The sequence below is a fragment of the Callorhinus ursinus genome, unplaced genomic scaffold (genome assembly GCF_003265705.2).
Source record: "Callorhinus ursinus isolate GAN/ISIS: 27379988/994484 unplaced genomic scaffold, GSC_fseal_2.0 scaffold1, whole genome shotgun sequence".
In the NCBI taxonomy this organism is placed as follows: Eukaryota; Metazoa; Chordata; class Mammalia; order Carnivora; family Otariidae; genus Callorhinus; species Callorhinus ursinus.
The window spans coordinates 31,319,302-31,391,390 of record NW_027397063.1 but is presented as its reverse complement, the minus strand read 5'-3'; the positions used below and the strand labels follow the sequence as shown (position 1 = coordinate 31,391,390).

Below are 72,089 nucleotides of genomic sequence, written 5' to 3'. Positions count from 1 at the left end.
CAGAGAGCGGATCCAAGATCAGCTTCCTACAGTTTCTTTTCTCCCCTCAAACCTAGCAACATGCTGTTCTGTTCGGCCCCTTGGAAGTCCCTCAGTGAATGTGAGCAGGGTCCGCAGAGAACCCCACCTGAATCGGCCCCTCCAAGGGCCCAGGCATTGTTGAAGGAGGCATTAGCTGCTGCTTCCTGAAGATATGTGCTTGGTTACCTTTTTAAGTCAGATAAATAAAGCGGCACTAGATCAAGGTTAATTATTTATTGGTGCTTGTATGAAAGCAGTAATAACACATTCCTTAAGGAAGAGGAAAATCTGACCTAATCCATTCAGAACAAAACTTATGACTTAATTTTAGGGTATGGCCAGGAAAAAAAATTTTGATGATTTAATAAAAATACACAATTTTGTTCACATATTTTTTTAGCTATTCTTTGATCTTTTGTATTCATTACTATGGCAGGGAGAGAAACCTGATGGGTGACAATAAACTACTGGGGCTCTGTGTGAGAAAATAAGAGAGAGAGTATGTGTGTGAGAGAGAGAGAGAGAGAGGGAGATGCTTTAGATAAAGGAATAGTATCTTTTCTCACTGCTTTGTCTATTATCATTCATAGTAAGTGATAGAAAAAAAACATGGATTTATGACTATAAATTTGAAATAAAGTTGAACAAAAAATAGTTCATTGACAATTTCTACATATTTTTCAGTTTGACACTAAATAAAACACTAAAACTTTAAAATAAAATATTCCAGAACAAATTAGCTTCACTTACATCCTACCACACAGCATTTTGAATAAACTAGTATCCTCACCTTGATGGTAAAATGAAGGCTGATGTTCTTAATGATTACCTGTAAAACCTAGCATCTCTTATTTTAATAATTATGAAATAGGGACAACCATATTTTTCCCTTTTGAAAACTGATAATTTATGATTCATATATTTAATACTTAATTAGTATTTATGGTTAATGAGAACAGCCCTTGTGGATGATAAACTACTTTTATTATAAGAATAGTAAAATGTGCATGTAGCTGCTAGAGGTGCAGGCAGAATGCTTCGTGTGGCCCACACCACATTTTGATTATGAAGATAGGAAATGACAAGCACATGGCCATGTGCTGCTATCTCTTGGAGGGGAGTCCCTGCTATTCATTCACAGTGTTTCCCAGAAACCCAGGTCCAACTTTAGGTGTCTTCTAAACCCAGCGACAGGCAGCAATTGATTAAGGTTAGCACAAAGATAACATCAGCCACAGACCAAATACCTTTTTTTTTTTTTTTTTTTTTTTTTTTTTAAGAGAGGAAGGGAGAAAAAGAGAGAAGAGGGGGTGGTGGGAGAGGAGCAGAGAGAGAGGGAAAGAGAATCTTAAGCAGGCTCCATGCCCAGTGCAGAGCCTCACGTAGGGCTCTATCTCAATCCTGAGTCATGACCTGAGCCAAAATCAAGAGCTGGACACTTAACTGACTGAGCCACCCAGGCACCTCCTAAATACTTTAAGATGGTTTTCGCTACCACCTCCCTTCCCACCAGATCAAGGCCACTGGCTACTAGCCTAGTGAATTTGCAGCTGGCCTGAGAATTCTAACATGCTTCTAGTTTCTGGGCCCAGGTTCACAATGACAGTCCATAGGCTGCTTAGGCTATATTGACAAGTCCCCTCAGCAGGCACTCAGCAAACCCTCTTCCTCACCGCAGCTGAAAAGGAAAGGCTCCCAGAAGAGCCCTTTAAAAGGATCCAAAGCCTGGGTTAGTACCATGAAGAGCAAAAATGGTTATCCTAAGATTTGAATGTATCACCGTAGTCTTAAAAGTAAATATATGTTTTCACTGAAAGAAAAACTCACCATGGCAAGCATAGAGATTATATTTGAATATTTTTTGAGAGTGATATGCTTTATTATTTGTTAGAATGTCACTATTTTGATATATGCTTAGTATGAGTATTTGCATCTTAGCAGATTGAACCTCAGAGAATCTGCACTCTCCTGTCGTTATCCCCAGAGAAGCTACACAAATTGAGTTATAAAACACAGGAATTCAAATAAAATACACAAGAGAAACCTGGTTAATGTCATTAGAATTTTCTGAGAAGTCTCAAGGCATTCATCAAATCAGCCACTTCCACACAATTCACAGAAGCATCTTATCATCTACAACAAAGACAGGTTCATTGTCACACATGCCATATGAAAGAAAAGCTAGAGGAAGACCTATATTTCAAAACATATGAAATTGCTTTATTTTAATGTGGTTCTGTTATAACCCATACTGTGATGCTTACATTTAGCTTGAGCATTGCATTAAATGAACAACCCAGTGGAAGGGAAGAGCTATAGCTAATATTTTGTTAACGTTGATAGAGAAGACTTTGCAATTATCAGATGAATCCACTGTGCCTTATAGTCCAGGTGTGGGCACACCAAAAAGAATGACTAATTGGGAGCAATGAATTAGCCGTACCATGAACTGATTACAAACGTTGTTCAAGTCACTTAACTTCTCTTTCAGTCTCTCTCTCTCTCTCTCTCTCTCTCTCTTTTTTTTTTAAACATACACCCTGTGCTGCACTTTCTATTTATTTATTATTTATTTATTTATTACATTATTATTTTATTATTAACATATAATATATTATTTGTTTCAGAGGCACAGGTCTGTGATTCAACAGTCTTACACAATTCACAGTGCTCACCATAGCACATACCCTCCCCAATGTCCATCACCCAGCCACCCCATCCCTCCACCCCCCTCCCCTCCAGCAACCCTCAGTTTGTTTCCTGAGATTAAGAGTCTCTTATGGTTTGTCTCCCTCTCTGGTTTCGTTTTGTTTCATTTTCCCCTCCCTTCCCCTATGATCCTCTGTCTTGTTTCTCAAATTCCTCATATCAGTGAGATCATATGATAATTGTCTTTCTTATTTCGCTTAGCATAATACCTTCTAGTTCCATCCACGTTGTTGTAAATAGTTTCAGTCTCTTCATATCTGAGTTGTGGTGAGTGCCACCACTCTATTGCAGTTGAATTGCAGCAGATTTGTACCAACTCGATCTGGTTTTCCTATGATCTTCTCTTTAGATACACTTGCAACTAAATGCCTTCTGTGCCTTCACTCCTGAGAATTTAGATAATTCAATAGCCTACAGTGAATTAAAAATGCTCTTGAAAAGCTCTTCTAGATAAACACAACATAAAATAACAACAACAACAGAAACCCTCAAAACTCTAATTCTTGGGTATCTGAAATTGTGTCTGTTCTCGGGTTTCCGAAGCCGGGTGAAGCTAGAAAACATGCTCAGTGGGCTGCCCACCCCGCCCACCCTCCCGTGGAAACAGCACATCATCAGCCACACAGGGATGAGTGCTAAACCCAGCCAGGTCAGATTATATAATGGCCAAACCAGATGAGGTGTAAGAGTCCTTGTTTAAAAATGAATTTTAAGAGAAACGCAAAATCGCGGAGTTTGGGGAATTAACCACGAAGCTGAATGTCCATTTTGTGTTGTTGTTTTATTTTTCAATGGGAAGTGGATAATAAGAGAGAAGATAATTATGACTGAAAGTGCCCTCTCCACCAATCTTAGGCACAAAGCAACAGAAATCAGGGTGATGGTTGACATGGAGAAATAGTCAACTTTGGAGCCCATCCCTTATTCTTAAATTATTTCCTTTCTTCTTCTCCTCCTCCCCCTGCTCCTCCTCCATCTTTCTCCTTCCTCTTCATCCTTCTCCCACCTCCTCCTCCTCCTCATTCTCCTTCCTCCCGCCCGCTTCTTTTTTTCTCCTTTCTTCTTCTTTCTCCTTTTTTCTTCTCCCCCTCCTCCTGCTCCCCTTCCCCACCCCCCACCTCTCCTCCTCCTTCATTTTGTTTCTCCCTAACTAGTTCCGATTATGTTGACTCTCAGGGGAGAATGGACTCTGAAGATTTTTTACCTCTGAATCAGAAAAGGCTGTTCAGTAGCAGTAACATGAGGTATTTTCTCTAAGTTTTTTTAGTCTCTCAATGACTCAAATCAGTCACTACAGCGGGAAAGCAGCCGTAGGCGATGTATAAACAAATGTGCGTGGCTGTGTTCCAAATAAAGTACACCAGACAGAGGCTCCCTGTTGTATATGGATGGGATTTACCAATGCACAAAAGAGAAAAGATCACAATTCACATTTATGGTTTGCTTCGCATTGTCTTGTGTGATGAAAAAGAAATACATGGAAATATTCAAATACTCAAATATTCAAATTCCTTTGCCTATCTCCAGCAAGATGGTGTATTTTACTGTATGCCTCTGCTTTCCCTGTGTGTTCTTTTAAGGCTTCAGGCACATGACCTCAGATATGTTGGCAGTTAGCTTCGGGCAGGACCAGGTACTCCCGAAGAGCGATTTTCCCCCTGCCACGATGGGTTGAGCCAGCTACCTTTGCCTCCCCGTTGCCTGCTTTAGAAGATTTACCTCTTCTCCCACTTGCCACACGGAAATATAGACACGGAAATTTAGAAAGGTTTTGGTGGATTAATCTGCAACGTGAAAATACACTTTGGGCTGTATATAATGTGCAAACACTTCCCGGACCTCTAGCTGGGGGCTTCTCTAGGCTCACAGACAATTTTGCTTTATCAATGTTTTGGAAAAAGTTTGTGAGACCTTTGCTGCACAGGACTCCCCGCTTCTTTTATCTTCTTCCTATTTCTTTTTTTCTTTTTCGATAATCCATGCTTTAGAAAGATTTTAAAAATATCTTGCCATTGATACCATACCAGTCACTCTCTACTCTCCCCCAAATACAAGATCACATGATAGATACTGCAGTTTGTTTGGCTGTGCCTGGGACTGTCATTATGAATTTCTGTTTAAGGTTAGCTCCAGGTTAACTCCAGGAAAACCATGTCTGTGTGGATAACTGTGGATATATTCACTGAATGAAGAATACAAACATATCACACATCATGTTTTCCTCTTTGCTCTGGCTGTCAATCATCCGAACATGGTATCTCTCCTGTGCTCTTTTCATGGACTCGTGTTCAAATTTATTTTTTAAATGCTGATTTTTTTCCCCAGAGCATTTATAATGTATAAACTATCTTTATAATTTTCCAGAAATAGAGGTGACTATCTTCTAAGATTTTAATAATTATAATATTTTTGTCTGAAAGTATCTGTTTAATGTAGCCAAATGCGTTTAAACTGCAGATGTCTTTAAAGGAAAGTCATCTGGTTTACAGACTGCCGGAAAAATGAACGAGGTGTTTGTTTTGATGTGGTTTATTACAATGTTCACTGGACTTCAGTTCTGGTTTCAACTGTCTAGTTGATTCATTGTGGCACTCAAGGGAGGTTATTGCCTTTCTCTTAAATTTCCTAAATTTTAAATTGTGAATAAAAAAGTATTCTTTCTAACTTACTTACATAAAGCTAAGAAGATGACAAATGTGAAATGAACACAGGACAAAGTATCACCTGGAAGACTTGTTGTGGTGTGTGACTATGGTCAGAAAGAAAAATTGAAAATAATGACCAAGATTGCTAACAAATTCAGAACTTATGGCTTATCATATAAAAGATATGTAACAAATTACTTATGGACAATAAAAATAATTTGACATAGGTTAAATGAGTTATCTAAAGTGCCTTAAAGTACATTCAATGTGCAAAGTCAAACAACAGTCTGCACATATATATGCAGTGAGATATTACTCAGCCTTAAATAAAGAATGAGATGGGGGCAGCTAGGTGGCTCAGTCAGTTAAGCGTCCAACTCTTGATTTCAGCTCAATTCATGATCTCCGTGTTGTGAGTTGGAGCCCCATGTCGGGCTCCATGCTGGGCATGCAGCCTGCTTAAGATTCTCTCTCTCCCTCTTCCTCTGCCCCTCCTCCCTAAAATAAATAAATAAATAAATAAATAAATAGATAAATAAATAAATAAATAAAATGGCCATTTGTGACAACATGGATGGACCTAGAGTGTATTATGCTAAGTGAAATATGTCAGAGAAAGGCAAATACCATATGAGTTCATTTATATAGGGGTTCTAAAAGACAAAAAAAAAATGAACAAACAAAGTAGAAACAGACCCATAAACATAAAGAACAAACTGATGGTACCAGAAGAAAATGGGTAGAGAAATGGGCAAAATGAGTGAATGGGAGTCGGAGATACAAGCTTCTGGTTATGGAGTGAATAAGTCACAGGGATGAAAGGTACAGCCCAGGGGCCATAGTCCATGGTACTGTAATAACATCATCTGGTGATGGATGGTAGCCATACTTACAGCAGGCAGAGCATAACATATAGGGTTGTTCAGTCACTATGGTATACACGTGACACTAATGTAACATTGTGTGTCAACTATACTTCAATTAAAAAAACTAATATAGTAAGAAAGAGGAAAAACCCAGCAGCCTAATTTTTGCTCACTGCTTTTACTCTTTCCCAGAATATTTCATCAAGTGTCTTAAGTGACATGTGGTATTTTTTGAATGATGCAGGAAGTGAAGATTTTAATATATCTAACATCCAACTCTGAAAGCCTAACTGAAAACAAAGTCTTGAGATAAATATCAAGTAAATGCTAAATAAATGTCATCAGTGTTCTTTTAATGTAGGTTAGTCTTTTACTTCAACTAGCAGAAATCCAAAAGTAATAGAAAGCTAAAAATAACCCCCAAAATTAATAACCATTTTCAAAAATGGAACTATGTGATAAATTAAAAATGGATAAAACTGCATTTAAAAATGTTTTCTGGTCTGAGTAATATACTACCCACTAAAGCATAAAATGGACGATTAACTGACTTTAAAAAATAAAATGATAATTTTGGTTTGTAAAAGTAGCATGGATTTTTTTAGACAGGAATAGTTTCTTTCAAATATTTTTCACAGCAGCTAAATTTATTTTATGCTATTTTGTTTAACCCCTCACTTGTATATTTGCTTTGCCTCAAGGAAAAAAAAGTCTATTGGAGAGGAGTACACTTTATAATTACATATTGTCATATAAATAATACAAGCCAACAATTTGCTGACTCACACTATTCTTTGGTCATGACGTATTGATATATTAATGTAAGATTTATATATTCTGGAAAACTACATTATTACTCATGTCTTTGATTTGTGAATATATTTATAGAGAAATAATAGGTAGCATAAACTTGATATGTTTTTCCAGTGTTTTCAAGAATGATTATTGCATATATTCTGTAGCAATTTATTTTTAAATATTTATAATCATAAGAAAAATGACAAATTACAAAATATTTTATTTATATCAACATGTCTTGGTTATATGTGTCATTTAATATAAATCGAAGTGAAATCTCTTCCAATAAAAAAGTGATGTATTGATGAGGAAAACAAAGAAAATGTGTGGAAATTTGGCTTATGCTATCCTCTCACTCATGCTTCCCAATTGAGAAGCTCTTCTAGTGAAGAATGGAATCTGGAAGCAATTTTTAAAAAATTAGATCTTTTTTGGTAATTTATCATTTAACCCAATCAATTGATCTAATGCTTCATCATTTATGGGTGAATGCCCATCATATCTAGAATTGCACCTTTCCCGCCACTTATTTTTGCTTCTTAAATAATAATCAAGAAATTATTCCATTATATTGTATAGTTTTCAAGAAATTTTGATGCTTTTTAATAGAACTTTAAAAATTACCTTTTGTCTAGTCACTCCTTGAATCTATTTAAGCATATTAGTGTATTTTATGTTCTCATAATTTTTTTACCTGCCTTCGTTAAATTTTTAAAAAGACATGATTATTTCCCCTTGAAATTCAGCATTGGCTGATAAAACAGTGGAACTTCTTAATACTGCAAAATCAGTTTTTGAATCCTAAGAAAACTTCCCAGCATAACACTTAACCATATGCCTTGATGATAATAAACATCACAGATTATTTGTGTAATGAATTAAAACAGAGATCAAAATATACACCCGGTTTCAGTTGAACCTCAGATTCACAGGAACAGGTGTCTTTTTAAGAGAAAATGAAATAATGGAAAACACACTTTTCAGAGAATTGGCTTATTTCTATTCTAATTATTTGCAATTCCCTGCTTTTTTTCCTTTGGCATTATTTTTGTCTTCACTGCTCTGAGGAAGGTGGAAAAGAAAAAAATCACATTTATACTAAGCTATTCTGACTTCTGTTTGAGATGGCTGAACGTCAGTTAACCTTTTAGAATTGTGACGGCTTGCAGGGGGATAATGGGTTCTAAGGTGCAAAACTTTTGCTTGTATAGAAATGGGGGATAATTACAAGTGGCCCTTTTCTTTTCCTTCTGTGTTTATTCACAGGTAGCTTAACCCCTTGTCTTTATAAGTTTCCTGACCATACCTTGAGTCATGGCTTCCCTCCCCTGCCCCAGCCTCTTCTGGCAGAGGACCCCGCCGTCACTGATTTCAAGCAGGAACTCAGGCGGAAAAGTAAATTGGTTGAAGAGCCAATAGACATGGATTCTCCGGAAATCCGAGAACTTGAGAAGTTTGCCAATGAATTTAAAGTGAGAAGAATTAAGTTAGGTATGCACTTTTTAAGAGTAACGGGTATACAACTTGGTCTGCAAATCCTTACGATATTACTGTTCAGTCTGTTACACTCTGGTCAGAAGTCCAAGACACTTTTCATTCTACATCTGTGCTGTGGATTTAAGTTAATCCAATTATGAAAATCCTACCAAAAAAAAAAAAAACACAAAACCTTTTATTTCCTTGTTAATTCTTAATATCCTAAATACATAGGTTTTTAAATTGATGATATTTTTTCAACTTGCCTACCTCAAGATTAACTTTGAAGTACTTGTTTTTCTCCCTATTTTATCTGAACTTTTGAGTAGATGAGCCATTCATATGATTCAAAGGCATAAAATGTGTAAGTGAAATGTATGCTTTATGTTTGTCTTTCGTGTTTATCAGTGCTGTTGGTTTCTTTGCATTCTTCCAGAGATACCGTTTGCAAATACACATTTTCTCCCGACAGATTTTTTAACTATTTATTTAATAGAGCTTTCCTTATTAATTTTTACAGATGTTTTTAAAAATGGGCCTATCAAATTCCATTTCATGAATATATTATTTAACCAGTCCCTTACTGATGATAAATTTAGGTTGTCTCCAATCTTACATTGTTAAAAACAATCCCACCATGATTCACTCCATAAATGCCATTTTGTACCTATATATATGTAGGACAAATGTTAAAGGCATGATTTCTTAATTAAAGTGCATGTGTATTTGTAATTCTGATACATGTTGTCAAATTGGTCTATATAGAGGTTGTGCCAAATTTTACCACCGCCATGAGTGTCTCTTGGCAAACTCCTTAGAATATAATCTTTCTGAAAGCAGGAGTTTTTTCTTTATCTATTTTTATTTTTCCTTAAACGCATATCCCTCAGTACTTAGAACAGTGACTGGCAGCACAGAGAATAAATAAGTTATTGAAGGAAAACTATGATTTAATCTTTGGGATCTTTGCAAATCCCAGAAGTCAAAGTGGTCCCTATGGTAGTTTTTTTGTTTTGTTGTTGGTTTTTGTTTTGTTTTGTTTTTTGTTTTTCTTGAGAGGGGACGAGAGAGAGCACACATGAGAGAATGGTGGGAGAAAGGAAGACGGAGAATCTTAAGCAGGCTCCACGCCCAGGGCAGAGCCCCCCATGGAGCTTGATCTCATGATCTCATGACCCTGAGATCACGACCTGAGCTGAAATCAAGAGTCTGATGCTTACTTGACTGAGCCACCCAGGCGCTCTGGTGGTTTCATTTTAAATTTATGAGTGAAGATTGAAAAGCGTTATTTCATGTGTTTATAGTCATTTGTAATTCTTTCTCTGTGAACTGTCTGTTCATAGCCTTTGCACACTTTCTATTCAATTGTGTTTTTAACATAAGATAACTGTAATAATTAACCTTGATTTAAATTCACGAAGTAGTGCATCTTTTAAATGGATTGAAAAATGATAGTTCCACCCTCTGCACTTGTGGAATGAACCACAGGTAATTTTGTAATGATATTTATTGATGGGCATCATACGTAACCATTTTATGCATACAGATATATAGCTTTAGGCCCTGAATTAATATGCAGTTACTATATGGAATAAATACAGCGGTAGACATCTTTATAACAACCATTTTCAGTTTGCTATTTATATTGCTGTGAATATTTCAAATTCTATGTTGATGGTTGATAATCAACTTGTACCCTAAAAATGGGACAAATCTATGAGGATCTTTGGCCAGAAGATAGAAGCGTTACCAAGTGATATAATAAATGTGCTCAGAGATACATGTAAAATATTTTGGTGATCACAGTCTCATAATAAACATGTTTTCAGGGAAAGTCAGCATAATTCTTCGTTTTATTTGGTACCTTTTAACAATATAGTTGAATTTTGTACTCTTACAGTTGAGATAAAAATATATCATCATATAATTTATGCATTGTATTTAATATACTATATTGTTCAGCATATATCCCCAGATATTTAATAATAATAGAGAGCAAGAATTTATAAGTATCTTATAAAGTGTTTATGACACATCTATCCAATTTCACTAAATATTGTGAATGGCAGGGTTCCTGTCTGAATTCTTTTGACTTCTGGAAAAAATTAACTAGAAACATTTTTTAAAGTACCGGACAAGTCTACGCTGAACTTACCAAGCAATTCTAAATTGCCAATGAATATATGCTTAAAAGCAATATCTAATAGTTAACAAAGAAAGACACAACAATTTCTGTGATAACCGGCTAAAATGAATGCTTCTGGAAGGGCTGACTCTAACAGGTCTTGCCTGCCCTTTCACAGGATACACCCAAACCAACGTCGGGGAAGCCCTTGCTGCCGTGCACGGCTCTGAATTCAGTCAAACAACTATCTGCCGATTCGAAAACCTGCAGCTCAGCTTTAAAAACGCATGCAAGCTAAAAGCAATATTATCGAAATGGCTGGAGGAAGCTGAGCAAGTAGGAGGTACTGAAGTTACAGGCTCTGTGATGTTTTAACCTCAAAACGATGGCCTTCCATTGCTAGCTAGGGCTTACACTGAAGTAGAGAGGTTTGAGGTTTAGTTGGGTTTTTTCTCTTTCGTATGAAAAATAAATATGTTTCATATCCCGAAGAGAGGAAGGCTCATGCAAGTGCAGAAATATGTTTACTGAGAAGGTAAATATAGTAAGAAAAGAAGCTGCACAGGGACAGCTTTCTGGATAACGTGACAGAGGCGTGAAGTGGTGAAATGATTTTTTTCTAACACATCAAGATTTTCTGGCTCTGTGCATACTGTAGTAATTGCACATGAATTTTTATGACCCGATATTACTGTAACCAGAGCATTTGTGCACACCCGTCTTCCAAGTAAGTACATAAGCAATTGCTAATGTAATAAAATTATCTTCTCATACTAACGTCAAGGCTGGAGAAAGAGCAAGGTTTGAAAGCATTTAAAGCAAGTGTTCCAAGAAAAGTTTGGTCAGGATATCACTAATAGACAGTTGTCTTTGCAAAGTTAATATTTCTGCATTAACATTTGTATCTTGGTCTTGTACTATAAAATAACATAGAATGCAAAGATTTAAGACAAAAATGTATAGCAACTTTATTTTGCATTGTTTTACAAAGAAAATTTGAAACTCAAATCTGATAGTTTTTTTGGAACCTACTTTGTTTTGTAATTATTTCTCTTTTCCCCATTACAGCTTTATACAATGAAAAAGTGGGAGCAAATGAAAGAAAAAGAAAGCGAAGAACAACTATAAGGTATTCTTTTGAGATATGAAAACGCATAGAGGAGATGGAATATACAGAATATGTACATATGTAAATATAAACAGAGCGTTTGAGGATAATGTAGGTGCAACATAACATAAGTGTATGTGAATAGAGTCAACTGAAAAAACAAGATTGGTGAAAAAGCATAACTTAATAATTTAGCACTGAGAAATGGAGAGCTAGTAATTTTTAACATTTGATGGAAAAGTAGGTTATTTGATTCAAGAACACTTGCTCCACAAGTTTTGGATAAAACAGAAATTAAACAATCACTTCTACAAAGAGTGATCATTTCTGCTGTCCTTTTAGATATGTCTTGCTCTGGCAATTTGGTATCTATGTTATTAAAAATAGCAAAACTATTCATCAGTGTTTCAGTCCCTTAAAGTCCAGTGGGATTCCTTGCATTTCAAACCAGAAAGATTGTTGGTTGATCTTTTGGTAATTTGCATGAAAATTACAGAGGAAATACTAAAATACAGGTTTTGTTTTGGTTGATGAGTTCACTAAACCTTTCGTCTATTGTAAATAACTAATGGTTTCTGAGGGACATTTAGAAATGCCTGCACAAGTGCTCATTTCCTTTTCAGGAAGTCAGTGCCCTCTAGTGGCACAAAGTGGGATAAACATAGAAAGCCCAGAATACCTTACTTCTCAGGATACCCTGCATAAGACAAGCATCTAAATATTCTAGACTGCACATTTAGCTTTGTTGAAGCTTTGGAAGTGCTTTCAGAGTCTTTAAACAATGTTTTAATGTTGATATCTAGGATATTCAATACTACTTAATTTTGATCTGCCAACACATCATAAGAACACCATAATCTCACCCTTCTCTACGTCCCTCCCCTCAGTATTGCTGCTAAAGATGCTCTGGAGAGACATTTCGGAGAACAGAATAAGCCTTCCTCTCAAGAGATCATGCGAATGGCTGAAGAACTGAATCTTGAGAAAGAAGTAGTAAGAGTTTGGTTTTGCAATCGAAGGCAGAGAGAAAAACGGGTGAAAACAAGTCTGAATCAGAGTTTATTTACTATTTCTAAGGAGCATCTTGAATGCAGATAAAATTTATTATTGTGTGATAGCTGATTTTTCTCTAGTTTTCATTCCTTTCTCTTCTCCAACAAAAATAGAAATTAGTTATTTGGTTGTTTTCAAAAATCATTTTATATCAATAACTTTTGCAGAAGCTTTCCTACTTTTTTTAAAAAGAAGACAATTTAAATATTGATGAATTATTTTCTTTAAAAAAAATTATTCTCAGAAACCAAACTGTACATTTTTAAACCAAAGATACCAATAGGAATAAAACAGTGATTCTCTCTCAGTCTTTCTCTCTCTCTCCCTCCTGCTCTATCTACAGACACACACACACACACAGACACACACACGCATGCACAGTGTGCATGTGGGTCTTTTAGTTTAAGATTCCTTTTCCAAAGGCTGTTTATTAGCTTTTTAATATTTCAGTCATAATGCCAAATAAAGAATATCACACTAGAAGGAACAATTAGAAAACTGATTAACCAATGTCCTGCTTACTATCAGCTCTAATAGTTTGTTTGAACTTAATAGTTTTTGTTTGCACTTAAGAGCCAGAGGTACCTTTGAATTTCATTAGTGCATTAAGGAATAAATCTTAATCAGAAGCGACACTTTTTATCTTTTTATTCTTCTCAGAGATTTAGCTTTTTTGATGTTTATTTATAGAAAATATGCCTTATGGATTCTTGACCCCAAACTGCTATCCTATAAGCTGCAACAGTGCAGGAATGATGTCTGGCTTGTTTGCTTTTGTTCCTCCAGCACCTGGGAAAGTGTTTGCTCCTAGCGGGCCTTGCAATCTTTGTTAAATGAACAAAGGAGTGTGCTGTTAAAGACAGCTACAAACTTGAACGGTGCCTAACTTAATAACATAATTTAAGTCTCACAACCCAGAAAATTACCTGGGATCCTATCAAAAAAGACTATCACTTAAGTTTAATTGGTTAGAGTGTGGTTTATTATTGATGAAAAAGTTTGACATATTGAGTATTTAAATTTGGGGAATTATATCCAAGGAACATATTTAATTTATAAGACTGCACTTCTTTGAAACTAGCAAGTAGAAGCAAACAATAAGGTAATAATCTAAGTGACCTTTTTGCATTTAACATATAAATCTGCTGGCAATGTTTATCTAACTTATTTTATATAACAAAAATGGAAACAATTAGACCAAATTTTATTGCTGATTTAGAAGGCTTACTAAATAAATTATACTGTCCAGTCTCATGGTTTTTATGATATTAATAAAGACCAAGCACTATACAGGTCATAATCTCTATAGATCATATGTGTTTATGCACACATAATCACCATTAATTGGCTAGAAACTTTGGTTTTTTACAAAAAGACATATTTTTCAGTGACTTAATCATCTATGCTTAAGCACACATCTAGCACCCAGGAGATGTTGAACAAAATGTGCATACAAAGGCTTTTATTATTCAAGAATAAATTCCAAATTATTCAGCCATATAGATATGTAAATTCCTTCTCTGTATAATTCACCTGCTTACCACACACACTAATTTGGAAGGGATTCTTTAGTTTGCAAAAGGCAGGGATAGGATGTATTTATGTACTTATATGCATTCTATATCCATACACAAAAATGCATATATGCATGTCTGAAAGTTGCAAATAGAAACAAAATGTAATGCAAAATAAATCTAGAATAGTGACTTTTTTGCACTTTAAATATAAATCTGGGAACGTTTAATCTTTCTACAACAAAAATAAGCATGTATGAATGCTTCTATCATCATCACATTTATATGATCATAATCTTATCAGACATTCACCCAGAAGGTTATTCCAGTTTAGATACAACTAGCATTGGGAAGTAATTTTTCTCCCTAAAAGGAATTATTTTGAATCCATATTTAATATTGAAATAGCAAATTTTAGTTATTCACAAGTTAGTTGTAAATGCGCTGGTATTTACTATTCATCTATTTGTACTAATGAGTTTTTTGAGACTATTTATTCTAACTACATTGAAATATTTTAATAGCTATAGATTGATCTTTTTATAAAAAATAGAAAATAGCTATTTAGAATCCTAAACTACAATTAAACAAATAGCAAATGTAATTTCCTATGCAAATTTGGGAATATTATCTGAGAATAAATGGCAAAGCTGACTTTAGCCATAGTCTTTCCATCTTATGTTGTTGTGAACTTTTCGGTGGTAAATCTTCAGAAATTTAGTATAGTCCATTAAAACGAAAAGATCTATTTGTCAATTATACCAATTGGTACATTCAGTTCTATCTGGTAGAGGTGGTTGACACTCATTCATACATTTACCTTTCCATCTCTAATGGTGGAAAGATTGATCTAGTAAAAAAATATTTTCATTGTTCAGGGATGGGAGCAGTGTCTGTGTGCACCTGCACTCAAGGTCTGGGAGGATTTTGCGGCGGGGGGGGGGGGGGGGCAGAGTAAGGGGAGTATCCATTGTGTGGTGTTCCAACAATTAGTGCCTTAAATCAAACTTCACAATCCCCAGGCTTCCTCTAAGGTGAATTCAATCCAATTGAGTTTTAAAGGAACGGAGTGTAGAAGAATGGTCTTAAGTCCCTTGATGGGACTCAATTTCTATAGAGAGGAAATTGGAAAGTTGATCTGTTTTTCTGCTGCTCCAAAAACCTATTCTTGCAGAATAATGGCATCAAAGGAGACAGGTCATCATAGGTCTCTGGACATACACACCCTGTTTTAACAAGGGAGTATCTAAAATAGGAGCGCATATTTAAATTAGGCCCCCAGGGATCAGGCTGAAACTGTGGCTACTGAGCTAGTAAGGAATGTACTTGTGGCTAAGGGGAGAGTGCAGTTTTCTTCTAAAGGCACTCAAATGCCTAATAAAATATGTATCACTGTGCAGGTTGAATGAAATAAAGCCCAAGGCTGCCAGATTCCATCTGGTCTTACAGGGTCACAATCTTGAGCCCCCTTCCAGTGGGCCTGCCATAGCCAGGTAGGTACTCAGAGCACAGAATTTAGTCTATATAACACAATCATCTGACAGATGGTCATTTTATGTTTTCTAAGACTAGCTGTTATCATCAGTACTGATATTTTCATACCACATTCTACTTCCTGATACCCTGAAATCTCCTCCTCCCATGACTTTTACATCCAGTCATAGAAGGTGACATTGCGCTGCATCCTTCTTGGTAACAGAGGTATTGCTATACTCTTCACTCTCTATTGGCAACCTCTTTTTTGACTACAGTTGTTAAAGTAATCCTTTTGCCAAAAAATAGAGAGAGCAAGGCAAAAAAAGTCAGTAGTTGACCATTGAACAACATGGGTTTAAACTTTGCAGGTCCACTGATACGTAGATTTTTTTCAATAAATACAGCCCAGTACCATAAATGTATTTTCTCTTATGATTTTCTTAATTTTCCTTTCTCTATCTTACTTTATTGTATAATACAATATATAATACAGATAACATACAAAATATGGGTTAATTGACTCTATGCTATTGGTAAGGCTTCTGGTCAACAGTAGGCTATGAGTAGGTAAGTTTTTGGGAAGTCAAAAGTTATATGTGCATTTTTGACTGCATGGGGTCAGTGCCCCTAGCACCCACATTGTTGAAGGGTCAACTGTATTTTCATTGAACTCAATGTATAAGAATCCTTGTTTCCTAATCTTAAGGATTGAAAATAAGTTTTATTTTTAGTAGAGGATAGTGTAACAGTATAAATTTAGAATGATTATGAAAATTGCCACAGGAGTATTTTATAAATATAGCCTAATCAGAATGGCTCCACTCTCTCCTTTGGTTCCCAAAGCCTTCTGTAGTATCCACGTTTGACCGAAAATAAAGGAAATCACTAAGACTTAAATGTTTAAAAATACTATTTAAAAATGTTTATCCCCTGGAAATTCTAGAAAAGGAATCATCAGATCGATTTCATGTGAAACCATCCATTCTTAGGCTTACTCCATTCACAAACATCAGTCCTGTATCAACTGCTAATTCTTAGAAGGCATTTGTTAAAACTTAAGGAGCAGAGTTACCTAATTTTCTTTCTAGGAAAATGATGAAAATCATTCTTTTGAAAAATTACCAGATATGCATAAAAATGTTAACTTTAGCAGAAGCCAAAAATAGAGTAAAAGATAAGGAAAGAAAGCATAACAGCAATAAATCTTTATTGGAATTTTTTTAACAAAATAATTTTTAAAAACAAAAGCCCCCGCATGTAAACAAGAAAGTAAATAAAGTTAGTTGGCATCATTATATACATCCAAAAATCAAAACCAGTTCTGGGTTAACATTCCATAATCTAGTAAAATGTTTTGACCCATGAATGGTCAGGGAAACTATTTAATACTATCAATAATGCAACCTGATCTTTGAACATCATACAATGATTTATGAATTATAAGCGATATAGTTGGAACTTTTCATTCTTCCCACCAATCGATATGCCACATGTAGACTAGTCCTAAAATGGATTTACATTGTCAATATTAGACCAAATGTCCATCCTCCTAAATTGACCAGATTACACCTATCTGATCTCCTCCACAGTTTTTTATGGTGGGATATACTAGAACCCATATATTACAACATAACTTTTTTAAACTAACCTAATCCTAAATTCTACCTCTAACTAATCTGTCATTTCATTTTTTCTCACTTCCTATACATAAATACCATAGCAACTTCACCTTAAAAAATACTGCTAATACATTAATACACATTTAGGCAGTAATTTCTGACAAAGTTGTAGTTTATTTACCAAGAAAACAATGCTATTTTTTATTTTAAAATTTAGGTCAAGTATCGTCAGAGTGTTAAATTAAGAAGGATGGCTTCCATTTAGAGGGTTCAATATACACATTAATGAAGATCAAAATCAAACAGATTAAATTATGTCCCATATGGGGAAAATTTTCTCAGTTCTTGGAAAAAAGACCAAAATAGTTTTATTACTATAAAATGTTATTAATTCAGTGTCCGTTTTTGCTAATTACATTCAATTCACTTTTATAAGCTTTACAAAAGAGAGCCGGGATAATTTTTCTAAGAGGCCTTAATTTTGGTTTAAAATGTAAGTCTTTTCTGTCAGTTAAAATAATTTAAAGATGTGCACAATATGTTTGTGCTGTTTAAGGCAGGTGCCAAGCACATTTTGAAAGGTAATAAACTTACCAACTACAATGTTCTCCCAAAGGAAAAGAAAGAAAAGAAAAGCTCATGACAGTTTTTAAGACAGATGTTTAAATAGCACTCTTCTTTTGGATCATTTAAAAATAATTTGGCAGCTGAACCGCCTATGGTCATACCACATATCGCTAAAAAAGGACAAGCAACAGATACAGAATTAATGATACCCACTTTTAGTATTTTTACAAGTCTCTTTAGTTGGTGCCTAGCGGCATTTAACAAAATTTTTGTATTCAGTGTAAAAAGGTAGAACATAAATACTAAGTAATGAATATAATTTCTCTATGTCATGCAGGAAAGAAGTCAAACGTTTTACATATCATCACTCCTAAATAGTTCTAATTAAAATCCAAACTGTTCCCATTTTTGCATCCTTGTCATTCTTTGGTAAAAGATTCAAAATAGTCATGGGTTAGGAAACAACTGTTTGCTCATGGTCTTCATTTTTGTAAAAGGAATCTGCACTGTGCCTGGTTTATAGTAAATAATTATAAGTAAGCAAAATATTATGGTTTTTCTGACTAATCTACTCCTAAAGCCTTGAGTTGCCGTTCAATCTCTTCATCGGAGATTGTAGCCTTTGAAGTAGAGGCAGATGGTAAGCTTCGGGCAGCTGATGGAGCTTTGGCCATCTATATAAAAAGAAAAGGAAAAAAAAAATGCATTATCAAACATTTGGGCAAGGACACAAAGGATATGCTGCAAAGACGTTTACCATTCAAATATAAAAAGATGTCTCTAAGGGCAAAGGCTAACTTAAAGTGACAAAAGCGGTAGAAACGATTCCAACAGAGGATAGAAGACATTCATACCTTTCCAGAGATTTCAATTCCGATTTCATCAAGAACTTGATTCACAATATCTTGGCTTTCTTCTTCATCATCAGAGCCATCAAAGATATCATCAAGTGTGTCATTGACTTGGGGGGAAGGGGAGAAACAAAATTACAGTTACTATCAAACAGATTTCAAGTTAGATTTACATTTTTAGAAGGTGAACCAACTATGTGTACATATTTGTAATATTACTCAAGGGCAAACTTAGTTGAACCAACAAACTACAAAAGTCATTTTCAAATGTTAGTGAAGTTCATTTATACATTTTTGGGTTACTAAATCTGGAGTACTTTTCATTGCAACACAAATAATATAAATAATAATTACATAACAAGTCTACTATGATTTTTAAAAATGTGTCTTTAATAAACAACAAAAGAAATTCACAGCTAAAGGCTTAAAGTTTTGAAATATGATTCTACAAACTGTATTCACTGAGCTAGTTAGTAGCTGTTAAATCTGACCATGGAATAATATGTAAGAATCAAATATCCTGTAAATATTAGACGATTTACTCTTTTTATATCTATAATTATATTTTCAACTTAAAGTCTAAGGTTCAGTGTTTTATTAAACTTGTCTACAGAATAACATCCAATTTAACCTTGCAAAGATTATTACTGCTATATCCCTCTCTTCCTTCCTGTCCCTTCCCAAAGTATTTATGGAAAAGTTTCTGTATAGAAGGTATCACATTACGATTATGTATTGTTTATTTCTGAAACAAAGTGCCTAGCATGTAGTACAAGTACAATTAATGGAGAGAGAAAAATGAAGACCTCAGGTAGTTTACATTTAAGTAGAAAAGAAATTAACAATTAGATTGTAGTAAATAAGAAAGATAATAAAGGGAAGAGATTACATCCAACTGGGAGGAAGTACATGTGAGGTGGTCCTTAAAGGATGCATAGGATTTGACCAAACAGAAACAGAGGAAATAGAATGAGCAAAGACTTGGTGGAAGACAAAAGGAATACACTCAAGGTAGAGTAAGTTCTTCTGTTGTGTTATTATTTAAGGTGCATGAATGGAAAAGGTGTATCTATTATTCTGGGTCAAAGAGCTTATGTCTGATATGGGAAAAAAGACTTGTGGAATCATTTGGGACATCCCAGCCCTCTCCCTGTTTCACATGTACATCTTAATTGCTTGTGTCCTTGATGTAATTAATAAAGCTTGGTACTGGTTAAGATCTCTGGTTGGTATGAGCATGATTTGACAATTTGAAATAGATGAGAAAGAATAGAGAGGTGTAATCGGGATTAACAAAGAAGGATGCTTTCAGAAAAAGTGTAACAAAATTAACCATATTTTATATATATATGTATATATATATAATTTATATATATATTTACATACATATGTGTGTATATAAAATGTGTGTGTGTGTGTGTGTATAAAATACAGATTTCTCAAAGATCCTGTTTCCAAAATCAAACTTGTTCGTTCTGGAGCAGCACTGCACAATATAAATTTCAATTGGAAAAAGATTATATTCATTTAAACCTTGAATTTACCTTTGGATGAAAATACTAATGTTAATGTACTTTACTAGGTCATAGAAGAAATGAGTAATCACCAACAATTACTATTCTTTCAGACCCATTTGCAAAGTAGTAAAATACAAATGAGAACTATGATAGATATGAGTTGGATGAGCCTATTGATTCTCTTCATTATAGCTTAATGGAAAAGTTAATTCCTCTAAGATCTGCTCACACCTGTGCCATCACTGGAAATCACATAAACATGTTAGATACTGTGATCATTATATAAATGACAATTCTCACAGTCATTAAAAATTCACTAATGATGTTTTAAAAAAGTCATATTTTTCAAAGTAAAGATTCACAAAGCTAAAGAATTTTTCAACTATCAAAGATACACATACAATTTCATTAACTCCTAAAAGGAAAATAGAAAATAGATATTCTGAAATTGAATACTTGGACTGGTGAGTTTCGTATTCCTGATAATTTAATTAGATACTACCTTATACACTAAATGCCATTAAATTAAAATGCTGGCAGCTAAGCAGAACTAAACTGGCATATCTCTACATAGTTGTAAAACAATTAGAGAATACCTTTGCGAAATAATGATGTCAGTTTTTACATACCAGGTTAAGTAATGTTGACCAGGATGCTGTAAAGTGTCACTTATTTATTAGCAACCAAATAAAGATTGGAATAGTCTTTCTGGGAGGAATTTGGTATGAACCAAAAGCCTTATAAAAGTTAATACTCTAAGGAGATTTTAAAAATTTAGTCAAAAATAGTATAGAAACATTTATCAAAGGATTAGCAAATACACAACAAATTTTAAAACAATCTTACTGACCAATGTAAGAATGGTTCAATAAATTAAGATTGATGTTATTGAATATTGATGTTATGCAATATTAACGCTATTAAAAAAAAGACTTCAGAGAAGATTTAAGGTCATGAGTACATGTGTATATCACACTATTATGTTTTCTAAAAGCAGGATAAGGTTCAAAATTGCACATGTAATATGATTTAACTACTATAAGATATGGGAAAATATAGGAAAGAAGCATATAACATTATCAGTAACTATATCTGGGTGATGTGATAACAGATTTTTTAAATAAATTTTGTTTCTTTGTGTTCTCTGTATTTCCTCTACAAAATGCAATTAGTTTATAGTCAAAAAGAAGAAAACTAAATTTTAAATAACTTAGGGAAGAAGAAGGAAAAAATAAGAACAAAAGAGCTCCCCATTATCTCTACCTCTAATAAAAAGAGAGATCTTCTCTAGTATGAAAAGAATCAACACAACTCTGAAGCTACCAAATTCATACTAGGAAGAGTTCTTTTATTCAAAAGTTGGTTTTGGTCCCCTCATCAATGAAGTAAGACCACTGGAGCCAATATGACATAAAAATATGGCATAGCATATTTTATATTTTTCCTTCCAGTGAAGTTTGATAGGCTTTGAGCCTTATACTTTGCCAATTTAACAATACACTAGAGTTATAATACAGACATCTATTCAGAAGTGTGCTGTACCATTGCTTTTTTCAACATTTGTGCTTTTATGGATTAGAATATGAGGTTGCTAGTAAATAAACTTGGCTGATTCAAAGATAAAAAAATGTAAATTTCATTACAAGTTATTAAACTTACTCATTTCTTCAGTCATTTCCATTTTCATGTTTTCCTTCTGGAAATTCTGCATTGTTTGTAATGTCTTTTGTGGATCCATCTTCTTGTTAACTGCTTGCATTGTCTTTAAATATATGAAAAGATTCATGTTGGCTACATTAATGTGACATTTTTACTATGAAATAAGTCCAAAGAGAACATATCAAATTAGATACAGACTTTCTAAAGATATACATACTGTCATAATCTAACATAAGACTGTTAAGTAGTCTAGAAAAAAATGAAATACTCACTTGGAAACCATCTGCTTAACATTTATATAATAAAGACCAGGGTGAAAAAACTCATATGAACAGTAGGCAAAAAAAAAAAAATATATATATATATAAAAAACTTTGTCAGCAAAAAATCCATTTCTATTCAAATGGGAAAACTACATTTGCCTACTGTGTGGCAAGCAGGTAATGTCTAAATTGAAAAGAATTACAGTTTAAATTTTATAAAATTTTTCATTAAGCTTTTGATGTCTAAATTAAAAAGGAAGATACACAGCATACACACTTAATCCATTCACATATTTTAAACCACGGTTTAAAGAAATGAACAGAACACCGAGTTTTGTAAAAATATGTGAAAAGAACTCTTACATTTTATATTCACAAGTTATTTCATTAAAAGAGATTAATGCTATCTAGCGTGGCCAAAATATTTTATACATATTATATATAAAATTTATGTATTATATACAGTAGTTCAGACACTATACAATATAAAACACATCAGTTTCAAAGATACCAAGCAGTCTTTTAGCAATCTGTACACAATGCTACAGCCAAAGTAACCTTTAAGTATAACACTGAATTTCCCCCATCCCCCTCCAGCCCACACATACCTCTGAAGTGGCTTTCCCTTGTTCTTAGTATTAAAAGCCAAAATCCATAATTCACTATGAGACCAAACACTACTGAACTCTGCCTAACAAGCTAGTCTTATGGTGTACCATTGCCCTCCAGCCACACTGATCTTTCACTTCCTTAAATGTGCCATACTTTCTCTTGCCACAGAACCTTTGGATATGCTGTCTCACACCTGGAATGCTCCTCTCCATTTGTTTTCAGTATCAACACTTCAGATTTCAACACTTTCCTAGGGAAGTCATCCCTGACACCCCTGATTAGAATAAATATTGTTAAATCCTACTCACTACAGATGAAATTCCCTATTTATTGATGTAAATTATATTACTTCACTTGTAACTTACAGTATTGTAGCAACTAATACTAATAACAATGGTGATAATAATAATAAAGCAGTAAAAGCCTATTATATAGTCTTAACTATGTGCCAGACACTGTTCTAAGCACTTTACATATAATAACAGTTAGAGTTAAAAGACATTTATTTAAACCTGACAAATCTTACATGCTAGGTGCCACCATTTTCCCTGTATTAAAAATGGAGAATGAAGGCACAGAAGGGCAAAATAACTTGCTGAAAGTCACAAAGCTAATGAACAGAAGTGAGATTTAAACTCAAGTAATCTGGTCCAGAATATATGTTCCTAATCACCGCACTAAACTCTCTCAAATGGGCTGTTTTTATAGAATGTATGGGGACACCTGGGTGGTTCAGTTGGTTAAGCGTCCAACTCTTGCTTTCAAGTCAGGTCATGGTCTCATCAGGGTCCAGGGATTGAGCCCTGAGTTGGGCTCCAGGCTCAGCATGGGGTCTCTTTGTCCTCGCCCCTCTGCTCCTCTTCCCACTCTCTATCTCAAATTAATAAATAAAATCTGAAATAGACCATACAGTTTAAACCCCTGCCTGGTTTTGCTTTCCACTTCATCCCCATCATTTGTTATACTTCTTACCTATAGGGTCTAAACAAATATTTGCTGAATTAATACATTTCTAAAAAGATTAAGTAAAAATTCCAGTTCAAATATCTCCATATGGCAGGACCATATTCGGTACTTTTTCCTAGCCTACCATCTGCAAAAAAAAAAAAAAGTGCAAAATAAGTGGTTTTCCCCTTAACATTATTGAAAGGTTACCTATCTCAAGTGTGTGATCATCACATATTATCTTTTCCTAAATTAGATGTTTAGTTCTGTCCGTTTATGAAAGAAAAAAGAAAAACAAAAGTTTTTGCCCTTAACGGTGTTATTTTTCACTGTAAAAGGACAAAGATCCATCAAGAATAAGTTACCTGACAGAACAAAACTAATATTGAAACTTCCTCAATTTTTTTAAACTTCCTCTATTTTTTTAAAGAACATATTGTGTCACTGCACTTACTGCAGCTAAGATGGATAAATTCTATTTTCATGTGCTCTGTAATCTAAAACACAATTATAGTTGCTCCTCATTATTTCTGGATTCCATATTTGTGAATCTGCCTACTCACTAAAATGTATTTGTAACCTCAAATCAATACTCATGGAGCTTTTGTGTTCCTCTGTGGACACAAGAGAACAGCAAAAAAATATGAGTTGCTCAACACGCTTGTTTCCAGCTGAGGTCAAACAAGGTGACACTCTGCCTTCTTGTCTCAACTCTCATACCATAAACAAGTGTCCTTATTTGTGGTCTACTTAGTGCCACATTTTTGTACATTTTGTTGGTGATTTTGCCATTATTTAAATGGCCCCAACCAAAGTACTAAGTGCACAAAACTATGTGTTCATGGAGAAAATACATGGTAGATTTGATTAGGCATGACTTCAATGTTAATGAATCAACATTTATTAACTATGGTGTCTTTCAACAGAAACACATAAAACATTAGGTATAAGCTGGTTGACAAAAACGTTGTGACCAAAGCTCACAGGAACCTAACCCTGTATTTCCCATAGGAGAAATGGTTCGATATTCACTGAGTGTTCCCAACTTAACAGAACATTAACTACTTCAAATAATGAGAATCAACTGTATATACCATTTTTTAAATATGAACCTCCTACTTTCCTCTGTGGCTTTCTTTTATTTTGGTCTTCATATTCATATTCCTCCTTCCTTATATTTAACATCTAATGGTATTTTTAAGACCTAGGTTTTCTGCAAAGTCTTTCAGATCATTCAAAGATCTGTGCAGTTCACTGAAACTTAGCACAAACTGATGTATGTAGTCGGTAGTTTCCCTGTCAGATATACCTTAACCTCCCTGCTCTCTACCCCCACCCCATCCCCAACTGAATTATAAAATCTGTGAGAGCAGGTCCTTTGTCTGAGATGTCTTCTTACTCCTTACAGTACTTCACATACATCAAGGGACTCATTATTTATTAAAAAATCAAAAAGCTCAGGGGCGCCTGGGTGGCTCAGTCGGTTAAGTGTCAACTCTTGATTTCAACTCAGGTCATGATCTCAGGGTCATGAGGTCGAGCCCCACTTTGGGCTCCATGCTAAGTGTGGAGCCTGCTTAAGATTATCTCTCTCCCTCTCCCCTCCACACCACCCCCAAGCGCACTCTCTCTAAAAAAAGCTCACAGTCCATGGGCGCCTGGGTGGCTCAGTTGGTTAAGCGACTGCCTTCGGCTCAGGTCATGATCCTGGAGTCCCTGGATCGAGTCCCGCATCGGGCTCCCTGCTCAGCGGGGAGTGTGCTTCTCCCTCTGACCCCCCCCATGTGCTTTCTCTCTCTCTCAAATAAATAAATAAAATCTTTAAAAAAAAAAAAAAGCTCACAGTCCTATAAACTCTATAGTAAAAATATTTTTTTATATAAAGACCGTAAGTTAAACGTAAGTTCCTGGTAAAATTAACTGATAAATCCTTCTGACAGAAATCATGTGTCCTTCTGACACATACATGAAAATGAATCAGAGCAAATTATTACTCAGAAGTAATTAAAACTTATAGCTTAATGAAATAAGACCAAAAATCTTCTGACAATTTAAAGGAAATAAGCAAACAACACTTTTAAGTCAATTTAAAAAATTTAGAAGCTACACATGACCTTGGAAAAAAATCAAAATGTCTGAAACAAGAAATTTTATAGTAAATCAATAAAGAATCTATGTACATCCAAAACTGTTATAATATTGTAAGGTAACTATACTTCAATTAAAAAATCTAGAAGTAGTTTCTGGATAATCTAGTACTATTATATATTAATATATAATTATTACACAGATTCTGTACCAAATATACATCAGGAGATACTTTTAAATCTGATTTGAATACTGACACTTATATGTCTTAGATAAAACAATAAATGTATGGATATAAAGGTTCCCACTTACTTTTGCTGTAGTAGACATTGCTCCTGCCATCTTCATCTGGGAATTCATCACTTTTGTTTGTGTCGACATAGAAGTGACTTTTGAACTTACAGCAAAAGTTCTTGTTTTCTGTTTCCGTAGATGTACAAGCTGTTTGGCTAAAACTCTGCAAGCTTCTTTATTACCAATCTTAGCCATTTTCTTAATTTCTAATTCCTAAGAAAGGAAATAAAAAGAGGGGAGTAAAATCACTGAGAGGTAGTCCCTAATGATTTACTTCAGGAAAAAAAAAAAAAAATCAAACACACATCATATACCCTTTTCTCCCTGATCATAAAGAGAGGAAGACAGAGTCATAGTCACAGAAAAGAAGAGTTAATTTGAGAGAGCAATTTATTCCACAGGTTTACACGGGAAAGACAGAATTCATACCTTCATCCACAAATACAAAGCAAGTCTATAAAACAGTATTTACAAAGAGCCCAAAAGAAAATGAAAAAGCTCAACCTAAAAGTCAGTAGGAAAAAGGAAAAAAAAAAAAAGACAAAGAGTTGGTGGGACAGAGCAAAAAGAACACATTGGTAGATTTAAAGCGAATAATACAGACAATTACATTAAGTGAGAAGATTCACCTAACACCTCAGTAAAAGACATAAACACTACTATATGCTATGTCAAGAAACAAACTTTAATTACAAAAACAAAGCAAGTAAAATGATAGAAAACGTATTCCATATAATTACTTACTAAAATCTGAAAATCTGGAGTGTGTACATTAACATCAGATAAAATAAACAAACAAACAAAAAAACTTGAGAACAAGTAATACTACCAGAAATAAAAAGGGGCATTTCATAATGACAAAGGAATCAATATATAAAGATGTTAGAACAATCCTATACATGCATGCACCTAAGAACAGTGCTTCAAAATACGTGAAGCACAACTGACAGAACTGAAAGGAGAAACAAATACACAATCAGCAGGAGGGGTATCAACCACTCCTCTCGAGTACACTGCTATAACAGAAGTAGACAATCTGCAATGATACAGATTTATAAAAAATACTATCAACTTGACCTAACATTTATAAAAATGCCATCACCAACAGAATGCTTGTTTTTTATAGATATACACTAAAAAAGAAAATCGTATTTTCAAATATATCATATTTTCCTCAGAAAACAAGACTCAATAAATTGAAGAGGACTGAAATCACACAAAGTATGTTCTCTAATAGCAATGAAATTAAACTAGAAATCAGTAAGGAAAAGGAAGGTATATCATAAAAATGCACAAATTAAACATGGTTCTAAATAAGTCATGGGTTGGAAAAATTTCAGGAGAAGTAATATTTTGAACTTAATAAAATGAAAATGCAACATATCAAAATGTGTGGGCTACAGTTAAAACAGTACTTAGAGGGAAATTTATAGCATTAAAACTTATATTAGAAAAAAATAAATATTTCACAAGCTTCAAAACTGAGAAAGTAGAAGAAAGAGTAAGTAAAACAGTAAATAGAAGGAAAAAATAATATAAACAATAAAAGAAATCTATATAGTAGGAAAGAAAAAATATTGAAAATTAATGAAATCCAAAGTCTTTTTTCATAAGAGGTGGATCAAATTGACAGGCCATTAGCCAGATAGATGACGGGAAAAAAAAAAAAAAAGACACAAAGAGAACACACAAATTACAAAGATTAGGAATGCAAAGGAGGGATCACTTCATATTCTAAAGATGTTAAAGGATAATATGGGAATATTATGAATAATAGGTCATTACATTTTTTTATAAGTGTTCTTTTCCTTTTTTTTTTTTATTTTATTATGTTAGTCACCATACATTACATCATTAGTTTTTGATGTAGTGATCCATGATCCATTGTTTTCGTATAACACCCAGTGCTCCATGCAGTACGTGCCCTCCTTAATACCCATCACCGGGCTAACCCATCCCCCCCCCCGAACCCTCAGTTTGTTTCTCGAGGTCCACAGTCTCTCATGGTTCATCTCTCCCTCCGATTCCCCCCCTTCATTTTTCCCTTCCTTCTCCTAGTGTCCTCCTGCTATTCCTTATGTTCCACAAATAAGTGAAACCATATGATAATTGTCTTTCTCTGCTTGACTTATTTCACTTAGCATGATCTCCTACAGTTCCATCCATGTTGATGGAAAAGTTGGGTATTCATCCTTTCTGATGGCTGAGTAATATTCCATTGTATATATGGACCACATCTTCTTTATCCATTCGTCTGTTCAAGGGCATCTCGGCTCTTTCCACAGTTTGGTTATTGCTGTCATTACATTTGAAAATTTAGTAGACACGGACAAATCACTTGACAGATGTTAACTACCAAGGCTCATTTAAAAAGACATATCCTGATCCATTCTGTATCTGTTTTTTTTTTTTCTAAAAATTGAACTTGTACTTTAAAAACCTATCCACAAAGAAAAGTTCCCTCTCAATGGCTTTACTGATGAATCCTATCAAACATTTAAGGAAGAAATACACAAACTCTTCCAGTGAAGGAAGAGTAAGAGAAACCAAATCATTCTTTAAAGTCAGCATCACTCGGATGTCAAAACCATATAGACACTGGACAAAAAGATAACTACAAATCACTATCTTTCACAAACACGAATGCAAATATTCTTAACAGAATTTCAGCATACTGAAAAAAATATTTCAAAAAAGCCACATCATTACCAATGGAGCTTATCCCAGGAGCAAAAGCTTGATTCAACTTTAGTAAATCATTAAATGTAATTCACTACATTAACAGACTAAAGAAGAAAAACTACATGATCATCATCTCAACAGATGCAAAAGTGAACCTCTACCCTCACCTGATAACAATAAAATTTAATTCAATATGGTTCAGAGTCCTAAATGTAAGAACTAAAACTAAGATTCTTTTTTGCACTTGATTAAAATAAAAAACTTTCTGTTCCACAAAGGACACTATTAGGAAAATAAAAGATAAGACCAATAACTGGAGAAAATATTTTCAAAACATATATTTAATAATATACTTGTATTTGAAATATATAAAAAACAGAAATAAATAAAAGAAAACATTGATAAAAATGGGCAAAAAGACATGTAAATGGCAAACAGACACATGAAAAGATGCTGAACATCATTGGCAATTAGCAAAATATAATTTAAAATGACAATCCACACCACCAGAATGACTAAAAGTAAAAAGACTGTCAACTCCAACTATTGGACAGGATGTAGAACAACTTTACTTTCATATACAGCTGGTGGAACAGAAAACATTATAGCCAAGTTGCAAAACTGTCCAGCAGTTTCTTACACAGTTAAACATACATTTACCCTATGATCCAACAATCCCACTCCTAGGAATATACTCAAGAGAAACAAAACATGTTCACACAAAGACTTCAATTGCATCTTTATAGCAACTTTATTCAAAATAGCCCAAACCTGGAAATAACCTAAATATCCACTAGCTGGTGAACAGATAAATAAACTGTGAAACATCCATACAATGAAGTAAATTAAAAAAATTAATACTGATTATATAACACTGATTAATCTCAAAATAATTATGAGTGAAGGAAGCCATATTTTAAAAAAAAGTTCATATTATATGATTTATATAAAGTCTTGAAAATGTAAAATAATCTACAGTGACAGATCAGTGTTTGCTGGGGAGGAGGGAGTCAGGGAACAGCAGGTGAAAGACATTACACAGGGAATAGGAAACTTTTCAGGATGATGGATATGTCCATTACCTTGATGGAAGTAAGATTTCATGCATTTATCCATATGCCAAAATATATCAAATTGTATGCTTTAAATATGTAGTTTATTGCATGTTAGTAATACCTCAATCATGCTGTTCGTTTAAAAGATTTTAAGCAACATACATTTAAAAACATAACAAAAATATTTAAAGATGGGAAAGATAATCTATTTTTTAAAAAGTACATTATCACAGATACAATGATCACTAAAATATCAAGTAAGATACCAATGAGTTAACATAATTATTTCTTGTAACCCTTTCTTATTATTCAGGACTATTTTATTTTTGCTGTTAACTGAGAATGAAGTAGCTGTGTTTTGAGTAATATTTCCTCCTAGGCATTCATGACTTCTACAAACTGAAGAATAATCTGATTTTATAATCAGCAGAATACACAGAATCCTGATAAAAGTCAGCAGAATGACACAATAAACAAAGGTAAGCAGAAAATGCAGGAAGACATTAAATGCCATTTCTTAGTAAATCACTTACCACCTGCCATGTGTTTTTTTCTTAGCTGGCTAATTATTCCAACACTAATTTCCAAATTTGTTTGAAAAGTTAAACTGAAATTTAATGTTCTACTTACCAGCTGTTTTTCTTGTTTCTCTAAAGCGGCTCGGTCTCTGATTATAGCTCTCTGTGTACCTCGTAATTCTCGATTCTGTTCCTTTATTACATCTAAGAGAACCACAAAAGAAACCTAAATGTATGAATTCCAAAATTTTTTTCAATACCATTTGAAATATTAGACTTGGAGACCTTAATAAAAAAAAAAAGAAACCTTGATTTACTAGATGTTAAAATTTTTTCATTCAATATACTAAAAAATTAGTCAAATATTAATACTTGGATTATAAATATTAATTAAAGAATTACAAAAGTGCAGATAGGCTATAGGTGGAGGTTTAACTAAAAGTATATATAAATCACCATAAAATATTCCCTTAGAGAACTGATAGTATGCAATGTTTTATGTGGCACATATACATGTCTCTCTCTCTCTCTCTCTCTCTCTCTCTCTCTCTCTCACACACACACACACACACTTTTCATCTCTTCTTACTCCAGTATTATATGAAATTCCAGGAAGGAAGACAGATCATGTGTTTATTAAATCCTTTTTTCTACACTAAGTCATTATAACAGAGTGAAGCAGCAGACCTTCCAATGAGGCAGACCTGGATTTGAATCCTCCCTCTGCTACTGGATCATTATTTAATGATATCTTGGCAAAATTAGTTAATATTCTAAACTTCAGGTTTCTTATTCATATAAGGATAGTTAAGGTGTAAATAACATACATAATTGCCCTGATATACTATTAAATTTCCAATCAATCTTAATGTTTTTCTAACTGAATTCATTTGGAATCATTAGTCCCATCTTTTGAAGAATTAAAGTATTAGTCTAGGCCTTATGGACCATAACTTAGGTTAGTTGTTACTAAATAGTAATTTCTTCAAAAATCACAGATATTGATGGTAATTCTTGCCAAAACTGGTCTCTCATTATCAGGAATCTTGCTAAGTGCTGTACATATATTATACAATATTCACAATAATGCTATGGAGTTGATTTTTCTATTATTTTATATTTAAAGAAAACTGAGTGTTAGGAAGTTTAAATAACTTGCCCAAGGTCACAAGGTAGTAAGCAGTACTGCCAGATTTGGATCCAAGTGTTCTGTCTCCTGACTCAGTAATCTTAATCACTTCATTAGAGTACCTTTCTAGTCAAGAGGTAGATTTAAAAATAACAGTAACAACAACAGAAAGAATAGATTCTTCATCAAATGGCACTTGGGATTTAGCGCCCACATGAAAAAAAATGAAATTGGACCCCTACATCACAGTGTATATAAAAATTAACTAGGGGCGCCTGGGTGGCCCAGTTGGTTAGGGTCCAACTCTTAATTTTGGCTCAGGTCATGATCTCGGGGTCATGAGATCGAGCCCGCATCAGGCTCCATGTTCAGAGTAGGAGTCAGCTTGAGATTCTCGCCCTCTCCTTCTGCCCCTCCCGCCGCTTGCATGCCCATGCGCTCTAAAGAAACATATAAAATCTTTTTTTTTAAATTGACTAAAAAAAGATTAATGACCCAAATATACAAACTGAAATCATACAATTCTTAGAAGAATACATAGGAGTAAATTCGCATGATCTGGGATTTGGCAACAGATTCTTAGATATGACTCTAAAAGCACGAGCAACAAAAGAAAAAGTAGACAAACTGGACTTCGTGAAACTTAAAGGCTATGCGCCAAAGGACATTATCAAGTGGAAAGATATTCCACAAAAAGGGAGAAAAAATATACAAACTATATATATGTTAAGAGTCTAGTATGTAGAATATACAAAAAGCTCTTAAAACTCAAAAACAAGACAATCTAATTAAAAATGGTTGAAGGACCTGAACACTTATCCAAAGAAGATACAGAAATGGCCAATAAACACAAAAAGAAGAGGCTCAACATCATTAGTCATAAGGAAAATGAGAGATACTTCACACCCACCAGAATGGCTATAATCAAAAACAAAAATGGAAAATAACAAGTATTAATAAGGATGTGAAGACTGGTACCCTTTGTACTGCTGACAGGAATGTAAATTGTTTCAGAAGCTGTGGATAACAATTTGGTGGTTCCTCAAAAAGATAAACATAAAATTACCATATGACACAGCAATTCTACTTCTAGGTATAAGATAACTGGAGTATAAAAAGAAATGAAGTACCAATACATACTACAACATGAATAAACCTCAAACATATTATACTAAGTGAAAGAAGCCAGATATTAATGGTCACATTTTATGATTATGTTCATATGAAATATCAGAATAGATAAATCCATAAAGATAGAAAGCAGACTGGTAGTTGCCAGGGGTTGGTGAGAGAGGAGAATGCTGAGTCGCTGTTTCACTTGTACAGGATTTTATTGTGAGATGATGATAATGTTTTGGAACTAGAGGTGGTGGTTATACACCATTGTGAGAGTACTAAATGCCACTGAACTGTTGTTCACTTTAAAATGGTTAATGTTATGCGAATTTCACCTCAAATAAAACAACAGAGCCTACACCCATTATCCTTGTACTGATGGAACATCACAACTTATGTTCTACACATTCCTGTGTGTAACATATAACTTTACTCAGAATAAAGATAACTAATTATATTGAGGAACAGACAGCATACTAAGAAGTTTACAACAACCACAAACCTAAGTACTATTATCTCACTTATTTCAGGGAATTTGACATTCAGTGAGGTAATCTGCCCAAGGAAGAAAGAGTGCTAGGATTCATATATAGGCAGTCTGATTCCAGGGCCTCTGATTTTAACTACCATATTATGCTATGAAGCCTTTCAGACAAATAAGAAATAAAGGTATCAGAGACATAATCCTTATCAATATAGATCCTTATCAGTAAAAATATACAAGATTTAAAACAGAATGAAAAACATTTCAAGTTACTATATAAAATATCACTAATCAACTACAATGACTTTCTGAATAAAAGTTAAGATGCCAGAGATTCTCTTTACAAGACATCTATTTCCCCTCTCTTGCATACTGTGTTTCTCAATGAAGTTATATTGGTGGACAGCTCATGTCTATTTGCTAGAACAACCCGTAGAATTCAGGAAAGTGCTTTACTCAGGAATAGCCTAGGATTTTCCTAGGCTTGTATTTTCTAGGAATGTATTCTATAGGTTCCTTAAATATAGAAATAGGAAACCATATCATATATATGAGAGAAGGGGGGGGGCTCGACCCTAGAACACTGGAATCATGACCTGAGCCAAAATCAAGAGTCAGATACTTAACTGACCAAGCCACCCAAGCATCCTTTATTTCCCAAATTTATTAAGCCAAGGGTCCCTTTTAAGAAATCTCTATTAATATTTTTTAGATGCTAATGTTCCATGGAGCACTGGTTGGCATTCTATTGTCACAATTTATTACTTTCCTAGGGCTGCTATAACAAATACCATAGACTGGGTAGTTTAAACAATAGAAACTAATTTTCTCACAGATCTGGAACCTGAAAGTCCAAGATCAAGGTGTTGGCAGGTTTGATTTTTCCTGAAGCCTCTCTCCTTAGCCTGCAGATGGCTGCCTTCTTGCTGTGTCCTCATACGGTCTTTTCTCTTAGTGTGCCCATCCCTGGTGCCTCTACCTCTTCTTATAAGGTCACCCTCCTATTGGATTAGGGCTATGCCCTCATAACCTCATTTAACCTCAATTACCCTTTACGTACCCTATCTCCAAATATAGTCACATTAGAGGTGAGGACTTTAACACATGAATTTTATGGGCATACAATTCAGTCCACAGTGCACAGTATCTTTCCTCTGACATCTGTAGACACTAAACAGCAAAGCTCTCATTTCCCTAGATTTAAAAGCAATCATCAGCCTTTTCATCCTCAACACTCCCAATTTTCTTCTTTTGAACTTAGCATGCTATCCTGCCAAAGCCAATGAATTGGTATAAAAACACTGACCACTTACCCTACTGTTTCAACAGAAAATATGTTCTATATTTAAAACTATGAAATTACAAATGAAATTTAGACTATAACATCTTTGTGTACTGACAACTTTCTAAACTCAACTAATATGAAATGCAATGGTAACAATGAGATAATGATGAGGGTCTTCTAAAGCCTTAAGAGTACAGAAGTGAAAAAGAAGCCACCATACTGACAAGTTAAATTGTGGTCAGATAACTGATACAGATGCAAAGCAATTGCTGAAAGCCTTGACTGCTAAGATCTAGAATTCTATCAATATATACTTATTCATTATTAGAATGGTATAATATATAATAAAAAGTATATGTTTGATCCTTGTCTTTAGTTCGTGGCACAGAGCTCCTAAAACCCTTGGAATTTCCTTAGTGGTAGGAATATCTTTTAACTCAAGAAGGCGGACCCCTAGATACTGTTTCTGGAGGGCGCTGGTTACCAGAAAGACAAAATGCTTGAATAGAGGGTAGGATGTTCAGCCCCAACCCCCTGACCTCAGGAGAAGGGAGTGGAACCGAAGACTGATAAAAACTCCTGAATAAAGAAGAGATTAGAACTTCGGGGACGGTGAACACACTGATGTGCTGGGAGGGCAGCGTGCCTGAAAAGCGCATGAAAGCTCTGGGCCACTTACAGCCCCCACAACTTTGCTTCCATTTGGCTATTCCTGAGTAAAGCACTTTCCTGAATTCTACGGGTTGTTCTAGCAAATTATCAAACTGTGGAAGAAGTTATGGGGACTCTAGAATTCACAGCTGGTTAGTCAGAAGTACTGGTGGCCAACTGGGACTTGTGACTGGCATCTAGGTGAGGACAGTCTTGTAGGACTGAGCCCTGCGTCTGTGCTAACTCCACGTAGTGTTAGGACTGATTGACGTTTTGGACACAGCAGTTGATGTCAGAGAATCAGAGAGCAGAAAATAGATATAGCCATCTCTGTTGGGAAAACACATATTATGACATGAAATTTTACCAAAACATGTACCTTAATCAAAATAATTTTATTTCCCTTTTCTTAATGTTACGTAACTGTGTACCATAACTACCACTGTATATTAGAGAAAGAAAAATAAAGAAAACTAACTACTGCATATTCCATAGCCCTATAGTTAACAGACCTATTAATATTTAAACAGTTCTAAGCTATAAACTGAGAGCAGCTAATGTTGCATACTAAAATATAGTCGTAACACTTTAAAACATATTATGGTAAGAAAAGATAGTAAAACATTTTCTTCATATGAGATGATAGGCATATCCTATAAAAAAATTACTCTTAAAAAAAAATCCCTATATTAAATCCACATTTAGTGAGTTGGTCTTCTAGATAATTCAAAGGGGCTCATAGGAGAATGGTTCTGAGACACTTTTAATGTTTTTAGGCCAAGTTTATTTTCCATTATATTTATTTTTTGGTAGGTTTGATTTCCTCCCAAGATTACAAGCTCTTTAAGAGCAAGGAGCATAAGTATTTTATTCATTTATCTATTTGTATTCCCACCACACTTCATGCCAACTACTACCCCAATATAGTACACTTAGCAGTGATCTACAGGAGTACAGACATATATTGAAATGTAAAAGAATGTGACTTATAGGCAGAGTTAATACATTTCTTCGAAATGTATAATAAACTCTATAGGTTACCAAGAAAGATGGTTGATAATTTAACCGTGAACCTTAACTATGATAGATCTCTTTATACAGTGGAAGACAGAGCACTGAAATAACCAGATATTTCCCTTACAGTTTTCTGCTTTCCCCTTTTTTCATTCCGAGTCAAGACAATGAGAGAAACATGTACTGGGTATTGCTGACATCTAGGAGACAGAGTGCTTGGCTACTGCCCATCCCTGCTTCCTTCTCTAGGCAAAAGAATATGCCCAAATTTTTATATTCCAGCACTTTATTTACCTTGTGGGGTTGCTGTGAAGCACCTCGTAATAGGTGGTAATAAAGAACTTTTACATTGTGAAAATGGCAATGGTTCATGGCGGTGACTATGGTTATGTTCTCTTTGCTACTATTCCATGAGGTAAAAAAAAAGGGTCTGGAGGCTGTCCCAACCACTACCCTCTTCTCATCCAAACCCAGCACAATGCTTAGAGAAGGCCACCCAAGTCAGCTCCACTGTAGGCATTAAAAGCCTATCTCAAGCCTTTCAGGTTACTTTTACTGAATGAAATATACATGTGTGCACTGGAGTGATCAGGCTTAAGTTCTGGACTTAAGAAGATACAGACAGAAAAGGTCATTCTGCTCTCCTTAGTTCTGAATCAATAAGGTCTATCTGCTTACAGGAAAAAAAAAAAGTCAAAAAATAAAAAAATAAAACCAATACAAAAGGGGCCTCCGTGTGGTCCAGCCTAGCTTACTAGAATTTTCTACTGGGGTTTGAGGCTAGGCCCCAACTTGAATTATGGCTGTCCTTCCAGACCCTGCTTATTTACATATAATTTGCACATTTAAAGACTGAAGCAAAAAGTAATTATCAACTCTAAATGCAGGTATTCATTAATTTGTGAGTTATATTTTAAATATGTTTAAAGTGCCTTTCGTTTGGGGAAAAGGAGATACCCTGTCTCAAGCTTACAGGGTAGTTCAGGTTATTGCCCCAGTGAGGCACTGGTCAGTAGACAGCATCCACTCTACCATATACTGGGTTTTGCTCTTTATTATAAGGTCATGTTTACTACAGGGTCAAGACAGAAATTTTAATCTAATATACCATATTTTTTGCTTTTAAATATATTTCTTTAAAGAAAAAAAAATCATTTTGATCCATGCAGTTTTATTACCTATCAGTTGTCCTAAGTCTAGTGATCACATGGACTGAAAGAGGAGCACAGAATAAACAAAGCACATTCTGCTTTACCATTTTTATTAACTTGCTTTGGAGATCAAGACCTGAGAAGACAGGGAGTTTCTCCTTTAGATTTCATCTGCAATCTCTGCAGCAGCTGTGAGTGTTAAGTAGTGGGTCTGCAGCCCTGGGATGGCAGGATAACGGGAATTAGCTACAACCTGATCCTTACTGAATAGAAGAACCACCTGTGTGAAGGGGGTGTGGTGGAGCTCACCAAACAGTAAAGAGGAAAGGAGTCCTGGCTATGCAAGGATGTACCACCTTCTTGGGTAGAAGAGGAGGAAAAAACTGCAAATAGCACAAACTCAAAAGTTAAGGGAGAAGAAAGAAATGTTTAAGGTCAGTTCCTAGAAAATGTTGGCTCTGGGAACCAAAATTACTGAGAGGCAGAGGGAAAATGACAATGAGAGAATGGATGGGGAAGGAATCAGAATTTGATATGCAAGCAAATCTGTTTCTCAGGGTTTGGAAACTGTGTATCAAAAAATCAGGGAGGAATGGCATCAGCTTAATTAACCAGTTTTGATACATGGTAAAGAAAAAATAAGAACAAAAAACAACTATGGGAAACATAAAGGACTGTGGAGGATTGTGTCAACAGATTTCTTCTACATATGGTCCCGGGAGCCAAACATCCATTTAAAAACTAGGTTGAAGTTGAAAAACTCAGCAGGACTTTCTTGGAAGGAGGAGGTAGAATACTAAAGAGAAAATAGGAGTCTAGCCCCATGGTAGCATAAAAGGAATGCTTCCCACCTCTCCCCCCACCCCCAGTAAAATCTCAAGTCACTCAAATACTGAGAAATTCATTCAGATTAATTTATTATTAGTAAAATATCATTATTTTCAAGAGCTGAAGGAAGGTCTTCATATGGGCTATGTGTCGTAGATCTTTAGGTCTCATTTGGTCCTCAAAGACCCAAGTTTTGGTACCAGCTTCAGTTCAGAAAATTGTGAAAGAGCATTTTCTCACTTTAGATAAGAGAGGGAACAAGAAGGATAGATCCTATGAAAGGAAAGTTTCACAGACTTATGGACTTGAAGGTAGAAAAAAGCAGCATGAAAAGAAGAACCAGTCTTTGGGGTCATGCTAGGGATGAAGAAATACAAAGGGGAGACATTTTCCTACAGAAATAGCCATGGATGGTATCCATCCATCTCCATACCGAAAAGTATGGAGAACTTTTAACTGAGAAAAATGCTAAGAGAGTACTGTGCTTCTGAATCCCATGTTCAATTATTTTTCTTTGGTGTGCCAAGAATGTAGGGGCCAAACAGCAAGTAAAATTTGAGTTTTTAAATATTCAGAATAACAAGCACTAAGGGAACACAAAGCATCCCAGGAAAGATCTAGCTACTATAGGTAGCACCAGACAGTTCTATCTTATTTGGAAAAAAGCAGAAAAGTTCTGGAGGGGATTCAGTTTATATAGTTGGTAGATTTTATTCTCTCTTAAGATATCACAAATCTGTCAACCTACCTTCTCACAGGAGATTTATCCCAAGTTAGTCAGAACTTCAGAGATTCTGAACTCTGAACTGCTAGCATACATGGATACTATCCCAGTAACATAAAAACCAAGAAGCTTGCTCCTCTTCTATCAGTAGAGTTCCTCAAATTATGTCTAAACTTGCAGGTGGATCGCAATGATATATGGATATAAACTATAATAAGCTCTGGATCCTGGAAACACTACTTTTGGTTAGGAAATACTATCATTTTGAAATTTTGTCTCTAAATTATAAACTGCTGCAGATACACTTTCATGTGTACTGAAGAGACTCTCCTACCTTGCATAAATGCAATGTAGGAAAAACTCTGCAAACATAATCCAACTCTGGAAGTGCACAAGGATCTACTTTAGTTCCAGTGAATGCAAGTCAGTTAAAAAAGTGAGAATATGGGACTGAGATACTTAACACAGCTTGAGGTGGCATCAAAGAAGAGTTCTTAGGAGAAGAAAAACACCTGACATAGTGCAGGTTAGCCAGAGGAAGAAAAAAGAGGGTTCTATGCATAAGGACATCATGAGCAAAAATATGACAGAGAAAGAATATGGTATGGTATGTACTGATGAATATAAGAACAATACTGCTGGACAGTAAAATGTTCAGGGACATGAAAAGAAAGACAAGGACCAGATCAAGGAGCGCCATATGTGCCTACTAAAGAGCTCTCACTGATTCTGTTGGTACTAGCAATATAATAAAGGGGTTTACACTGAGGAGTAGAATAGTCTGATATGGGTTTCAGGTGGATCAAACCACAAGGCAACTTTGTAGATGAACAATTTAAGGGCTATGAAGCTACAAGAAAGAAAAGCAGAAAGGTGATGTAATAAAGTGCAAGAAAAAGTCTGATATGGGTTTCAGGTGGATCAAATCACAAGGCAACTTTGTAGATGAACAATTTAAGGGCTATGAAGCTATAAGAAAGAAAAGCAGAAAGGTGATGTAATAAAGTGCAAGAAAAATGGGATCTGAATTAGAGCAGGAGTGCAGGCACACAGTGGAAAATCATGTGTCAAATATTTAAGAGGCAAAAGGAGCAAAACTTGGTAATTAATTAAAGGTAGGAGGCAAAATCAAGACCTGCCAACACTGGAAGAGGAGACTCAGGAAAGGAACTGACTTAAAGGAGATAGTGATAAGTTCTGTTTGGAATCTCTTCAATCTGAGGTACTTTGGGACCTCTAGGTGGGGATACTCAGCAAATCGCTGGTCTGAAACTCAGAAAAAATATAACTAGAGATACAAATTTGGGATCCATCAGCACTTAGGTAATAAATAAAGTAACAAGACTTTGGATAAGATCATGCAGGCAGAGAGTGTACAGTTAGAAAAGTGGCAGCCCAAGATGGAACCAAGAAGAACACTAACATTTAGGGAGTAGGGTTTAAAAAAAAAAAAAAGGAAGGAAGGAAAGGAAAGGAGAAGGGAGGAAAAGAGGAAGGAAAAAAAGAAAAGAAAAACCTGAAAGGAGAAAGAAAAAAAAGTGGTTAGAGAAATTTGAGGAAAATATTAAAGAGTTTCGTGGAAGCCAAAAGAGAATTTCAATAAAGAAATTATTATTAGGATCAAATGCAAAACATAGGCTCAAGAGGTGATCACTAAAAAATGGCCATTTTGACAATCTAGGAGTCACTGATGATCTTAGCAAGATCTCTCTGCTTAAGATGTAAAGCAAACCGCTGTAGAATTGGGGCGTGGTCTGAGAAATAAAGGGGTAGGGATGGGCGATGACACTACTCCTTCAAGAAGTTTACATGAAGAGCAAAAAGAGACTGGACAATACTTCCTAAGAAACCCTGGGTCAAGGGAGAACCGGGAAAAAGAGGGTTCTTCCCAGTTCTACTGCTATACGAAATTAAAGTTCTACCATTGATTCCGAGGGAAAGAGAGTCCAGGTCGCAGATAAATGGTTACCATTATTACATTGTACCTACCAAAAGTTGAGAATTCCATATATTAGAAAGAACAGCAAAATTAAACTGTGCCATAGGCTCTCTAATAAGAAAATATTATCAGAGATAATACGCAAGGGATGAGGTCCTGGTTTTGCCATTAAGTTGTGTGACCTTGGGCAAATTCCTTAGTCCTTTGTATCTCAATTTCCTCACCTATGAAATGAGGGTGGTAATAGTACTTACCTTCTAAGTTTTGTGAGAATTAAATAAGATGCTGCATACAAAATGCTACCACAGTGCTGGCTTAGAGTAGGACCTCAAATTTGCCTTTATTGAGGATACTGGACAACAATTATATAGTGCTTAAAAAATTTCACTTTTTAAAAGACATATTTAGTTGTGCATTTATGACAAATCCTCATGGCATCCTGATTTACAGGTTCATAATTAGTTTCAATAAGCAGGTCACCATTAGTCCACTTAGGGGGGAAAAAAAAACCACTGTAAACACATTACCCTATGTATATATGTATATCTTATAAATCAGTAAAAGGAAAACCAAATACTCAATTGTAATTTCAAATTCAAAAAAAATCTTTCTCTTCTATGGCACTGAGGTACAATTCTCATTAATTTCTGTAACAAAGTATACACTGCAGAGGCTTGTTCATCTTTGTGTCAAAAATGAATTAAACATAACTCTGAATAGTAATAAGTGCTGTAATGTTGTCTCCCTTTTTAATTTACAAGTGCAGTAGTCTTTAATGATATAGTATGCAAACTCTTCCAGCCAATCCAAAGAAACAAAAAGATTCAATTGTTCTCCAAATCTATGTGCAGTTACATATTTCCCTTATATATCAGAATTTCATTACTGCTGAAACAGATAAAGGCAGCATACAGCAAAAGATCTTATGATCAATAATCAACGAGTCCGAGGATCTGGGATCCTCAGGAAAGCATAAAAATACATTACATTTCATAATATATAGCCTCATTACTGCTAAGAAGAATGCTGTCACCTTTTAAACAAAACACCTTTTTAATAAAACAAGGAGTAAAAACATCAATAAAGCTCTATTATCAGAATAATGAAAGTACAAATCTATAATTAAAATGTAAGTGATCTGAATTAACATAATAATGTAAAAAAACATCAAGTATGCAGTTTGCTAGTTACAGTAAATGTACATGGTGGCCAAATTTACATTCAGAAATTTCACACATAGATCTTTAAATCAGTAGTATAGCTCCTAAAGTCCTTAAGACTTCCTTTTTACAAATAAATCTATTTAGCAAAAAACATTATTTCTTGGATGAATTAACCCAACTGCAGATGAGTATACAGCTAAATACCCTCACTGCACATCCTCACTTTTTTTTATTCTGTTCTATAAAGTACAATAGTCCTAGTATACTGTGCCTAGAAACATAGTGATGAAAATACAGAACTGATATTTATGTCTTTGAAAATATTTGACAGATATTAAGCAATTAAAGCTGTTTGGACTTTAATGTTAAGATTTTTGTAAAAATATAATTTGTAACATCACAGTAACAATGGTACAACTCTTTTCCTCTGTTTAGCAAATTCTCACTATAAAAAACTGAAGCAAAAAAATAAACCATTTCCTCCCTGAAGTACTATACAATAATTGGAAACCACAATATTGGTGCTGAAACAGTGAAAAAAGTGCTACGTTAAAAGATTAGACAGCATTCTCAAATAAAATCCATCTCACATAATTGTCCTATATCCTGTACCAACTTGAAAGGTATTCTAGGTACTGTAAATGGTACTTTTTAGTTAATAAAAAGTCCATAAATCAAAAAAAAATTTTTTTTTTTCCCACTCAGGGTAGGCAAAAATGTATTATGCTGTGTACTAAATTAGGAATAACATTACATTATGTGTTGAAGTGAAGGGTAGAGTGGCAGAGTAGAAGTGATGTCTTTGTTATCCTCCCCAAAATAATGTTGCTGGCACTGGAAGAGTCAATACAAAGATGAAGGAGTTACCCCAGGTCTGGACTCAGCACCCTGTTTGTACCAATCACTGTCTAGCTACCACTGCTCCTTTTGTGGCAGGGTCAGACCCTTACAAAGAAGTGATTCTTCGGTTGAACCAACAGCAACCTAGACTCAACATGTAGTAGGAAACACAATTTTTAAATAACTTGAATGAATTTGATTCCTGGTGGCAATCAATGTAAATATCAAAAGTAATCAGGGTTATATATACATTACAGTAATCGCTTATAAACAACTTGTATATTTCTGTACATTTTTTTTCCTCTTAAGATGACATTGAGCTAAATGTCTGAAACAATGCAAGTATCTAAAAATGTAAATTTCTATGCAGACAATACATACCACTCTTACTTTAGGTAGCAAAAGATAATCATAGGGAAGGAAAAATACATTATGAAAACTAAACCCAAGGTACTTCCCTTAGGTTTCTTTTTTATTTCTCCTGGAGTCAGTAACGAAGCAGTTGTTTCACATCTCTACTGATGGGATATTCTTAAGGGCAAGCCGACCCAGACCCAGGTTCATTCTGTAACTGGAGCCTGTTATCCCCTCCTCCAGCTCGATACAGTTTTCCTGTTTGTACGCCTGTAAGTAGTACAGCTCCAAACTGAAGGAGCAACAGACCAACAGATGAAACCAACAAGAAATTCATCAAATCTCCGTCTAATGACACTCAAGCGCCAACCTCATCCTGTCTCCTCGAAATGCTCAAGGTCTCGCTAAAGGAAAAACGGGGGGGGGGCGGTAAAGGTGGTGTATGTGTATTAGAGAAGAAGCCAGATTGCTCAGGTGAGGCTGAGGTGTGGCGAGTCAGCAGACACGGGGAAGCAGAGGAGTGACGCACGAGGGCGGTCACCTGTGGGGCCACTTGATCCAGCCCCGCCCCCAGGGACAGCTGAAAGAATCGAGGCCGGAAGCCCCCAAAACACGCCAGGGAAACGCAGAGCTGGGCCCCTTTGGCCCAGCCTGAACTCACCATCCACGGTTTTCTTCTTGAAGAGAGACGCCATGGTCAGGGACCGCGCCTGGGCTGCCCGGCTTGGCCCGGTCCGACCCGCGACTGAGAAAGGACAAGAGGGAAAGGACAGGCCCTTAGAGGGTTTTTGGTGTGACGGAGCGACGGGTCAGAGAAGAGGGCGGGGTCTCCAGGCAGGACCCGCGGAAGGCGGGTATCGGCGAAGCCTACCGCAACCGAGTCGCCCCGAGCTCAGGTGACCGAGAACTAAGACACTTTTTGGAGAAGTCACTTCTAGGCGGCGCCTGCGCACTAAGCGCGCGCGCCTGCGCACTGCGGCGGCTGAAGCTGCTGCCTCTGCCCTCACCTCAGCTGCTGCCGGCTCTTCCCGCTTGCGGGGTCGCGGCGTGGCGTGTCAGGCGGGGCTTTCGGTGGCAGCAGAGCGTGGGAGACCGTTGGCGGTGTCGGGAGGCTTCTCTGTGCGGGTTCCGTGGGGACATGCTAACAGAGATGGGCCTTGGTTACCCTTGCTTCCTTGCTTGGGGGAAGCTGGAAGTGGGGGGTCTCCAGCGTCTCAGGACAAGTGTGGGTCGTCCCGGAACCAGTTGGTTTACAACCCATCCAGTTGCTGTCAGTACCAGTACTTTCATAAGTGCAGGGCTTGGTTGCAGGGCTGTGGTCCGTGCCTCGGCGGTGTTTGTCTCCGAAGTTCACGTTCTTTTCCGCCCTGAGTCGTCAGCGATCTCCCAGGGCGCTAGCCCGCGAAGCCGGCTGTGGGTCCCGAGGCGTTCACCTGCCTCTCTCGGTCCCAGGGCTCCGACCACCCGGCCTGTCTCTGGAATTTTGTTCCTAGGCTTGAGAATAGCGGGGAAGGAAGGGAATAGGGAACAACTTTCATAATGCAACGCTATTTACTATTCTTGGCTGGAAACATAAATAAAAAAATAACCAAAAAATCCACACATATTTGTATACTGGTTTAAACGTCTCCAGTTCTATTTCTTAAAATCTCGATTTCTTGTAATTGCTCGAAAAAAATTCATGACTATGCTGTGAACCTATTAGAGTGCTATATAGCTGGATCTTGGTGCTTAATGTGGGAGGAGGAACACCTAAAGGAAAAACATAATAAATTATTTAAAGAATACTTGTGCGTATAAGCATAAATATGGAAAACACAATCTTTGGATCAAGACCTTAAGTTCATTGTTTTACTTCAGTGTGTGTGTACACATATCTCAGTTTAATATATTATTTCACTATTTAGAATCTTAATTTTGCTGTGAACTTTGTTCCTTCCAATCTATTAGAGCTTTAAGCAACACTGTCTTCCACAGGATAAAAATGGTAGTAGCCTTTGTTTCATGTCATTTCTTCCAGGGAAAACACTCCAGTAATAGTGTTAATACTATTAGTCACCTCTGGCTTTATGAATCATGTCTCAAAGATTTCTAAGTGTTTGTGGGAGTCACACTTTGCTTCCCCATTTTTTCTCTCCTAAGTCCCCAGGGCCACTGATAATCCTACAGATGCTGCTAAAATTTAGCTAAGAGACTGCTCTTGAAAACTTTCTCAGAATAGTAATATGCAAAGTATAATTGTCTTATTCATCCTCAAATTATTCTAGATATTAAAGGACAGTGAAGAAGTCCTGAAACAGGAAAAGATGTAAACAAGAACACTTAGGCTCTGCACGCTAGGCCTGGCCTTTCTGGTGTAAACTCCATGGCAAAAGGCAGTTTATCCTGGCTGCCTGTTGTAATGAATGGCATTGAGCTGTGCTTGAATGCATGAAAGGCAATAAGCTGTTATGTGCGTAGTAATCGTACTCCTCCCTGCTGCAGTCACCCTTGTTTTATTACTCCTATACAATCCCCCCCACTGACCCAATTGTAACAGTTGGGAAAATGCCAAAATACTTAGCAGCAACCATATGGAAGACCCTCCAAAAGTGCACAGCAGGAGCTAAAGACAGGGCTTGTTTATTACAATAAAGACAAAATAAAAATATGTAGTATTTAAACTCAGCACTCTAATAGCTTGATTCTCCCATAGTTTGAAGCAGGCAGATATTAGCTGATATGCACCAGACTGTCTGGCATTCACTCTGATTAGTTGGTGACCAAAGTACCAGTTCATATTTTGTATCTCACTCCTTATTTAAAGGGCATGTACACTTTAATATAGCTGAGAAGCTGAGACTTAGGACACCACAGAGCCAAAAACTAGAATACATGGGTATTTTTCATTTCTTTAAAACCATCATCATAAATGAAACAAAACACAAACAAAAAAACCCACCATCATCACAAACAAACTCACTGAATCAATAAGACACCTATATAAGCATGGTGGGTAGAGAAAACATTTCAATTATATTCTTTTTAAATCTCATTAAGAAATGATAAACTAACATCCTATGGTCACATCATTATGACCCAATGCTCTTTTTTCAGATTGCTCAGATAGCAAAAAAAATATTACCTATGACACATACCATGCTATGGATGGGGGACATGCCAGTGAAGAAACAAATACAGTTCCTCCCCACTCTTCTCTTACCCGCCTTTCTACCAGTTTTTTCATCTTCTTTCATTCACTTGTTACAATTCTGACACCAATTCCAGTGTGTATTTTTTTTCCCCACACCAAGCAATTCTCAGACATCATCTATGTGTTCTATAATTCAACTCAATTCTGACACTCTCTACTTGGAAAGAGTGTCAGATTCCACAGGTTAAAGGTTCAGTCTTCTGGATTGCCCCCCTTCAGATGCCCCCCATCACAAATCCGGGTTGTTACTTGTGCTTCAGACTGACTTGCTAACAATCAGAGATTTCCATACCCTTCCCTCCCCATTATTGCAAAATATATAAAGGATATAAATTAACAGCCAGAAGAAGAGATACCCAGGGCAAGGTTCTGAATGAAGGAGTTTTTGTTCCCTTGGAGTTCAAGGCCCCAGCACAGTAGCATTTAGAGGCATTCTGATTTCACCAACCTGGAAGCTCCCTCAACACTGTCCTTTTGGGTTTTCACGGGCACTTCATTATGTTGCATGATTGATTAAATCACCAGCCAGTGGTGACTACACTCCATCTCCGACCCTCCTCTCTTCCCCAGAGGTTGCAGGGATGAGACTGAAATTTCCAGCCCTCTACTCACATTATTGGTTCCCCTAGTGGCCGGCCCCCATCCTTAAGTGCTTTCCAAAAGTTACTCCATTAACATAAAATCAAGTGTGCTTGAAGAGGATTTGTCATGGATATCAAGATACTTTATCACTCTTTTTTGTTTTGTTTTGTTTTACCCCATGTTCTTTTTTTTATTATTATGTTATGTTAATCACCATACATTACATCATTAGTTTTTGATGTAGTGTTCCATGATTCATTGTTTGCATATAACACCCAGTGCTCCATGCAGAACGTGCCCTCTTTAATACCCATCACCAGACTAACCCATCTCCCCACCCCCTCCCCTCTAGAACCCTCAGTTTGTTTCTCAGAGTCCATAGTCTCTCATGGTTCGTCTCCCCCTCCGATTCCCCCCACTTCATTCTTCCCCTCCTGCTATTTTCTTCTTCTTCTTTTTTTTACATATAATGTATTATTTGTTTCAGAGGTACAGGTCTGTGATTCAACAGTCTTAAACAATTCACAGCACTCACCATAGCCCATACCCTCCCCAATGTCTATCACCCAGCCACCCCCTCCCTCCCACCCCCCACCACTCCAGCAACCCTCAGTTTGTTTCCTGAGATTAAGAATTCCTCATATCAGTGAGATCATATGATGCATGTCTTTCTCTGATTGACTTATTTCACTCAGCATAATACCCTCCAATTCCATCCACGTCGTTAAAAAAAATGGCAAGATACCTTATCACTCTTATCACTTAGGAAATCCCAAGGGTTTTAGGAGCTCTGTACCAAAACAGGACAAAGATCAAATATTTATTTCTTATAAAATACAGTATCACACTTGTCCATCACAGAGCAGGTTTTGGCTTGTAAGAAAAAGAGCTATTCTAAAATGGGATGAATGCTGCGTGAGTTATAAGTTCCTTGTCAAGGAATTGTCCAAAGAAGAGTAGGTTGTTGTAGACAGGATTCCTTTAAGGAATCAAAGGCTTGATTAGAAAGTTTCTAAGATTTCTGTAAAATCTGCAATTTTATTTGGATAGCATAGAGTTCAGGCCAAATACCTTGGCGTATGGTGTTTCACGCCCTACAAATAATACTACCGAGTTCTGTTGGCTTCACCTTAAAGTTATGATATAGCCAAAAAGATAGAGTATTTTACCATTTTAAATCATCCTGATTCAGGTAACTTTTATCTCTCATCTGGATCATTATCACCTATGTTACTGCCTTGCTTCTTACCTCATTCCACTTTGTCTTAACATAGTGTTGCAGGATTTCTTTTCCTTCTTCCTTCTTCCTTCGGTGCCCGCGGTTCTTGGTCACTCCACTTCGAAGAATGAAGAAGTAGACCAGACAGAGTGGTGGGCAGCAAAGCAAGGTTTACTGAGTGATAGTAAAACAAAGTTTATTGAGTGATAACACAAAACTCCCGAAGAGGGAGGGGACCCAATAGGTTGCCACCGGAGTTTCTAAGTCTAGGGGTTTTTATGGGATTGTTGGAGGGCTGTTTTAATCTGATTAACTCTCCCTGTGCCTGTCATCCAGTTGGGTTTTTGTCATCTACCTACCAATTAGGAAAGGGCGAAGGGTGGTGTAAAATCCTTTTAAGGGTGGTTTCCTCTTAGGGCAGGAGGGCCCCTTGTCCCTGCCTGCCTTTCTTCCAACAGTCCTTCATTAATAGGAGACAGAGTGGGCCTGTTAAAATATGGATCAGATCATGTTGTTCTGTCTCTCAAAAAGAGATCAATGTATTCCCAATATTTATGTCTGGAGTACACACACATATCTGTTCTACAGACTAAACTTCTGTTGTTTATTCATTAAATGTCCAAATTTTTACCATCCAGGTTGCCCTCTTAATTATTTCCCTTCATTATGTGTCACCCAGGTGGAACACAACTATTTAGATGCAATCTTAGAATTATACCATCCATTTCTGCCCTTGTTCTGTGTACTGTATTTCTGACAGCACTCTCTTTGAGTCCATTAGCATTTTTGGCTGCCATTCTTTAAATCATATCAAACTTTTAGTCAAGTAAAACTTCAGCACTTTTTAAAAAAATACAAATTTCTGCTTAGTCCTCCCCATCCTCTATTTGATTAATGGATAATTTTAATCTAAAAACCTAAAAACAAAACTTTTCATGCATCACTAGAGACATCTATTCATCTTTGTATTTATTCATTTATAAGCACTTTTGAGGCATTGTAGTTATCTCTGAATCCATTTATATTAAATCATCAAGGTTTTATTTAACTTTCAGTTTTAAGACCATTTTGAAGATTTTTGTAATTTCTAATAAGACAGAAAGACATTTCTGCTTAAATTAAGATACATTATGCCTATGTTTTATTCACACTTTATCAGTTATAGAAACCATAAAGGTAAAAGAGATGAGTTGAGTTTGGCATAATTCATACCTGAGGAAAAAATATTCACTCCATATGATCAATGGTTTCTTTTCCAAGTATTAATAAAACACAATTTAATAATCTGTTTAAAATTGTTTTCTAGAGTATTTCATAAAATAGTTTCCTCTTCTTTGAAAACTGGATATTTGCCATTCATTGGCTTTTAGTATCTTAGATTAAAATTTGACTGGATGCCCTCTTCTACTCTGTTAGCTATTGAGGTGTACAATGTCAAGGTTGAGAGTGCTGACTCTGGACACCAACTGCCTAGATCTATAACCAACTCTGCCACTTTTCAGCTAATTAGACCTGGGGCAAGTCACTGAACCTCTCCATGTCAATTTCATCCATATAAAATCACTTTCATATGGCTGTTGAAAGAATTAAATAAGCTAATACATATAAAATGCCCAGCATAGGCCTGACACATAATAAGTACTAACAAGGTATTATCTATCTGTAGTATTGTTCCCAGGTTACCTTTCCATGTTTTAAGAGTAATCTCTTTACTTTGAAATTCATTCAGTCCTAGATACATTCACTCTATCAGCTACTCCTCCCCCATTGGTCTATTTCTTTCTCCTCAATTTAAAAAAGAAATCTGTTTTTCTTGTCCTTGATTCTATTATTTTTATGGGAGTTGACTTGTATATCTAACATTGGTTTTTATTATACTTATTTATTTATTTGAGAGGGAGGGGTGGGGGAGGTACAGAGGGAGAGAGAGAATCTTAAGCAGCTCCACGCCCAGCATGTGAGCCCAACGTGGGGCTCCATCTCACAACCCTGAGATCATGACCTGAGCGGAAATCAGGATTCTGGAGCTTAACTGACTGAGCCACCCAGGCGCCCCTTGGTTTTCATTATCTTAAGAAGATTCATTACAGGTTTCTTTGTATTGTTTTTTTCTTCCTGGCATCAGCTCCTAAGCTCCTTGGGTTCAGAAAAGATGTGTTGTCATACTCTTCAATCATTTCCCTAATGAAAGAAACATATATATTTTTTAACTTAATGCAATAACATCTTTATATATCTATGTTTTAATATTTTTAATGCAAAAATGACATATATTTAATGTATTTGTATTGACTTGACATACTCTATTTCAAGCCTCCCTGTATATGAAGGGCATCCAACATTATCCATCTCCATAAACAACATAGGTCTAGAGATCCTGGTTCAAAATCAATAAATAATTTTGTCTTAGCTCTAGATAAGGATTTTGTGTGGATAACCCCTTTTTTATTTCCTATTATACTTTGGTTTAAATTTGGGCATACTGTAAGATATTTTGTTATTTCATTTGCTACCTTACACTATATTTTGTTTTACATTCGATAATGCTACAGTACAAAATATGACTTTATAAACAAAATTACAACTAACATGTCAACTTACATAGCATTAAAAAATTTAGAAACATAGCGTAGGATGGAAAGAGTCATTGGCAAGTCTAAAAATCTCTGATTTCTTATAAAAGGTAAAAAAAAAACAACAGAGAAATGAAATGGCTTTTCAAAGACCTATAGCTAGTAAGAAGCTAGGACATGTGAGGACATACGTGAAGACAGATTCTTCATAGCCCCATATAGATTCTGTTTGTTCCAATTCCCTTGCAACTGTGATGAGGCAGGTTGTATGTGCTCAGGGGGCAGGACAGCCAAGAATGTGGACTAAGGTTGCTACTTCCAACATTCACTCAACAGAGGCATACAAGGTTTGATTTCAGGGAAGGGTAAGCTACAGAAGGATCCCCTGTTACACCTCCCCTCCTGGTTCCCATCTCTTCTCAGTGCTCAACATCTCCTCGTGGATCCCCCTCTCTCAACTTCTCCAAATTCAGAGCAGCTAGGCAGCACTTATTTTACTTGACTAAAGAATAACACTCAAATGAGATTAGCTCAAACATATGGATAATTTTTGTACATTTAAAGCCAAGTAATGTGTGAACCATTGTCCTATGTTTCAGCATGTTCACTATGTTTTAACGTTAAAATGTGGAATTTTTTCTATAATTTCTGAATCCTTGCTTTATAGTTCCAGAAATTCGCCTCATTTCTCTCTTTGTCAAATCTTGCTTTTAAAAATATATGCCATTAAATAATAAGTCAGACTAGTCAGACATTTAGTCAATGAAAAAGCTAAATGAATACACTAAATGTGTGTGGCTGCACATCATTGGTTTTATAGTCTAAGAGAGTTCATGTGTTATTTGGAATATGTAACAACATGATCCTTTTTGAAAAATAAAATAAACTTTGCCCTGAATTCCTCACAGTGTTAATAGTAGTTGCACATGAGTAAATCAAGACAGAATTTGTGCCCCCTGGCACAACAGAACATATGTATATATTTGCTCTTCAATCCAATAAGGATTCTAGAGTGCAGAACTACTACCACACAAAATAGAAATGAACTTCAATATAGGATTAATGGATTTGAATCTTCAATAAAATAAACCTTAATAGCTATCTCACTTTCTATTTCAAATGAATAGAAATTGAGAGGCTCTGGATGTTAGATCTTGGTAAATTAGCAAGTATAAATAATTTGCTAAAACAAAGGCATTGCATCTTCTGTACAAATAAGGTGGCCTTTTAATAAGGCCCATTTCAAGCGACATTTAAGTGGTCTTCTCTTCATTGTTTTGTTCAGTCTTGTAACAAACACTTATAGAGCAGTTACTATATAAAATATGTAATGCTTGTTAGTACCTCTGAGGGATGTAAAAATGAAGTAGATATGAATTTTGTTCTAAAGAAGTTAAAAGTCCAATAAAGATATTAAAGGAACATCAAGAATTAGATGACAAGGGGGACGCCTGGTTGGCTCAGTCGGTTAAGTGTTTGCCTTTGGCTCAGGTCATGATCCCAGGGTCCTGAGATCAGCCCCATGTTGGGCTTCCTGCTCTGTGGGAAGCCTACTTCTCCCCCTGTCTGAAGCTGCCACTCCCCCTGCTTGTGAGCTCTCTCTGTCTGATAAATAAATTAAAATATCTTAAAAAAAAAAAGAATTAGATGACAAGGAAAAATATGTGGCCATAAAACTTAGGGCCACTATGTAATTAATTGAATTTATAACTGTAAATTTGATATTTGGAAATCTTTCAGATAGCTGGACTATAATTAATATATTGAATTTAGAAATTTATCTTCAAAAATATGTTAAGTATATATCTCCTTTAACATTTGTTTCTCTTACATTCAAGGAGGTGATTCAGAAGTTCAAAGATGCCTAAGAGCAGATGAAACATTAAAAGAAGTTTGAAAATAATTTTGGACATTTTTGATGCAAAGAAATATAAGAATGTCCAAAGTGCAGAAGTCTGAACTTATTGATAGACACAATAGTAATGATAAATAATACCTGATTGTATATAATGTTCAGACTCCTAGAAATTACTATATTGTATTTACTTGGTTTAATAGGAGGACTGCTTATCTTTGCCTTCTCTACTTCTACTGTAATTGTGAGAATTACAATTTAGGCTACAAGCCACCATTTCAAAACGTAAAATAAAAATAAAAATTTTAATATTACACTTATAAAATTTAAAAATAATCATTCATAAACAAAGACCTGGATGTTGTTTGTTGGAATCTTCTTGTTAGTATGTTTTTACACCCAGTTTTGGGATTGCTCTCTACCTGAGACTAACTTTAACAAGGTTCTTATGATAACATAATCAATAATCATATTTAGTGATGGTCTACTCTATGTACAGTATAAAGAGATGTAAAGAAGTATTAAGATAGGGTCTCTGCCTAATTAAGATTAATCTATTTTGATGATGACGACCAACCCTACAAGCAAAGTTACTTGTGGTAAGAGGGTTAAATTTGTAGTTAACAATACCAACTTGATCTGTCACATCAGAATAGACTTTATAGGTTACAGTTTTATGACAATAGTTGTTTTCTCTGGAGATGTAGAGTCTCAAGTACAACTTGGAGATTAGTTGGCACAGGCTATTGGTTTGTAAGGGAGCCTGGTTAGAAGCCATTTTCTCCTGATCTCTCTATGGAATGTCTACCTTTTGTTTTACTACCAGAAGGATGCCGTATGAGTTTGCTATTGTTGCTGTCACAAATTACCACAAACTTAGTGGCTTAAAACAACTCAAATGTATTATTTTATAGTTAGAGAGTCAAGGAGTCCAAAATTATCTCACTGGACTGAAATCCAGTGATTTCTGGAAGCTCGAGGGGTAACTCTGCTTCCTGCCTTTCCAATTTTTAGAGGCTGCCTGAATTCTTTGGCTCCTTGCACTTTCCTCCGTCTTCAAATCCAGCAGTGTCGCATCTTTAAATCTGTCTCTGACTCTGACTCTTGTGCCCTTCCTCCACATTTGAGGTCACTTGTAATTACATTGGGCCTCCCAGATATTCCAAGACTGCCTCCTTATTTTAAAGTCAGCCGATTAGCAACCATAACTCCAACTGCAATTTTAATTCCTCTTTGCCATTTAAGGTAACATTTTCACAGGTTCCAGGCATTAGGATGTGGATCTCATGAAGGTATAGCATTCTACCTGCCACAGGTGAGACTAATTTTTAAATACAGTCTGAATCATTGGTTCTGCATAACATTCTTTGGGCTATTCTAGTTGGAGACTTTTTTCAATGGTACCTAACACCTCCCATATGATTATAAAGAGCACTGTCGACCTTACTGACATGCATATGCTATTCTTTACTATTATTGTGCCATGGTTAGATGTGTACAAATTGGTCATCTATCTAGCCTTCATTTGGCAGGAGTATTTTTGATGCTTTCTCATATCAGCCCTAGAAAAGGGAGTAAAAGATATTTGGACAAACCTGACATGAAATTTTTCATTGAAACAGACTTGGTTTAATACTTTGTTCTAAATTCCCTGCTTGAGGGATATAGTACATTAGTATTTAATCAAACTTTTATTTAATTGATATTTAATTTTGGACTCAAGCTGTGTCCATAGTATTAACCACCAACATATTTAAAGTTTAAATAATGGACTGTTGTTTTTTTAACCCTTCACATATATCTAGCACATAAGGGTCCATTAAATATCTGTTATACTGAGTGAACAATATTCGATCAAAATTTAGCTTACCATGAAATATATTTCAAAAATGCATATTTAAATAAATCACTCAATTTTATTGAAAGACCAACTAGGTAATCTAGATCAAAATGCTCAATAACTTTATTCAGTCATCCATTTCTTCATTTGTTCATTCACTTATGCTAAAATTTTAGAGGTGAAAGAGATCTTATAGGTCATCTATTACAAGCTCTTTGTTTTGCAAATAAATATATCAAGGAACAATAGCAAAAAATTGCTGAACCTCACTGTTGGCCAGTGAAAGGTCTACAGCTAGAAACTCAGATGACCCAACTCTCAAGCCAATGCTTGACCTGTCTCAGAGATGTCTTAAGAAAGCAGAGAATACACAAGAAGAGATAAGATCTGGGAGACCATCTGAGAAATCTGTTGTTGTTGATACATTTAAACATCTTAACTTATGAAGAAATGACAATGACAGGATGTTCCCAACACCTTCAGTGCCCAGAATATAATTCATGTAGTTCACTGAAGCTGGTTGTGTAGATATGAGGGGCCAGACCTTTGGATAAACTTCTCATTCTCTTAGGTACATTCAAGCTAGGAATTTTTTTCTTTCAACAAATAATTTCTGCCATTCAATGTGGAGTTCAGGAGAGTACTCATTAATATTCTTATAAAGATAGTCTAATTTTAATGAAGACAAAATTATTCTAGGTCAGAAGTATAAATGGGCAGAGGTGAGATCAGTCCCTAAAAGGAATGATGCAGAAATGGGATTGGGATTATGGAGATGGGATGTTTTGAAGATTTTTATCCACAATCTCCTAAGGAAATGAGAACGTGTTGAAGGCAATTCCCATGAACAAGTCAAAATGTACACATGTACCCAGATCACCATTTAATTTCTAAGCCATCAGAGACCATTCTTAATTCTCAGTTTTCTCAAATCCGGCCTAAGGTTATCCTGGTTGGGGTTACAGCGTAAGGATTGAGAGAAAGTACTAGCATTTCCATGAGACATATATTCTGCATCTGCATTGCAGAAGCCAAAAGCACAAAAATAAAAAGGGCAGACATTTTAACCCCAAATTACAAAGATTCAGCATATTCTAGGATATGTTTTTACACTGAAAAATAAATTACAACAGGTTTTATGTCAAGAGAATATGTAATTACAAGCTAGACTTTTCCAAAATAGAATCAGAAATGTTGGTCAGTTACATTATATGCATACAAATATAAATTATGGTTAATTTTAGTCATTTAGTAATATCTGACATTATGAGAGAGGGCAGTTTCTTCTTCTACATTTTGCCCATAATCCATTACATAGTAAAGCAGATCTAAGCACAGGGTTGTATTACCAAAGGAGGTTGGGGACTCTCTCCTTGGGGGTCATAAATACAGTTTTCCATCTGCTGGAAACTGTTTAGGTGAAAGATGCCTGAAGTCAGGGGCTGGATCAGATGATCTCTGGGGGTCTCTTCCAGCCTTTTGAGTCTTTGAGAGAAATTTCTAATCAGCATGTTAATGAGTACTTTAAATTTGTGTTCTGGTTTCCTTGAAGATAATTACCATAAACACTATGCAGAGAACGGCGTTTCTAAATACCCGTTTAAAAGAAGACGATGAAAGAAAGAAAACAACAACAACAACAACACAGTATTCTGTTTAAAAAGAAAAAAAAAAGAGGTAATACAATGTGACCCACTTGATATCAAAGAAGGCAATTACCTGAGAAGGTAGTATGGTTCAGTGGTCTTGGTAATGTCTGAAAGAGTCCAAGGCTACTGGATCTTTTCCCTGTTCTTATGATGTCTTGCTGTGTGACCCAGGGCAAGTCATTTGACCTTAGTTTCCTCATCTGAAAACACAAGACCCCAGGAGTTGTGCTTGATTACCTGACCAATAACAAGCCACAGGAATTAAATGAAGACTGGAATTTCATTTTGGGCTTCATCACAGCTGTGGCAATGACAGATAGGAATCATATGGCTGAGGTTAGTCCCTGCGCTTCATTAACTGACAGGAGAAAAGTCTGAATGATATGGGTGGTAAACTAAACTTTGAAAACCCTGGAAGAGATCTTAATTTAGATACTACATAGATGAGACATATGGCAAAGATTTATTTTTATTTTGGTATTATGGAAAATCAGTTATGATATTATCCTGTGTTTCATTAATCTAGTTTTTCCTGAATTGGCCCTGGAAAAAACAGTACTCCTTAGGCCAACATCTCTTCTTCCTGTACTTAGTTTTTAGAGAAGAAACAACCTTTTTATTAATATTGACATATAGCATTTTTGTAAGTAAGAACAAAAGTATATCAGTCCAAATTACATTTCTCCCTGTGTCCTTTCTTTACCTATGGTAACGTAAGTTTAATCTGAACTTTTATACTTGTCACAAAATATGATTTTCTGTGGGTGACTAAGCTGGCATTTTCTAAACCTGGTACCTAGGGTTAAATGCTTAGTCCCATGCCATTTTTCAACAACACATTTTTGTTTTCCACCAGAGATCACCACTTGTTTTAATAAACGTACCCTAAATAAGACATCAAATGAGGTAGGAATTTAAAAACTGTTTTGACACACTCTTTAAAGAAGACGAATAACAAATTAAAAAAAAAAAAACAACTAAGGTGATATAAAGATGAATTGATATTATGTTTGTGACCAAGTTTGGAAAGCTATAACATCTATACCAGATTAGAGATATCAGAATTCTTCTAATAACCATTATCTATATTTCAATACACTATATATTGCCATTAAAGTGAAAGAGCCAAATCCATCCTGAAAATGTAGTTGGCATTTTGTTAGAGATTGCAATTATATTCAGCCTTTTGTTCACAACCATTAAAGAGAGGGCAGTGCTATCACTGGAAATACTGCTCTACCTAAAGGTTTGGGGAATCATAAATTCTGGTTCCGACTCTGCTATTCAGCTTTTAGATGGCATTATACCTTAGTTCCACCATCTGTACAGTATGAATAATCATATTTTGCTAACTCACAGGTGTGTTGTAAAGGATAGACAATAAAAAGTAACTCTGAACATATAGCAATTCTCAGAGCCCTGATAATAAGGAAAACAAATGGTTAAGAGATACAAAATCAATGGATTGAATCTTATATAAATTCTGAGAATTAGGGATGGCTGGGTGGCTCAGTCGGTTAAGCGTCTGCCTTCAGCTCAGGTCATGATCCCAGGGTCCTGGGATCGAGTCCCACATCAGGGACTCGATGCTCAGCAAGGAGCCCACTTCTCCCTCTGCCTGCCTCTGTCTCTCTCTTTCTGATAAATAAATAAAATCCTAAAAAATATATTTAAAAAAATAAATAAAATTCTGAATCACATTTAACTTCATTAAAAAAATTTTTTTTCTAATGATGTTTACATACCAAAATTTTCATGTTACTTAACTCTATTTACAAAATGTTCCTCATTTGGACTTTGACATGAAATTCCAAATGAAATGAAATTCAAAAGTCCATATCAGGTACATTTTGTGAATAAAATTTCATTCCAAAGTCTTTAAGGGACAACAAAGGAGAAAACATATCCTGAACCTACAGAGTTTTTGTATCTCTCAGTGGAGGGATAAGGAAGTGGTAGATTCTCACTGTAAGTCTATGCAGTATTTAATATTAAATTACAACTTTAACTGAAGGATTGAACAGTATATTTTATCAGAACAGCAGGGACTATGGCAACTGTTAAGAGTTGAAGGAACACTTTTTTGCTCCCAGTGTTGACATTTATTAACATGCCCAGCAAACCTTTGTGTCTCTGCTTTTTGAAGTTTGAATTCCAAGGATACCAAATCAATATGCCCAATTTGGTCAGATGTCTAACCCCAGATATTCAGAGTACATATAGGGTCACTAAGCTCCCACTTTAGCTTATTAATAGTCTATCCCCAAATATAGGAAAAATTGTTGTGAACCAAGAAATCATCCCAGGTGGTTACTTTTTTTTTTTTTTGGCAGAGAGAGACAGCCAGAGAGGGAACACAAGCAGGGGGAGTGAGAGAGGGAGAAGCAGGCTTCCCGCCAAGTGCCAAGCAGGGAGCCCAATGTGGGGCTTGATCCCAGGACGCTGGGATCATGACCTGAGTCGCAGATGCTTAATGACTGAGCCACCCACGCACCCCGCCCCCCCACCAGGTGGTGACTTTTAAAAACACGTTACTCAAACTGTTGGCTACCAGAGGGGTGGTGGGCAGGGGGTTGGGTGAAATAGGTGATGGAGATTAAGGAGGGCGCTTGTGATGAGCACCGGGCATTGTATGTTAAGTACTGAATCACTAAATTGTATACCTGAAACTAATATTACTCAGTATGTTAACTACCTGGAATTTAAATAAAGGCATAAAAAAAAAAGCATGTTACTGAATGTTCGTAATCTTTTGGTATGTGGGAGAAATATAGTAACTCCCACTTCCTTCTCCTTGTGCTTGGGAGAACATTTCCTACCGTTTACAACCCAATAAACACCTTTTTGTTTTGACCCCTTCACCCTCCGTGGAAGAAAATCAGGATTAACACAGGCAGAGATGGAAATTAAAGTTGTGTGTTTCTAAATTCCTTTCTTTTTATGACTTTCTGGGAGGATTTTGCCCTCAACATTACATTTTCTTTTACCAACCTCTCTTAGCTTCTTCCTTTTGTGAAATTTGAGCTTCTTAAAAGAAAAATGAGATAAGTAACAAAAATAAATATGTTGAAGAATGCTGCTTCAAGTGTTAGGAAATTCAGAAGGAAAGAGAATGTCAAGTGTGGGTAGTCAAAATTGTGAAAATCATACATAGTGAATGAAAAGCACGGGTCAGAGAAAAAGCCATTTTGTGATTATCACTGGTGAATTGTGGTTTCATTAGTGCAGTGCAGGAGGTCAAAATACTTTGGGTTAAAGAGCAAGTGATGGTGAGAAAAAGTGAAGTCAGCAAGTATAAAACACACTTCAAAATTTTGAGCGTTCCCTAAGTAATATAGGAAGTGAAGTCATCTATTGAGAAATAAGTAAATGGGTAGAATTGTGAGTAGAGAACAAACAGAGAAGTTTTGGAAAAGTCACTGTGCTGAATTCCCTTGGAATCAACAATATTTTGTTGTTTATAAGGAACAATTTTTTTTCCCTAACATTTTAACAGCTGATGGCAACTTAAAATCATTGCTTGCTGTCTTGATGTAACTTCTATTTCCAGCATATATGGGAACTCGATCATGGCTATTCATATTATAACTTAAATTGAGTTATGTGCATTGCTGAAAATGTCATCAAAAAGATTACTTATGCTGTGACTCAGTATAGAAACAGTAAGTTATTTTATACCCAGAAAGGTACGTACCCAGAGCAGTGGGGCACGAATTAGATATTAATGAAGCATACATTGGGAGGGGCGGGGATGAACACAATTCTATAGATTTCTTATAAAGAACAACTGAAAGCTTTAATGAGATCCAAGAATATAAGACACATATATTTATTGCTGAGTTGTTTGTAAAAAGAGTGGCTATCACACACCAAGCAATGCAATTGAAGGAAAGGAAAATTGCCATATACCTCAGAACAGATGAGTGAACTTTGAAATCAATGAGAATTTTGTGTGACCCAATTGAATTATAACACAGGATTATCTTTAACATGTTTGACATCCATTGGTCAGAAACTTCCAGCTAACTGAACAGTAGCAAGTTTATTTCCAGCAACTAAAGCACCTTTACTTCTTTCAGCTGAGGAAAACTGAATAAATATATGTTTTTTTGTGGAATAAATATATGCTTAATCAAATAGGATAAGCTAATGAATCCTAGAGATCTTTGGCATGCTGTAAAATTATAATGTTAATACCAAAGCACTAAATGAAGCATGGATGGAGAAAGGTAATATATCACTATGACACTGTGCATAACTGCCAATGGCTAAATGTCTCCTCCATGTTAAATTTTAACCTCAAACTATTTCTGAAGAATATCTCAGAATATCTCCTCAAAAATGCTACTATGTATTTGCATACACATGCACGGGTGCACACACATACAGATGGTTGGTGAATGGCTAAGCTGATAAACACGATAAATGTTTTCTGAAAGAGACAACTAGGAAACTTTCTCCACAAGTGTTAATGTTTTACTTCTTGATTTTATTTTGTTAGTGGATATGCACCGGGCTAGTTTAAAAGTAAGCTTACCCCAAACTATATAATGACTTAGTCATTATTGCTGCCAATGTGAGTGAACAACTGCAACCTCATGATTTTCAATCAACCAACCATTTAATCACCATCTGAAGAAGGCCATTGTTTCTTTTTGAAAGAAAACTATCTATTGACACACTGTAGTAAGATTGATAAAGTGTCAGATATCAAAAACTGTCAAATGGAAGTCGAGAGTCTAGACGAAAATTTTGAAGAAAATACTGAAGATGTAAGAAATAACTACACATCAGGGCACCTGGGTGGCTCAGTCAGTTAAGTGTCTGACTCTTGATTTTGGCTCAGGTCATGATCTCAGGGTCATGAGATTGAGCCCCATGTAGGGCTCCACACTCAACAAGGAGTCTGCTTGAGATTCTCTCTCTCCCCCTTTCCCTCTGCCTCTCCCCCCATGCGTTTTCTCTCTCAAATAAATTAATAAAGTCTTAAAAAAAATAACCATGCATCCACAACATAGAAGCACAGAGAATGACAATCAGTGTGAAAACATGCTCACTGATGAGTGAGTCAAAAAGAATTTCAGAAGAGTGGGCTCTGAAAGTGAATATATTTTAAGAATTCCATAAGCAATTGAGATTGAGACTTAGAAAAGTAATATAACCTGCCCAAAGTAATACAGTTTGCTTATAAATTACATTTAAATTTTTTTGGATATCCAACTAAGCCTAAAAGAGCTCTTTCAGTAATGGTATAATTTTCGAAAAATATAAGTTTTTTTTTTAATTTTTTTATTGTTATGTTAATCACCATATATTACATCATTAGTTTTTGGTGCAGTGTTCCATGATTCATTGTTTGTTCATAACACCCAGTGCTCCATGCAGAACGTGCCCTCCTCAATACCCATCACCAGGATAACCCAAACCCCTCCCCCCCTCCCCTCTAGAACCCTCAGTTTCTTTTTCAGAGTCCATCATCTCTCATGGTTCGTCTCCCCCTCTGACATACTCCCCTTTTCTTCCTCTCCTGTTATCTTCTTCTTTTTCTTTTTTCTTAAAATATGTTGCGTTATTTGTTTCAGAAGTACAGATCTGTGATTCAACAGTCTTGCACAATTCACAGCACTCACCGTAGCACATACCCTCCCCAATGTCTATCACCCAGCCACCCCATCCCCCCCCCCCCCAACCACTCCAGTAACACTCAGTTTGTTTCCTGAGATTAAGAATTCCTCATATCAGTGAGGTCATGTGATACATGTCTTTCTCTGATTGACTTATTTCACTCAGCATAACACCCTCCAGTTCCAACCACGTCGTTGCAAATGGCAAGATCTCATTCCTTTTGATGGCTGCATAATATTCCATTGTGTATATATACCACATCTTCTTTATCCATTCATCTGTCGATGGGCATCTTGGCTCTTTCCACAAGAAAGTATTATGTTATAGTTTAATTGGCAGAGTTGTTTCCTTCTCAATCACAAATAAAATAATGGCACTTCTAAGAATTGATGGTATCTTAAATAAATACTGTAACAGGAATTTTTGTGATGTTATTTGCCACCTTTCTTTCTATGCTCTCTCATTCATTGATTTGTGCAGCCCATAATATCAACTTTGTTCTAGGAATTCCACTAAAAACTAAGGATAAAAAGGCTAATGAAGCATAGTTTTGTGATTAATGTGTCCACAGTCCAGCTGGGGAGAAGAATAGAAATAAATAATTATACCATAAGGTGATAAGCACTATAGTAAAGATTTATATGATTATGGTATTATCGGAGTACATATGAGAGAGTTGCTGCCTCTCTGGGAGATTTTGAGGAAATGTAACAGAAAAGAGACTAGAGATTAAGTCATAAACAAGAGTTCATTAGACAAGAAAAGAACATATTTTTAGCAGAGAGAACAATATATGCAAAGGCCCGGTGGTAGTGATGGGTCCCGGAATATTCAACAAATAGGGTGAAGATAAGAATCACGGAAACATTGGCAGCAGAGGAACTTACAGGGGTAAATTGGAACCTGGTTTTGAAATATCCTCTTTGTAATAATGGGAAACACTAGAGAATTTTTCCCAGCACTTGATTTTTATATTTCTTTTTATAGTGGTAAAAAAATACATGACAAAAATTATATCACTTTAAAAAGTGTAGGGTTCAGTACTATTAGGTACATTTTACATTGTGGTACCGACATTTGATTTTTAGAGATAATTCTGTGGTGAATAAACTGGAATGCAAAGCCACTAGATAAAAGATGAATTGAACATTTCAATTGAGATATGATAGGACCAAAGTTAGAATTGGAGACTACAAGAGGGAGACAATTAAAATAAAATTTGTAGGAAGAGGATTATTTGAGGGGAATACAAATGAGTTCCATTGTAGATATGTTATTTTGATATGTGTATGAGACATCTGTGGGACGCCCTTCAGTACACAATTGGACATATAGTTTGAGAGCTCAGGGAAGATGTGGAACTAGAATCATTAGTCCTGTTGAAGTGAATTATCTTAAGGAAGCTCCAAGAAAGTGAAGGAAATGAAATCTAGGATGGGACTTTGATGAGACTCAGTATTTAAGAGCTCACTAAGAATGAGGAGTCAATAAGGGACACAGTGTAGAAATAGCAAAGCACTAAGAAAGATATCATAAACGTCAAATAAGGGGGGCTGCCTGGGGGGCTCAGTCGGTTAAGCGTTAAGGCGGTAGACTCTTGATTGCGGCTCAGGTCCTGATTTCAGGGTCACAATCTCAGGGTCGTGAGTTTGAATTCCACATGAGGCTCTGTGCTCAGGGGGAAATCTGCTTGAGGATTCTCTCTCTGCCTCTCCCTCTGCCCCTTCCTCTGCTCACACACTCTCTCTCTCTCTCTCTCTCTCTCTCAAATAAATAAATAAATAAATAATAAATAATATTTTTGAAAAAATCAAATAAGGAAAGTATTTCAAGTGGTAAAAGCATCTAATAAGTATCAAATATTATATTCAAAGAGAATAAGGCTTTTAAAATGTACATTGGATTTGATAATTAAGAGGTCATTGATGAGTCTAGCAAGAGCAATTCCATAGGCTTGTTGGGGATGAGGTTATGGGCAGAAGTGGATTATAGTGGGTTGAAGAATGATAGCAGAAATATTAGGAATAAAAATATGAAAGAATAAGAGTAGTGATAGACAATATCTATGGAACACTTATACAGTGCCAGGCATTGTGCCATTTAATTCCCGTACCAAATTTTTCATAATAGGTATCAAAATTTTATAGGCTTAGGAGAGTTATATAACTTGCCCAAAGACACACACACACACACACACACACACACACACACACACACACACACACACACACACATAGCTTTCTATAGCATCCTACAAATACTAAAGGCAGGTTTACACTAGTTTATATACCATTGACAAAGAGTAAATGGAAACTTAGGATATTTACAAAAGTAAGTACAAAATATTCTTTCAAGACATTTGATCACAAATGGAGGGAAGGAGATAAATCAGTAACTACTGGAGGAGGTAGTGATACTAAGGCAAGTTTGGGGCTTTTTGGTTTGTTTTGTTTTCTTTTGGAGTGGTAGTAGAAGACAGAGTTGTTTTTAGATTGAAGCGGACTCAAACTATTTTAATTAGATAAGTAAAAGACCGTTTCAATAATGCAAAAGAGAAAGAGAGCCCAAAGAAGGAAAGAAAAGAAAATTTTCAGTTCATGGGTCAAAGGCTTACTCTCTTTCTCAGAGAATAATCTGATCTCAGAGACAGAAGAGGAATTTGTGGCATTATATATAGATAACTGAATATGGTAGAGAAGTTGTGGAGTTTTTTTCCTGATATTCACTTTTTCTGACTGTGGAATATGATTGGAGATTTAAAGAGTATAGTAAATATTTACAGAGTATAGTAAAGGATATAGTAAATATTTATAATGAATGTCTCAAAGAATTGGAAAAGAATTTCTTTGAATTCTTTGAATATTATAATTCTATTGAATTGGGGGGGAGCTGAGCGCTGAGACCTAGAGCTAAAGCCGGGAGACTGAGAAAATGCAGACCACCGGGGCACTACTCATTTCTCCAGCTCTGATCCTGGCTGTTGTACCAGGGATCTAATCAGGCCTGTGTCTGCCTCCCTCTTGAGTAGGGCAGAGATCCCAGCTAAACAGCCATCCTACAGCAGCAACCCACTCCAGGTGGCCCGGCGGGAGTTCCAGACCAGTCTTGTCTCCCAGGACATTGACACAGCAGCCAAATTTATTGGCACTGGGGCTGCCACAGTTGGTGTGGCTGGTTCAGGGGCTGGCATTGGAACAGTGTTTGGCAGCTTGATCATTGGCTATGCCAGGAGCCCGTCTCTCAAGCAGCAGTTCTTCTCCTATGCCATCCTGGGCTTTGCCCTGCCTGAGGCCATGGGGCTCTTCTGTTTGATGGTCGCCTTCCTCATCCTCTTGGACATGTGAGGTTCCATGAGGGTCACCTACCGTCCCTGCTGCTTCGACTTCAGGCCATGCCTGGTGCTGGAGCGTGCTAAGCTTTACCATTAAACATAATGTTTCTCTAAAAAAAAAAAAAAAAAAAAAAAAATTTCTATTGAATTACAGTAGTAAGTACATTATTGGTGCAGTTTAAAGTAGAAACCATTACTTTGTGTGAATACCAATAGACATTGTTATGTAATTCACCTTTCCCAGTGTGTGAGGCATTGGTAATAAAAGAGAACAGAAGATGATGCTCCTATTGATCCATGGACAATGGCTGGCTTTAAGAATGTACTAGAAAAGGTGAGAAAGGGAAAGAATCAGGAAAGTGGTTAAAATATCATTATGGGGAAAATTAGTATAGGACTGCTAAGCAGGGTGGGGTTAATTATAGAATTGCTGGTTGGGATCAAAGAAGAAATGTGATGGAGAGAAAGAGACTCAGAGATATGAAGTAGTGGTTGTTTGAGAATCTCAGAGTTTAAGCTTTCAGAAGTACTTCTGAGAGTTGACTAGTTCGAGGTTTCCACCTTAAAAGGATTTTGCTAAAGAAGGAGGAATGAGAGATCCCCAAATTAAAATCATGTCTGGAAAAAGTAATTTAAAAGTAAATAGGGGTTTTACATAATTTGAAATTTTACTCCCGGTTGAGTAATTCTTTCAGCATATTATTCAACAGTAGCTTTGACAGAGGAAAGTAATTCTCAAGAGTACAATTCCAATAAAAACATAGAAATTCCTAGGCCTAACTTCTGATTTTGTGAAAATCGATCCTTTTTCTCACACCTCTCTGAAACAGACCCTCTGCTAGTACACCAAGCAGTTCTGGTTAATGTGGCTGCAACTGCTACTCTATTTCTAGAAGCCAGCATTTCCCTCAAGGTTAAAGCTTACACCTGTGATAACATAACCATTACTCTTCCTCAAGGGTTAGTTTTTGTTACTTGTAATCAGTCACTGATGATTGGCAATCATTTTTGAGGACATTTACTCATGTTTTCACATCTCTTTATCACTAAGACTGTTCTCAAGTACTTGCATAGTCTCAATTTGCATAATGTACTCCATCAACATTTATGTGACATTTTATTATTTCATCTTTTCTATTGTCTTTTTACCCTCTGCCTTTAACATGATTAAGAAGAAAAAAAGAAAGCTTTCAATGACAAAAGCACCCAAAGATGGAGCATAAACAAATATCCATGTCTACTATTTTATTATTTTACTATTTAGATAATTCTTACTAGTTAATAAGGCAAGAGATTTCTTACTGAGTTTCATTTTGCCCATGATTGGCTTGTTTTTGTATCAAGAATATAGAAACTACCTGAAAACTAAAATCTAGATACAATCAGTTAACCTGTGTTTACACATTTTCTTTAAAGCTAACTTACTTTATAGTAATTAGTATGTGGCAAAATGGGCTCTTACCATGCTACCTGGTCCTGTCCAAATGCTATTTGTCATAAAATCTTTCCTGATTTCTCCACACACAGTTAAATACTTCCTTATCTGTTTTCTCAAGGAACTCTGCTCATATATGTCATTTATCATTTATTACACAGCATTGTGCAAACTGTTTGCAGATCTGAATCTTTCTTTAGACTTTGACTCATTTACGGTTGAAGCTGTCTTATTTATCTTGGAATCCACAAAAGCAATAAATGCATGACTTGAATTCTTTGTAATTCAAAACAAATTTTTAAAAACATTTTTGTTGCAGTATGAACTATATGAAAAAAGTTATACAAATCCTAAGTGCACAGCTCGATGAATCATAAAGTGTATTCAATGTTGTTCATGAGATGACCTCCCCAGACTCACTCTAAGTCATTCCTCACTCAGAGGGATTTCTCAGACCTACCATTATTGACCCCTCAGCATCACTATTCCTTCCCCTTGTCCAAAAGTAACCACATCCAGACTCCTGACATCATAGATTAGTTTTATAGCTAGTAGCAAAAAACTGCTTTACATAGTTTTTGTGACCCTGTGTGATTTGTGGGTAAATGAATTTGTGCTTTTTCTTTTTATCTCTTTATTTTATGTACATATGAATAAAACACAAACTGATGACAAGTTCAAGAATCAGAATAATTCAAATTTAACTATACCAATAAAAGTGTCAGGTAGTATTAATAATGTTCATTTAATCTGAACATAGTGAATACATATATAATATCCTAAAAAAGTAACTGACAATCATTTCTTTGATTTTCCAGGAAGAGAGAAACAGATAATTTTCACTTCTTATCTCAACCACCGTGTCATTTCTAAGCTAGAAATTTAATTGTTGTTATGGTCTGAATGTTTGTGTTCTCCTAAAATTCACGTATTGAAATTCTACTCCTCAGTGTGATGGTGTTTGGAGGTGGGGCCTTCAGGAGGTGGTAAGGTTCAGATGAGATCTTAAGGACTGAGTCCTCATATGGGATCAGTGCCCTTACAGGAAGAGACACCAGGGAGCTTGGTTTCTCTCACCTTGAACACACAAAGAAGTCATGTGAGCATACACTGGAAGGTAGCCATCTACAAGCCAGGGAAGGGCTCTCAGTAGAACCTGATCACTTGGGTATGCTGTTCTCAGACTTACAGCCTCCAGAACTTTGAGAAATAAATCTCTGTTGTTTAAGCCACCCAGTCTATGGTATGTTGTTATGGCAGCCTAAGCAGACTAAGACAGTGGTATTTTTACATTTTGGTATTTGGTATTTGGACCACAAACTTCTCGTGTATTTGTAATAATATTTCCTTTTCCCGGGGTGTTATAGGAAATGCTGGTGAAGCCCAGCTCTGTCTTATCGCAGCTAGTATGTGTATTAGTTTCTTAAAACAAACTGAATTTTGCAATTGAGAATTTGATGATAGCTCCTTTTCCAATGTTAATGTTGTAATTAAACATTGTCAAATTTAGATTAGGTCTTCCACTTAGCGTAGTGGTTCTCAATGAGGGTGATTTTGCCTTTTAGGAGACATTTTTTGTTTGTCACAACTCATGGTGTGCAGGTGGGGTGGGGTGCTAATAAAACCTAATGGGTAGAAGCCAAAGATGATGCTAAATATCCCATGATCAGGGAAGAGTTTGCCACAACAAAGCATTGCACAGTTCTAAATGTCAATGATGCCAAGTTTGAAAACAACTGAATTAAAAGAAATTTCCATAGATTCCTGTTATTCATTAGATATTTTGATGCCTAAGCTTTAATAAATTTTGAGTTACATACTTATGTCATTTTTGTTTTGCTTTACATTTTAATTTCAAGGGGATTAATATCAATTTAAGGGAAATTGAATTAGAAATGCTTGGAGAAATACAGGCATGTATTCGAATGTATTAAAAATGTTCAGGGGCACCTGGGTGGCTCTGTCAGTTGGGCTTCTGCCTTCGGCTCAGGTCATGATCCCAGGGTCCTGGGATCGAGCCCCACGTCGGGCTCCCTGCTCAGTGGAGAGCCTGCTTCTCTCTCTCCCTCTGCTTCTCCCCCTGATTGTGTGCTCACTCTCGCTGTCTCTCTCTCTGTCAAATAAATAAATAAAATCTTTACAAAAAATGTTCAAACATGACTTCTGGTACATTCATTCTGTCTTAAAATTTTCAAGAAAAGAAAAGCCTGCCTTGGTTTAAATGTGCTTTGGACCATATTCAGTTCCAGGTAGACATTATTATTTACAATAATAATTACAGATATTCTGAATGACCCAGATACATTCTTCAGCTCTCCTTAACACTACTGCATTTTTTTCATGAATTATTAGATACCAATTCTAAACAATTATTTTCTTAAGCTTCAACTTGACTAAATTTGCATTTCCCGTTTGTGTAAATTAGCAACATGTGAACGCTTTTCTAGTGCAAAGAATACTAGATATGGTTTACTTTCTAGAACATGGGTCATGGGATATTTCTATACTTGAATGTTGTGTTTGGCTTTTCAAAATGGTTACATTCAAGCAGTGATTCTTTATATGACTTTGCCGAAGGTAAAACTCCAACTAATGGTGTCACTTTAGTAGAAAAATGCTGTTTACTTCTTACCATGCTTTATAATAAGGCATGTATATTAGTAAAGAAGGAGAGGAGGAAAGAGTCAAAAAAGAGCAGCAGAGGAGATAGATTACAGGGGCTGTATATATTATCACCCTGAAGTCAGTAGGGAAGGCTGCTAAATGCTCTTACAACTGTAATAGTCTATCTCATGTTAATTCTAGCCTGAAGCTTCCTGACACCTCTTGTTCAGAGATAATGGGGACGGAACTACTCTTTTTTTTTTTTTTTTTTTCTGAACAGCAGATTTTTTTTTTCCCAAGGACGTCAAATAAATTAAGAAATCTTTGCAAACAGCAATACAAAAGGCTTTTTGCTTTGCCTTTGTAATAACATGCAAGAGTTATTACCCTTGATACTTAGTAAATTTTTTAATGGCTAGCAATAATCGTTTTGATTGAATATTGGCTTATAATAGGCTTGTAAAGGAATTCAAGCACCCTTAACTGCTTTCAACCTTAGCTTCATGTGCCTCGGGAAAATCTTTCAAACAATAGATCTTGGAGTCATTAACGTGGACATATTTTATAAAAATGAAAGTTAATACCTATTAACCTCAAAATTGAAGCCAATTAAAATTGACTCTTTATATTAATTTTTAATACTTCAATGTATTATTGATTGTCTTCTTTGAAAGAGGAAATTATTTTATGGCAACTTGCAGTTTAATTTCCTTGGACATTCAGCTTTCTTTTAAGCAAAGAAATTTTGTAGTTTTCATAATTCCTGGTATACAAATCAACTGGGATTTTATGTCCTGAATGTCTCATCTAAATATTCCAGATTTCTTCAACCAACTGGGGAAAAATATTAGGATTTTTTTTGTTTGTTATAAGAAATATAAGAAAGTATTTTGTTTGAAGTATTGGAAATCAAGGTTGTTTTAATATTTTGTTTGGTATTTATGCCTCCTCAGTGAGAATGCTTCGGGGCTATACTGTTTTGCTGGACTTTGAGAGTAAGAAAGAAATACTCTAGAGGCTAATCTACTGAAAAATATGTGAAGTGATTCCACTCTGAGGCTGTAGCATCCACTAAGAATTCAGCTTCTACAGCATGAAGGACTGCAAGAGAAGCAGGTTTGAGGCTAAATTGGACTCTGAAGAATTATGAAAAATGATTTCTTACTTCTTGTTTTATCATTTCCTATCTATCAGGACAGGGTAGTAACAGTAATTGAAAAACACACTAGTTGAGACCCTGGAGTGTTTCTGCCCAAAGGACACCACAGCGAAGGACTATGGGGAAGATGGCTATAAATTGAAAGGTCTGTATCTGCTACTCTTTTTCTTCTTTGAAGTCACCGATAGTAAAAATGACAGGATCTCTTATATTGCCAACGAGTTTCCATTATTATCAGCTTTTTTTTTAAGCCACTCAACAATGCACTTCTGGATTACTCTTGCTATTTTCCCATGTAGATTTTAACATTTCTTTAGCTTTCATTGGTTGATGATTTTGATTCTATGCTGTATGTGGAGAACGGAAATGTTTGCTATGCTTTTACAACACGGAAAAAGTCCATAGCCTTCTTGAACATATACAATTTCACCACTACATAAGCTTCAATAGGTTGTGAAACCATGTAATAGGCCTTCATTTAATAGTTACTGAATCAGTAAAGGGATGCTCACATATTCTTGCACATTTAAACAGACCACTGATTGAAACAATGGTGGAAAACAAACTGATTAGAAACCAGTTGGCCATAATTTTAGGATATATTTTTTGACTTGTATGCACAGAATAAATGGCGTTGACCCATAATCAGTAACATGGACTTGTTAAATCATGCCCCAGTGCTGGTGTGGCATATGCCAATTCCTCTACCGATCACAACTGTAATTTTGACTTCTGGGGCTGACGAGAGGGTCTGTCACCTTAAAACATAACCAATGGGGGTATAATTGAAACATGACTTTAGATTAATTAGTATTGTATTCTAAGCAGGCATTTAAACACAACAGTAAACTCTGGATTACCCACAACATTCATATTAGTGAGTAATCATCTGTCTTAACGTTGCTCCCTCACCACGTTTGGTTCCCCTATCCCTCCTCAGTGTCTTTTTCCTGACACTCTATACCCATCTTGGGACCACAAGCCTCCCTCCTCCCCACCACACACCCCCTACAATGATGTCTCAGGCCAGACTCTTTGCTGACACCTGCACTAATAGCAGGGTAGATTATCTACTGTTCTTAATTATCTCTCCCACAGCTTGCCTCCATTAGCTTGGATAATTGACTGTATGTATAACAGTCTTAAGCAGAACAATGTGCTATAGGAAAAAATTAAGGGAGAGAAAAAAATGAATCTTTAGTTTATATAAGATTAGCTATGTGTGGTGTCAGGCGTTGTACAGCATCTGGAGGTTTGGGGGGAGCATCTGGTTTTTGTTTGTTGGGGAAGTCATTAAGAATTAGGAATGGGCTTTTCAAAGGTTAGGAGGAAGTGCTGCGTAAATTCTTCATTGGAAAGGTATTCAAGAGAGAGTTTCAAGAGGGACAGGTGCACTCTCACCCGTGAGAAGACTGGAAGCAGGAAATGATGAGAACTGGTAAAGAAGAGGCAGATTGGCCATGAGTTTCAGAGCTGCCCTGGAGGCCTAGAGAGGGTGAGGATACAAATTCAGGGGAAATTGGTCATCAACAGAACAGTTACAGAAGAAGAAGAAAAGGTATTTCTATATTCTTTTGAGTCAATCCTATAGATTGCCCCTGTAATTTGTGTCCCTCTGACATGGGTAGTTATCCCTATTACATGACTAGTAACTCCAAGTATTGAATAGACTTAACAATTTCCCCAAGTTGACAAATGACAACACTGGCATTTAAACTCAGAGAGTATGATGCTTGAGGATGCACTGTGAATCAGCTTGCTATTTGTACCATTTGGACTGTTTCAAAAATTGTAGCTCAAAGTTGTATTGCTTTAAAAGCAAACAAATAGCAACCCAAATAAAAATAATATGAAATTATTGCTACAAGTCTATATTGCCTTAAAT

The 72,089-nt window shown here is 35.8% G+C and overlaps 2 protein-coding genes and 1 pseudogene across 2 annotated transcripts in view; 2 read left to right on the top strand and 1 right to left on the bottom strand.

The window, feature by feature from the left end:
• Positions 1-13,108, top strand: part of POU1F1 (POU class 1 homeobox 1) — a 288,931-nt gene extending 275,823 nt beyond the window's left edge. The window contains exons 4-7 of the mRNA XM_073892122.1: positions 8,306-8,530; positions 10,819-10,983; positions 11,709-11,769; positions 12,636-13,108. Of these exons, the coding sequence (XP_073748223.1) occupies positions 8,306-8,530; positions 10,819-10,983; positions 11,709-11,769; positions 12,636-12,846 (662 nt within the window). The 3' untranslated portion in view covers positions 12,847-13,108. The remainder of the gene's footprint in view (positions 1-8,305; positions 8,531-10,818; positions 10,984-11,708; positions 11,770-12,635) is intronic.
• A 3,864-nt stretch (positions 13,109-16,972) lies between these two features.
• CHMP2B (charged multivesicular body protein 2B) lies at positions 16,973-44,086 on the bottom strand. The gene is made up of 7 exons (XM_073892137.1): positions 44,011-44,086; positions 43,801-43,884; positions 30,574-30,665; positions 26,225-26,419; positions 22,005-22,107; positions 18,832-18,938; positions 16,973-18,651 (listed from the first exon to the last, which is right to left on the bottom strand). The coding sequence occupies exons 2-7, from the start codon at positions 43,832-43,834 to the stop codon at positions 18,541-18,543; spliced, it is 642 nt and encodes a 213-aa protein (XP_073748238.1). The 5' UTR covers positions 43,835-43,884; positions 44,011-44,086; the 3' UTR covers positions 16,973-18,540.
• Positions 44,087-64,563: 20,477 nt separating this feature from the next.
• Positions 64,564-65,118, top strand: LOC112821114 (ATP synthase F(0) complex subunit C1, mitochondrial pseudogene; annotated as a pseudogene).
• The last annotated feature ends 6,971 nt before the right edge of the window (positions 65,119-72,089 follow it).

Excerpts from the sequence above, each read along its gene's own strand:
- CHMP2B (XM_073892137.1), bottom strand. The coding sequence starts at position 43,834 with ATGGCGTCTCTCTTCAAGAAGAAAACCGTGGATG. Across the intron at positions 30,666-43,800 it reads CAAGAAGAAAACCGTGGATG|ATGTAATAAAGGAACAGAAT; the intron begins GTGAGTTCAGGC and ends TGGTTCTCTTAG. Across the intron at positions 26,420-30,573 it reads AGAAACAAGAAAAACAGCTG|GAATTAGAAATTAAGAAAAT; the intron begins GTAAGTAGAACA and ends TTCCTTTCTTAG.